The sequence below is a fragment of the Budorcas taxicolor genome, chromosome 3 (genome assembly GCF_023091745.1).
Source record: "Budorcas taxicolor isolate Tak-1 chromosome 3, Takin1.1, whole genome shotgun sequence".
Lineage (NCBI taxonomy): Eukaryota > Metazoa > Chordata > Mammalia > Artiodactyla > Bovidae > Budorcas > Budorcas taxicolor.
In genome coordinates, this window is record NC_068912.1 from 3,939,039 (window position 1) to 4,011,127 (window position 72,089).

Sequence of the window (72,089 nt, forward strand, 5' to 3'; positions counted from 1 at the left end):
TCTCATTCCTTAGCGTCTCGAATGCACTAAGCTCACTCCCTTGTCGGGGCTCTCAGAGTCTCTCTTTCCTCTGTCTGGTACACCCTCCCCACCCACTGCTCTTTTTTTTTCACCCTGGCTGAATCCTACTCATCCTTCAGGTCTGAGTATAACTGTCATTTTCTCAAAGAAGTCTGCCCTGACCTTTCAACTGAAATTAGATTCCTCTGCTATAGTCTCTCATCTCATCCAATTATTTTCCTTCCTTGTACTTATCACAGATTATAATGATGTATTGGTGTCTGTGACCATTTGTTTGACATCCACCTCTCCCATCAGCTGGCATAAACTCCATGAGGTCAGGGACTTTATCCATCTTGTCCCTTAGTGTATCCCCAGTGAGTGACAGGCAAAAAGGTCTCGATCAGTGTTGGCTAAATGATAAGCAAATGAATGAGGGACAGCAAAGGGGAAAAACAATATATATGGAAATCCCCTTACACACACAGAAAGACATATAAAATGGAAACATATCATTAATAAGAGAAAGATTATGGTCTGGTGCAAGATACATTGGCTAGGAGTCAGAGTTGGGGCCCAGTGTTTATACTCATTTCTGTCACTACCTAACTATGAGACCACATCCAAAATCCAATTTGTTAGAGTAGCTATTTTTCCTTCTCTGCTGTCACAGCCTTGGTCTCAAATTCCTCATTTATAAAACTGGGATAATACAACCTGCCCTATTTATCTTCAGTATTGAGGAAAATAACTGAAACAATATACAGTCATGTAGGTAAAGTACTATACAAAGATAAAAATATTAATCCATAACATCAGTGTGGAGATATTTGTGTCTAAATCTTATATTTAATGTTGGCAATTGGCAAATAAGTAACTTTGGCTTTTCATTTGTGTTCACTGCAAAATATTATTTCTATCACCATTTACTCAAAACCAAAAAAAAAGAAAAATAAAGACCAATGTTAAATCTATATTCTTTCATTACCAGAGTGAATATAAGAAGTTACACTGAGTCTGTGTTGAACATACTAGTGAAAACACATGCCCTTTTCATTTACAAAGGCACCAATGGCTTTCATAAAAGCAGAACATATCATTTAAGGAGAAAAAATAATTAGCTTTAACAAGAAGTAAGCTCAGAATTCTCATGAATGGATTTGGTGAGTCCCACTATGGACACTGAGTATTTGGTTTTTAATTTGACATCCTGTGAAAATTCAGGACCAGCTGGAGACACTGGAGTGAGTGAGACACAGAGTTATCTGAGAAGGGCTTAGCTCAGGATAAAGTTGTTATATCAATAACGAACTTAAACAAGGCACAGTGGTGCCAAGCAAAAAATGTGGATTAGAAAGAAAAGCTACATTCATATTTTTTGTGCTTTAGGCTTAGTACTTTATGGCTTGTTATGGAATGTTAAACCAGATGGAAGGTAACCCATAAGGACAGCAGGCTGGGATATTTGGGGTCTAATCATATCAAGCATTTTTTAATGCAAAAATAGTTATTGAGCACCTATTGTGTGTTTCAGTGTTTATGTGGAAAAATTTTGTTGGGAGATGGTAACTGGGTATGAACAATGAACTAGAAGTTGGAATGAGCATATTGGGCTGCCACAGTGAGCAAGCAAGTTAGCCAGAGCAGAAGGGACCATCAGAGAAAGGGAAGAAAGACAAGCAAGAAAATAGGACTTCCTTGTTTGCACAGAACTTCTTAGTATAAAACAAACAGACAAAACCCCAAATTAAACCAAAGTGCATGCACAGCTCTCATCACATTTGATCCATAAAACAAAATCAAACCCAGAAACCTCAGTGAGGTTGGCAGTGTGGGTGTTTTCCCAGAGAATAAATGAGCTTGCCCAAGACCACACAGCTGGACAGTGGGGGCCTCACATAACTGAACCAGCACACTTGCCCTCTGTAAAGCTCAAAATGTAGGATGAGATGGCACGGTGAGGTCTTTCCATGCCAGACTAAGGAATCTGGTCTTTATTCTGGGAGGAAAGGAAATAGGCAGTATGCCTAATTTAGCACAAGGGGAAGAAGGCAGAGTCCACCACAAACTGCCAACAGATCATCTTGACAATGACCTTGGACAAGGCTCTACAGAGAGCTTGCTAAAGGATGCCTTTGGAGGACTTGGAAGAACCCTTGCCAGCACCTGTTCACCAAAAAGCCAATTATGTGGGAGCAACTCATTTCCTTCTCTGACGGAGTACCATAGAAAATTTAGTTGGCACTTCATTGAGATGCTTCCTTCAGATACCTCTCTGGAGAAAATGGACAATAATGGATGGGTGGTGAATTAATTTGCATTGGATTTTTCTACTTTATTTTTACAAATTTTATTTGATTTATTATTTTTTTATTGAAGTATAGTTCGATTACAATAGTGTTGTTGCTGCTGCTGCTAAGTCGCTTCAATCGTGTCCAACTCTTGTGGGACCCCGTAGACGGCAGCCCACCAGGCTCCCCCATCCCTGGGATTCTCCAGGCAAGAGTATTGGAGTGGGTTGCCATTGCCTTCTCCATACAATGTTGTATTAGGTCCAAACGTACAGTAAAGTAATTCAGTTATATATACATATATACACACACATACATATATATATATTCTTTTCAGATTATTTTCTACTATGGTTTATTAAAAGGTATTGAGTATAGTTCCCTGTGTTATACAATAGATCCTTGCTGGTTATCTCTTTTAAATATAGTGGTGTGTATATATTATAGTTTGCACTGAATTTTAAAGTTGAAGGGAATTTTAAAACATATCTAACCCTGCTCCATTATTTTACAGATGAGAAAAGGGAAACAAGGGGTTAATCGACTTGCTTTGAGCTATATCATCATCATAATCATCATCATTATCATCATCAAAATAGTTTACATGCATAGCTTACACATTTACTGTATATCTGGCATATTCTAAGTGTTTAATATGTATTGGCCTGACAGATGGCTCAGTGGTAAAGAATCCACCTGCCAAGCAGGAGATGTGGGTTCGGTTCCTGGGTCTGGAAGATCCCCTGGAGAAGGAAATGGCAAACTCACTCCAGTATTCTTGACTGGAGAATCCCATGGACAGAGGAGCCTAGAGGGCTACAGTCCATAGGGTTGCAAAGAGTCAGACATGACTGGGTGGCTGAGTACACGTGCATGGCTGGTTTAACCCTCACAACAAACCTATGTGGTAACGGAGGCTCAGGAAGATTTAGTAACTTGCCAATATCATGAGGTTATAAGCAATGGACCTGGGATTTGTACCCAGCAAGACTGGCTCCTGAATTGGTACTTTCTTTTTAGGTACAGCCTCTCCAAGCCATAAAACTAGCAAGTGACAGAACAAAGTGTCAAAGATACTAATGAATGGACTTTCTAGTGGTAGGCTGCAAGACGTCCGTGTTATGTCCTTTTCAATGTTGTTATCCACGAGTTCGATAAAATACGGAAAGCAGTTCATCAGATCTTCAGAAGTCATTATATGGGGAGAGGAGTAAAAAAGACACTGGACAAAGGAAGCAGGATCTCAAAAATTCTGGGATGATGAATTTAAACATTTTCCTTTCAGGGGAACATAGGAAGATACTGCTTGTTGATTCTCAAACCAATTGCCCAAGAATGGAATGGGGGATGTGCATAAAATACAACTTGGGGGTATGGATTTATCAATTCCTACATGAATAAGCATGTGAGGCTGCCCAGAGCTAATGCAATTTAGCAAATGATATTCCATGTATGTTTTTCACTGGTCATGTCCATGCGGGTCTCAGCTGATGTTCTGAGACCAGAGGCCTGCTAGGGGAGCTCTGGGCAAGAAGACTCTTCACAGTGCTGGCCTGATCTTTCCTCCTCCTTCCTGACCTGCTTTTGCTCTGACCCTCCATCTTGGCCTCCTCCCCTCTTGCCATCCCAACTCTATTCCTGCCTCTAACCTTTTATTCTTAGCTTTTGTTCCGGGCTCTCCTACCACGTGAATCTTGCTTTTTATTTCCCCACCATGGGACTCGGATTTGACGGCCTCTTTGGCGGTCTATGCAGTGCTGCATCTGAAGAAAACCCTCAGAGCTCAGATTATGACCCTGACCTCTGGTGGGTGTGCTGACAGCACCCCCATTGCCCTCCCAGTACATATACCATGAGGAGAAGATTTGGACCATACATGGAGTATTGTATCCAAGTCTGGCTGACCCCTTTCCCTACCATAAGGGTATCTACGTAAATTGAAGTACATTCATAGAAGAAGGATAGATTGTGAATAGACTTGAACAGTTGGTGATATGTGAAATGAATAAAAGAGACAAGAATGCCTAGAGACTGTAGATTATGGCCTTGGGAGATTTATCTCCGAATTTGCAGATGATCCTATTGTGAAAGACCCCACAGGCTTCTCCTGTGTGGCCCCAAGGAGTAGCCTAGAACCTGTGAGCAGAGAAGCGGGAAGGAGATAGATTTTAGCTCAGTGAACACTTTCTCATGAGCTGTTCAGAAATGGAATGGAATGAAATGATAGTGAGCTTCCCATCACTGGAGGTGTTCGAGTACAGGTGGAGCAGTGGCTTGTCAGGAAATCTGTATAACAGATCCAGACATCAAAGGGATTCATAGACTCTATGATCTGCGGGCCGGTTCCACCAAAGAAGCTCTGTGTCACTGAGGACTCAATGGCACTTTTTGAACAGGCAGCCAGATGACAGCGGTATACAAGGTGAACGCTTCCCTTCAGTGACACACCGGAGGCCCACCTGTCTGTCTTTCCTACCTGTACTGTGTTCTGTGTGAGTGAGCTCTGGCTCCTAACTGCCCTCCTCAAGCTTCGACCACTGGAGCACAGACCAGTGCTTCCGGCCACCAGAGCAGGGGGTGCTTACTGCAAGTCTAAGGGCCACTCTGGATTAGTTTTTCCAAAGTTGGGGAGGATCTCTCACTCTTGGCCAATCTTGGGTTTATGAAGGGGTCTGTTCTCTCTTCGCCCCATCCCCACCTCCTTTCCCAGATCAAGCACCAAGTGCATTGGCTAGTTAGAAGCCATAGGGAAGAAACCCATTTTAATAAAACCCCATTGATTTTTTTTTGGGGGGGGGGTGCAAGTCAAAGAAAAGACATCTAAAGAGTCCCTCCCCACTTCCCCCTCCTCTGTCCTGACCTACTCTGGGTCAGTCACACATCGATTGGCTTCCCAGATAACAGATCGCGCCACCGGTGGGGACCTCTGGGGACCAGCCGGGAGCTGTAAGAGTCGCACGCAGCAGCCCTGCCCCGACTTCATCAAACTAGCAACAGGATCTGCCTCCCGCGGCAGCGCGGCGGTGGCATTATGCGTGATTACTGACAGGCACCAGCTGCTGCCGCCGCCGCCGGCTCGACGCACGATGTGGACGCTCAGATCGAGAGGCAGATTCCTGACTAATCCCAGAGGGCTGGCCCAGCCCGAGCTGCCCGGGCTGCTAGGAAGCGATGACCACTCTTGTTAGCCCAAGTTGAAGGGAGCCCGGCTGCGCCTGGGAGCAGGGAGAGGCCGAGCCACTGAGCAGACGCGTCCGGGAGGACTATGAACTGAAGAGTCAACATGTATGGAAATTATTCTCACTTCATGAAGTTTCCCACAGGCTTTGGAGGTGAGTGTTTCACACGGCTTCAACGCCGGGACCGTCTGGAGAGACCGAGCGGACATGGGGGGATCCGGATAACTGGATTAGGATTGAATTGGGAAGGAGGGCATATGTGTTTATCGGCGTCTATGGTGTGTTTCCGTGTGAGTGTGCGTGTGAGCGCGCGGGCAGGAGTGAGGGGCACGGATGGGGAGAGGGAGGGAGGGAGAGTGGGAGAGAACGGGTCCGTAGGTGAGGATCTGTTTGCACATTCGAATGAGTGAACAGATGGGAGGATATGGGGATATTCTAAGGAGAGCCTGAACCAACATGCTTGGGAGTATGTCTGAGACAAAGGTAGACTGAGAGCATTGTTCTAACTCAGTGGGTTTGTGGGGGTGTGAAGAATGGAAGAGGTAAGAGGAAATTACTGGGATGAACCTAGTACCCAGCTTGCCATGAGAAAAAAAAAATGACGGAAAAGGTTTTGCCAATATTAAGGGTACCTGGGATACTTCATAACAACAGACTGATTGTTTTATTTAAAAGCAGATTTCCCTAGAATTGCATTTTTTTAAAAAAGAAAACATAGTGCTTTAATTTGCTGCAGTGTTTTCCTTCCTCTGTTTTCTCCCCTTTTGATTTGCTAATAGCCTCTTGTCCCCTCCCCTGCTGCTGCCCCCAATTCCACTTCCAGGGTCACTGCCAACACCTCCATTCTGAGGGTCGAGATCTGGGCGTGGTGGTGGTGGGGGGGCGGGGGTGTCTGGGCTCTCATAGCAGAGAACAGGCAGCTGGAGCTCCAGGTTGCCAAGCCAGGCAGGGCAGCCAGGTGGCACTTCCCAGGGGCTGCCCTCACACCCAGGCACTTTGGTCCCAGGGCTCCTTTGACTCAGTGACAGAAGCTGCACAGTAGCCCAGTTTGGGTAAATGGGCCCAACAGCTGACCAACTGCCTCTGACTTGTCAGCTGGTGGCAGGAGGTTTGGAATCTTAGGAGCCAAAGGGGAGAGCAGACGCTGGCAGGCACAACAAAGAGAAATTCTTGTTAGGTCTTGAGGACTGAAAAGTCCCTGCCCTCCCCACCTCCTGTGAGGACAGACAGGCAATTCATCTGAAGGCTTGGGAGCAAAGCTTGTCTATTCCACTGGGCACGCCCCTCCATAAGGTGTAGTGGGTCACTGGAAGCGGATGGGGTTCCTGTCCTGGAGACATTAAGCCAGGGGGTTTGCTTATTTATTCGGGATGTGTTGGGCAGTTTTTATGGACCAAGCATGAAGTTAGGTGCTAATAACACAGATGTTCATGAGATAGAGTCTGTACTATTTGTCCTGGGCCAGCTTGTCATTGCACAGACACATTGTAATACGGCATGGTATGTGCACCGTTGGTTGCAGAAGGAGGTTGCTGCTTGGATTGGATGAGTGAGGGACCTTGGCCACACGTTCTGGGGAAGACAACGTTGAAGTTACTGGGGCCAGTCTTGTGATGTGACCCAGTGAGTGTGGTGGCCAAGGCTGTGAAGCAGACATCTGATCTTCAGTATACAGTTGGGTGCTGTGGAAAGCCTTCCTGACTCCCATCTTGGTCCCCTTCTCAGCTGAGAAGCACTTTTTCCTTTTCCTCCTGAGTTCAGTTGTCTGAAGAACATGCCTATCCATGAGATTCTTGGGACCCTCGAGGTCTGTGAGGTTATGGCTTCTTAACTGCCAAGGAGACCCTCTGAGATGGTTGGGGTGAATAGAAGGTTTGAAGGTGGACAGGTGTAGGAAGAGACAGTCTGGGGAAAGAAGGTCTAGTCCAAAATTCACTGGGAGCTGCTGTCTGGAATCTTGGGATTGTAATATCCTGAGACCTCAAAGAGTGCCTTGCTGCTGCTAAGTCACTTCAGTCATGTCCGACTCTGTGTGACCCCATAGATGGGAGCCCACCAGGCTCTCCCGTCCCCAGAATTCTCCAGGCAAGAACACTGGAGTGAGTTGCCATTTCCTTCTCCAATGTATGAAAGTGAAAAATGAAAGGGAAGCAGCTCAGTCGTGTCCAACTCTTAGCGACCCCATGGACTGCAGCCCACCAGGCTCCCCCGTCCATGGGATTTTCCAGGCAAGAGTACTGGGGTGGAGTGCCATTGCTTTCTCCAAAAGAGTGCTTTAGTCCTCTCTTAATATAGATGGGTAAACTGAGGCCTCAAGGAAGGCAGTACCAGGCTAAGGTTATATGGGGTTGAGGAAGAGAGCCCTTCTAGAAAAGCCCCTGAGTCAAACTTCTAATAACGTTCCTTCTATCTGATGCAGTGAAAAAAGCATGACAAATCTCTATCTGTCTATCTGTCTATCTCTCTATATAGATAGAGAGAACTGAGTTTGGTTCCCAGGTTTTTACTTACTAGCTGTGTGACCTTAGGCAAGATATTGAACCTCTCTGAGCCTCATCTCTAAAATGTAGTTTAAAATCCCATCTCAGACCATGGTTGCGAGCATTTAACGTGCAAATGCTTGAAAAAGCAGATATAGAGTGTTGTCTATATATTCAGTGTTTAATAAAAGTTAATATTTTTGTCCCCTCTATTCTGCCCAAGTAAACATGAAAATTAATTTAAAAATCAAAAATTACTGTAGAATAATGAATTAGGAATCTGGGGAAATAAAATTAAATTTGTAAAGACGCACATACATTGCTGGTTTAAAATTTCATAATTGTGGGGGCTCTGGTGTTTAGTGTAATTAAGTTTCAGATAAAAGGAAACGCAATGGCTGGGCCATGCAAGAGGAGGTTGATATAACCATGGGGGGCAGCGGAAGGATTATCTAGGCTGTTGAAACGTCTGCCCTGATGCTCCTTTTCCTCCCCATTCCTGAGGGAGGAGAACAATTATTTGGTTTAGTTGCACTGAGGTTTTCCGTTGTGTTTGTATTTGCCAGCTAAGAGGCAGAAACATTGAGCAAAGGTAAGGGCCCCATCTGTAGGAAGGTCTGCCTGATAACTTGCAGAGGTGACAGAGGGGGGTGGGAGGGAGAAGGACCCCCCTGCAGGTGCTTGGGAGACCTGAAGTCTGAAGCAGACATAGCCTGCAGTCTCTCACTCCTTTTGCCCCAATGAGGCAAGTTGCACCACACATATTAAATGATTTAATGTATAACCTCTGCCCTATTATATATTAGCTAGTGGAACTGCAGAGGGCTCCCGTGATTTCTGAGAATCTCTAGGGAAGCAATGTCACCCTTGGGAAATAACACCTGGGATTTGTGTCTGGGCTGTGCTTACCAGATATCAGACCATCCTCCCATCAGTGAACAAGACACTGGGCAAACTGGCCGCAGGGTGGAGACTTGCTGGGTTGCAGTGGCCCCACCAAGGTGCCCACTTGCCCAGCTCTGGTCTCTCCCATGTGATGAGGCAAGAACCTTTCTCTTCTTTTTTTTCTGCCAGCTGCCCAGTAAGAGATTTGTTTGCCTGGATGAGACAGTTGCAGCCTCTAAGAAGATGGCAGAACAAATCCTGTAATCCCCCTTCCAATTGTGCAGTAATCCTCAGGGTGAAAAGGAGATCAGGGGAGAGGGGACTTGTCTCATTTCATTTAACAAGCACACAGTAGCACTTACTAAGTGCCCACTACCACTGGAAGCACTTCACCATTACCATCTCATTTAATCCTCATGACAGCTCCTTGAGTGGGTATTATTACCATCATCATTACACTCCTTTTATAGACGAGGAAACAGGCATTGCAAGCTGCAATAACTCATTTTAAGGTCCCAGGGTTGGAAAATGGCACAGCCAAGGCTTTGAACCCAGGCAGTCTGGTTCTGAGTCCAAGCGGTGCTGAGCTGCCTCTCACAACTCCTGTGGGCCACAGAGTTGCCACTGGAAGCTAAGGCAGCAGCACATCCCTTGAAGGGATGAGAAACCCCAAGCCAGTCACGCCACTGCCTCGCAGCTGTAGACACAGGCGCCTGGCCTTGAGGAGCAAAGTACACGGTAACTTAGCAGGCACTCAGGTGCAATAGCGGCCTCTGGAGAATTAGTTGCTGGCTTATTCTGGGGGCCTGGGTCTTCCCTGGTGTCTCAGATGGTAAAGAATCTGGCTGCAATGCAGATCTTCCCTGGGTCAGGAAGACCCCCTGGAGAAGGGCATGGTTATCCACTACAGTATTTTTGCCTGGAGAATCTCATGGACAGAGGAGCCTGGTGGGCTACAGTCCAAGGGGTTGCAAAGAGTCGGACTCAACTGAGCAACTAACACTTTCACTTTTTCCCTGGGGGTCTAATGATTTGTAAGAGCCCTACTCTACTGAGTCTGACCACTTGTGTAGAATAGTCCCCTTCTTACGTAAGAATAGCCACAGAGGAGGGGTTGAGTTGGAGGTGTGTGTGTGTGTGTGTGTCTGTGTGTGGAGGGCAATATGAGGATGGGGGAGGAGGGTGTGTGTGTGTGTTTATGTGTATGCCAGAACATATTTTTCCCCTCCACAAATGTGTGGGTGGCTAATAGGGACTTACCCTGGAGGTAAGTGGTTAGGGTTTATGTAGGAAGGAATAAATGTTTATGAGATTTAGGAAGGAGTATATTTAGTCTAAACTATTTTCTGAAACATTTACAATCTTACCAAGAGATAGAGAGCTGAATAGCAACTGGGGGAAGAAATTATGCAAAGAGTAATCAAAATTCTCCACCTCTTCCTTCCCCTCATTATGTAGCTTCTGTATCTGCAGAGAACTTAGCCACCGGAGTTGGGTGGCTGGGGTGCCAGGGGCTCCTGGAGGAAGCTGCTATTTTTTTCTCTTATTGGAAAGTAGAAAACACAGAGGCCCAGGGAATCTAAGATGCGACTGTTCTAGAAGGCCTGGGTTTGGGTGGCTCTCTTGAGACTGACCCAGGTCTTGGTTCAGTGGCTGGTTATGGCCTCTGTCTCAACCGCTCAGCTCTTCTGTTGTGATGGGGAAGTGGCTGTGGTCAAACGTATAAGCTAATGCAAGGGGATGTGCTGTGTTGAGTATGTTGGCCCACCCCTAGGGGATCATTCCAGAGAAGTCTTGGTACTATTTTGATTGTCTCCCAGTTAGCAGTGAATAACAGCACGAGCTCTGAACAGCTCTTCACCTCTCCTCTACCCCCTACTCCCACCCCAGCTTCCCTGCAAGAGCTGAATCTTTAAAGCCAGAAAAAGACTTGCAGCTCATCTGAACTGACCCCTCAGTTACAGATGAGGACACCAGGGAAAGCAGGTGGGGCTTGCCTGGGACCTGTGGCTACTTATGCTCTACAAACTGGGTTCTCCTGAGCACGCTTGGGGGCCACCTGTGGTGGCAGAAAGAAATGTGGAGGGAGGCTAAGCCACAGAGAGCCCTCCCCTCATGTCTTGGTAAAATGACAATACTACCAACTATACAGGGTCAAGGGTTAACATTCCACAGTGCAGGGATTCAATAAAACAAAGGCTGGAAAATTGTAAACACACAATAAAAGTTGGTTTCTCTTTCCTACTTCAGAAAACTTGGAGACTATGGTAGTATATTCAGCTTAAATTTTGTATGAGGTTTTTCTTAGGGGAGGCATGCCTGTTCTTAAAGTGTCAGACTGTGCACTATGAGAGGCTGACAAAGTGAAGTTAATAAGGCATCCATTCTGGGCCAGTTACAGAAAATTATATTTTAGCAAATCGTTCCAGGCAAGACACTTGTGAGATCTGGCAGAAAGAGGGCAGTGACCTGGGACCTCCCATCCCTATAATCTTTAGGATAGCCTCACCCCAGGCCAGTGTCCTTAGTGAGTCGTATTCCCGTGAGTTTCCTCAACTTCAAATTGCACAGCCTGGGCCTGCTTGCTCCTTTTATCAGATACTGTAACTGAGAAAGGAGTGAGGGAGAGGGCAAGAGTTTGCAGATTCAAGACCAAGCTCAAATTTCTATTGGGATATTAGAATTCAGCATCTGAGCTTAAAAATGGTAAAGCTTGTGATCTTTTACTCAAAATACATTTACAAGAAGTCAGAGGAACAGTAAAGAAAGCGCTTGATAAACACGTTGGGATGTTCCTTCTAGGCTGGCTGCCTGGGTTGCATTTCTGTGACTCAGCATCTCTTTTGTCTCTCCTTTGGTTGGTCCCCAATGTCATGGGGAAGCAATCTTGGAAAGGTTGGGGCTCATGATATCTGTGTTTTCTCAGTCCCAGTGACATAGGGAACAGGACAAAAGTTAGAGATCACCAGGAGGGAAAGAATATTCCAGACTGCTCCAGGAGGGCCTGTCAATCTTTCAGGTAGCACACTTTGTCTCAGCATCTGGTTTATGCAAGGGCTGTGTAGGACACCAAGAATTCAGACCCATCCTCTGTCCTGAAGGAGTATATAAACCAGTTACAAGCTCTGAAGTCTGTAGGACAGTTGGAGATGATTTATTTCTGGAGATGTTTTTTGTGGCTGAGGTTAAGAGAATGGTCCAAGGAATTTAGGTATTTAGGACCTGAGAACAAATAATACCATGCCCATTACCCAGTGGTAACATTGCACTAAGGATACGGTTCTCTGTATTTTTAAATTAATTTTTATTGGAGTATAGTTGCTTTATAATGCTGTGTTAGTTTCTGCTGTACAACAAAGTGAAGCAGCTATCCATAAACATATATCCCTTCTTTTTGGATTTCCTTCCCATTTAGGTCACTACAGTGCATTGAGTCGAGTTCCCTGTGCTAGGCAGTATGTTCTCATTAGTTTTCTGTTTTATACACAGTATCAATAGTTTATATAAGTCAATCCCAATCCCCCAATTCTTCCCACCCCACCCGTTTCCCCTTGATATCCATACATTTGTTTTCTATGTCTATGTCCCTATTTCTGCTCTATGGTTCACCATATTTTAAAATAACTACAATCTTTAGAAGACGGTCCATATTGAGAGGCTAGGGAGAGCATGGGCTTTACAATGGCCAGGTGGTTAAGGAATCTGCCTGCAATGCAGGAGACACAGGAGACGCGGGTTAGATCCCTGGGTCGGGAAGATACCCTGGAGGAGGAAATCGCAACCTACTCTAATATTCCTGCCTGAAAAATCCCATGGACAGAGGAGCCTGGCAGGATACAGTCCAAAGGATCACAAAAAGTTGGACGTGACTGAGCGGCTAAGCACGCACCAACGACACACTGAACTGATGATTTGTTTGAGACTTCCTTCTTGGCTCAGACAGTAAAGAAGCTGCCTGCAACGCAGGAAACCAGGGTTTGATCCCTGGGTAAGGAAGATCCCCTCAGAATGTGAACAAGAAGCCTACAGAGACAGAGAAAGAGATTGAAGTCATGGATTCAAGAGCTCGGTGTGGGCAGAAATGGTGTTCAAGGGCTTCGGGAACAAGGGGTTAGAGGGGGCACCGTAAGTCAATGCCTGGAGCGCTTCCTGGCCTTTGTCTTCATGGGCTGGTACCTGGCGCACCAGTGCAGGATTTGGTTTAAAGGAACAGACAGCTGGTCCTGTTTGGTGGAGCCCCTACTCTCCAGTAACCCCTTGTGTCTCCAATATGCTGGGGATGGCACAATATCCATCTGTACCAGCAAGGTTCAAATTTGGTCCTGGGTAGGAAGGGTGGTATGTAAGCAAAATGCCATTAATTACGTGCAGAGAAGCTGACAGAAATTGTGCCAGACTAAACTTAGACTCTAGGTCTTTAAATAATTCACAACAACTGCTTGAAAGGGTCCCTTTATCATTCTAAACCTCAATTTTCTAATCTGTCTAATGAGGAGAATTTCTTCCCTTCCAAGTACTCTGAGTCAGTCTGAAGGAGATCAGCCCTGGGATTTCTTTGGAAGGAATGCTGCTAAAGCTGAAACTCCAGTACTTTGGCCACCTCATGCGAAGAGTTGACTCACTGGAAAAGACTGATGCTGAGAGGGATTGGGGGCAGGAGGAGAAGGGGACGACAGAAGATGAGATGGCTGGATGGCATCACTGACTCAATGGATGTGAGTCTGAGTGAACTCTGGGAGTTGGTGATGGACAGGGAGGCCGGGCGTGCTGCAATTCATGGGGTCGCAAAGAGTTGGACACGACTGAGTGACTGAACTGAACTGAACTGAAGCTTGGATGGAACAGAAAGGCTTCCAAGGAACTGCTATATCTGTGGCATCTAGCAGGGAGGACGAGATGGTTGAATGGCATCATTGACTCAACGCACATGAGTTTGAGCAAACTCTAGGACATGGTGAAGGACAGGGAAGCCTGGCGTGCTGCAGTCCATGGGGTCGCAAAGAGTCAGACACGACTGAGCGACTGAACAACAGCGGCAGAAAGCCTGGTACACAGTTAGGAGCCCTCAACAAGCATTTTTTTTTGACTGACAGACCCAATAATTGATATGGGAATACACAGCAGACAATTATAAAGAGTTTTACGAATGTAAGGCAATATGTTCTGGATGGAATAAGCTGGGACGTGGGAGCAGAAGGCCCAGAGTTTTTGCCCTGACTGCACGACCAAGTCATGCAACTTCTCTAGAAAATGAAGTGGTTCCTGAAGCCCTGAAAGTCTAATTTCTACCCCAAAACAACATGGCCTTACTAATTTGTGATATTATTAATTTGGAATGGTGATTAAATTGATCATGGCAGGAAATAGTCTGTATTTGCACATTCATGAAAAATAACAAAAAAAGGTTTGTTAAGCAAGTAAGACTGTGGAAGTCTTGAGCCTCTTTAAGTTACATTGGTTTCTAAGCAATCTGAAAAGAAAGCATAGTAGAAATCTCATTAGCATATTAACGGGGTGTTAATTACAAAAGAATCTTTTAAAGCAGATTTCATAAAATCCCCACTTAATAACCATTAGCTTGTGGTACTTGAAACACAAACTCTTCACGTGTATTACTTAGAAGTAATAAAATTGTAATTTAAAAGTAATCTGCCAACTTGTCACGAATTTAGACTGATTTTTCTCTCAATTGATCCAAATGAGTGAGGTTTTGCTATAATTATATATAATGCTGGTAATAATGAGGCTGATTATCAATCTTTGCTGCTTTTCACTGCCTCCATCATTGCAGGTTTTAGGGAAAGGGGTGGGGATGGAGGGAGAAGGAGGGATGGAGGGGAGAGTGGAGGCAGAGAGGGAGGAGAGGCCGCCAATCTCTCCCTCCCCCTCATCCAAGCACTGGAAGAAGCAAGCTCCCCCACCCCCACCCCAGCCGAACAGCCCCGCCAGCCCTCCGGTGGGGCCTGCTGGAGTCAGGCTCTGTGGGCTCAGGCTGGCGGGCTGGTTGGAGCTGCACAGCACTCATCAGCCGCTGCATCCTGTCTCCTCATATTCCTGCCGAGAGGCCACGGAGGCTGAGCCACAGGGGCCGAGGGAGTGTCTCTTCTCCCACGTGCTCCCACCTCCATCACGGGTCTTCACTTTCCCGGTTGAGAAAGCCAGAAAGGATGTTGGTAGCAGAGTAGGCTTCCTATTAAAATGCAGTTTCCACTTGTGCTTCTCACTCAGTAAGAATTCAGCTAATAATGTGATGTCCACATCTGTTAAAAAGTGGAGTTCAATGCCTGTAAAATACTTTCCCGCCCAGTCTCAGAGTGGTGGTAGAGCTCAGACGAGTATGTGGAAGCGCTTTTGAAAATGCCACAGCAGTTTAAATATAAGAAATGCATATGAGCCAGTCCTGGGCATCTGAGTGCCCCTTCTGTGGAAGAAAGGGAGAGGAAAAAGCTGAGTTGAACTGAGGTCTGGGCTACCTGAGGAAGGAAACCAGAGCTTGGGTTTGGTATGAGGGGCTAGAATCAGAAGGGAAATATCTTAGTCAGAAAGTACCAGGTCATGTACACACTACTATATATAAAATAGGTAACTAATAAGGACCTACTGTATAGCATAGGGTGCTCTACTCAGTACTCTGTAATGGCTTACAGGAAAAGAATCTAAAAAAGAGTGAATATATGTATAGTTGAATCACTTTGCTATACACCTGAAACTAAGCATTGTAAATCTACTCCACTCCAATAAAAATCTACAAGAGAATACCAAGTCAGAATCCTGAGAGAGGCCACAGTTGGGTTAGGAAGGGCAGAGCTGGGGACAAAAATTGGGCCCGGGGAAGCTAGAGGAAGGAGTACTCCTGAGTAACTGCTGTAAGGAGCCACGCAGCCAGTATAGTGGATGGTGCCTTTCCCCTAGAATCAGATGCTACTTGTATAATGTACGAGCCATGTTCTCTCAGGCAAGTTATTTCATTTCTCTGTCCCCCTGCTTTTCATTTGTACAATAGGGATGAAAGTTGGTAACCTTAAAGGGGTTTGTAGGAATGAATTAAGTCAGTACATGTAAAGCGTTCGGATCTATGTCTGGCTCATGGCAATTGCTTAATAAATATTATCTGTTGTTTTTAGTTAGCAGAGGAGATGACATTTAAGTGTCAGTTGAGTGTCTTCATATTGCAGGCCTCCCTACCTCCCTTGCAGCCTGTCTGTATATGATAAGCCAAGTAGGGAAAAGATATGTGAACAAGTTTCCCTTTGACTAGGAAGGTTTCTGAATATTCTATGACTGTTAGGCTTATGTAACACATCCCTCCATTAGCGAAAAGGAGGCAAGTTGGTTGTGAGATTGTGTCCACCATGACAGAAAGTAGATTGGGATACGGCCCCATGACATTCCCTTGGTTTCTAATGGAGAGTCCTGACTCTTAGAAATAGCAAGGTTTTTTTTTAACCTCTGTCCACTTCCCTGTGGCTGGGTGTTACCATTATTGATGATTCATCCTAAGTTTCCATTCCATCCTGAGGATGGGACAGTGAACTCTCTACCCAGGCACAGCAGTTAAGGGTGGAAATGCCAAGGCATTTGTTCCCTTGTCTGGCCAATCAGAAAGACTCATGCTTGACATTTTATGTTTACTGGCTGAGGATGAGGTTGCTAAGCAACTTCCTTGCCTTGGTTGAATTCTGTAGTTCTAAGTACCTGGGCTTTTCTTTCTCAGTAAGTGCCCCCTCAACACACACATGCAATTCGTTATCTAGAGATTTCAGAGATTTTCGTTTTGGTAAACATAAGGAACATAGATTTCTCATGCAAATTATTTCTACTGATGAACTCCCTATATGGTTGTATCAGTTCACAAAAGAACTATTCCATTCACTGAAAGTGTTTAATCTCTCAGTAGTGTCCCACTCTTTGACCCCATGGACTATAGCTCGCTAGGCTCCTCTGTCCATGGGATTCTCCAGGCAAGAATACTGGAGTGGGTTGCCATTCCCTTCTCCAGGGGATATTCCCAACCCAGGGATCGAATCTATGTCTGCCACATTGTGGGCAGATTCTTTACTATCTGAGCCACCAGGGAAGCTCGTTCATTGATCAGTCAACAAATATTTTTTGAGTATCTACTGTGTTCCAGGCACAGTGCTAGACACTACAATGATAATTGTGGTGAAATTTAAAATATGTGATAGCCAGTAGGGCACCAGGCATTCCGAATGGAAGTTAGCATGGAGGAAATCTCCATGTTGTGATGGATAATGGGGAGATCTGGAGGGTCCAGGGGAAGGGTTGAGGTTGCCGGGATGATGGAGGGGCACTCTGGGCTCAGAGGAGTGGTTAATATTATAGACAACTGGTATGTTCGGATTAGTGCCTGATGGTAGCTGTTCTTAATAGAACATTTACTCTTGGTGTGGCGTGGGTTAAACTCTTATTTACATAATCTTCTACAATGGTATTCAAGCCAGACATAGGTCTCTCTCACCACCTTTATAGTGCGGTAGGTTTGTAACTGCTACCCTGCACTGGTGGTCTCAAATGGTTTTAGCACTCTGAGCTAGATATGGATACCTCCATTTATGGCTGAGGAAACTAGATCAGAGAGGTCAAGTTCCTGGCCCAGGTTTACATGACTGGAACCTAGGACATTTGGGCAGCTTCAGAGTCTTGTGTTCCACATAGATGTCGCTCTGGATGCCCATACAATGTACACACGGACTTCAAAAAGCAAACACTTTGCAGATTCCATAACCTCTCTGGTTCCTGGTGACACTGTCAGCATCTCAAACTGCAATCTGGAATCCCAAACAGCCGGAAGGGTTAACACGGTCCAGCTGATGATGACGGGGCCCCTGGGCAAGTGGTCTATACTCGCCCATTCCAGACCACCACCACCTGCACGCCCTTCTTTTAGATGCCAGTGAGCTATGTCCTACACACCTCAGTGTTCACTGAACAGCATTGCAAGGGATCTTAGGAGCCACTAGGTGCTGCCTTCTTACTGGGGAGAGTGAGCCCTGGAAGATGAAAGGCATTTCTTCGGTATGTTGCCAGGAGAGAAGAGAAGGTCCAGAGAAAGTCAACTATCCCTCTCCCATCAGATGAATTAATTTCTGTAAAAATTATTGCTGTGCAAAGAGAATGAACATCTGAGAGTGGGCACAGTATGAGGGACTGATGAGGATCTGGAGGGCATGTGGTCAGGGAGCGAACAAAGCTGATAGGCTGTGGAGGCTGGGAAAACTGGGCTCCCGGCCTCTGCACAGGAGCCAGGTAGAAGCATTAGAGAAAACCTTGACTTTGGATTTGGACTAGAAACCAAACTTCTGGAAAACTTGTGCTAGCTGTAGTTCCCACATGGCCATTAGGAAAAAAAAAAAAAGTGAGAGCTGAAGAAACTGATGAAAAATGTCCTAGATAGGAATGTTTTAGTGTCTATTTGGGAGAATGGATTCACTTGCCATTGAACAACACTTTCATCTTTATTTTCCACCTTTTCTAAAAGAAAAGCTATTTATTTCTAAGCAAGAGTGGTCATTCATTGTGAGAGGCAAAGAATAAAAATTTGTGAAGATGTGTTTGTCTTTTTGAATTTTTCTTATAAGAATATGGTTATAACATAGCCCATCTCTTCTGGGCCATTGACTCAGCAGACATTTTTTTTAAATAGTTTTTTATTTTTTTAATTTTAAAATCTTTAATTCTTACATGTGTTCCCAAACATGAACCCCCTCCCACCTCCCTCCCCATAACATCTCTGTGGGTCTTCCCCATGCACCAGCCCCAAGTATGTGGTATCCTGTGTCAGACATAGACTGGCGATTCAATTCTTACATGATAGTATACATGATAGAATGCCATCCTCCCAAATCATCCCACCCTCTCCCTCTCCCTCTGAGTCCAAAAGTCCGTTATACACAGCTGTGTCTTTTTTCCTGTCTTGCATTCAGGGTCGTCATTGCCATCTTTCTAAATTCCATATATATGTGTTAGTATACTGTATTGGTGTTTTTCTTTCTGGCTTACTTCACTCTGTATAATCGGCTCCAGTTTCATCCATCTCATCAGAACTGATTCAAATGAATTCTTTTTAACGGCTGAGTAATACTCCATTGTGTATATGTACCACAGCTTTCTTATCCATTCATCTGCTGATGGACATCTAGGTTGTTTCCATGTCCTGGCTATTATAAACAGTGCTGCGATGAACATTGGGGTACATGTGTCTCTTTCAATTCTGGTTTCCTCGGTGTGTATGCCCAGCAGTGGGATTGCTGGGTCATAAGGGAGTTCTATTTGCAATTTTTTAAGGAATCTCCACACTGTTCTCCATAGTAGCTGTACTAGTTTGCATTCCCACCAACAGTGTAGGAGGGTTCCCTTTTCTCCACACCCTCTCCAGCATTTATTGCTTGCAGATTTTTGGATCGCAGCCATTCTGACTGGTGTGAAGTGGTACCTCATTGTGGTTTTGATTTCAGCAGACATTTTAAAGGCCATGGTAAACCAGACTTTAACTGGCTGTTGCATTCTGTCTCAATGTGCCATTGCCATCACTGAGTAATCAAGGAATATTCTGATCATCTTAATTTGTATTATTATTAATTATAATAAAAAATAATGTAGTTTAAATTTCAAATCTCTCTTACATCCTCTCATTTTATTCTGTAGACAATTTGTGAGTTTCCCCAAGCCCATATTTTCATACTTTTTGTACAGCTCATGTTTCTTTTTTTTTTTTTTAAAGTAAATGATCAAGCTAGTCAATACTTTGGAGAAGGCAATGGCACCCCACTCCAGTACTCTTGCCTGGAAAATCCCATGGACGGAGGAGCCTGGTAGGCTGCAGTCCATGGGGTCGCGAAGCGTCGGACACGACTGAGTGACTTCACTTTCACTTTTCGCTTTCATGCGTTAGAAAAGGAAATGGCAACCCAGTCCAGTGTTCTTGCCTGAAGAATCCCAGGGACGGGGGAGCCTGGTGGGCTGCTGTCTCTAGGGTCACACAGAGTCGGACACGACTGAAGCGACTTAGCAGCAGTAGCAGCAGTCAATACTTTATTTTTATATGTGGAATAAAAGCTAAATTCCATATCTGTCTATATGTATTAGATGTTACAAATAGCTACATATAATAATAGCTGCAAAAACATTAAATCAGTGTCTATACATAACTGAATCACTTTGCTTTACACCTGAAACAAACACATTATAAATCAACTATACTTCAATATAAAATAAACTTTAAAGAGAGTAAACTTAATTCATGAACACAAAACAAAACAGAACTGGAAATTTTGTGTTATTCTCCATTTCTCCCTCCTTATCTACAGCAAATTACAGTTCATGTTTCTCAAACATCATTCCTTTGTATACTGTCTTCATGATATTCAACATATCACATGTTCTTGAACATAGAAATTTTCTGAGGTCAGTTTACTTTTTTTTGAAAACTTAAATAGTGATTTTTAGGAAGATAATTTCGTATAAAAGATGGAAGCAGAGTCACTTGCTATAAACAGAAGGAGACAGTAAAAATGAAAATAAAATGATTAATATATTTTAAGTGTTTGCCTACGTATCGCTTAAAACGCCACCTCAGATGTTCCGTATCACCAGTGTTACAGGCTGCATGCCTTGGTAACTCTTAGATTGATGACTGTGTGAAGGGAAACCTTGTTCCTGTCTGTCCCACAGCTCTGGGCTGGTGTCAAGCACTGGACATCAGCCTGGGGATGTAAAATGAAAAGCACAGTCCCTGAGGTCCATTTCAAGCAGAATATGCAGGGTCCTTGGGTCAGTTTTGGAAAGCCCATGCAGGGAAGGCAAAGTCAGTTTCCCGCAGATGGCTTGGGGAAGGACAGCCGTCATCCCAGCCAAGTTCATGGCTCCTCACCCATCACGTTGGGCTGGCTCCTAACTCACCTGTCACATGTTATCTTAGTGGCAGGCTCAAGGTGCACGTTGGCCTCTTTAAATGTCACAGTCTTCCAGGGCTGCTGAAGAGTCTAAAATTCTTCTTTCTGATCAGTGACCGTCTGGGAAGATTTTTGGGTTTTCTGGCTTGAGCCCTTGGAAGTTGCCCTCTTCTCTCTCCTTCAGATGGACTTTCAGCTCGAGATCACTTCATCATTGAGTCATCTTGTACTTTGTGATGTGGTGGCTCTGCCAATCATCCCTGCTGTCCTTGACAGAGTGCACAGGAGACAGCATGGGCTTCAGAGTGACCGTTTGAATCTAGGATCTGCCACTTGCTACCTGCCTAGTGCCGAGTAACGTGCTAGTGGTGAGGATACAAAAACAGACACTGTTCTCCCTCTCAGTTAAATGGAAAATACAAGGAAATAACAACAGAAAAGGGCATCAAACCAGATTAAGAATACCAGGGAAGACTTCCTGGAGGAGGTGGTACTTGAGTTAGACTTTGAAGGAAAACTTCTAGACAAAGGAGGTGGGGGCAAGTCATCCCAGAACTTGGAGCAGCATGGGGCCAAGCCTAAGTTGTCATTCATTTGTAAAAGGCTGAGATGATCTTCACAGCCCTATTGTCAAGACAGAATGAGTGAAAGTATGGAAATTGGTAGAATGAGTTGATGTATCGAAATTGCCTGATGCTATTTAGGACACGCAAGAAGCGTCTCACCTGTCCCTTCAAACCCTTTGGCCACATCTCTGTGGACCCACAGCATGTGGTTCACCTCAGTCGTGGTACTTAGAACACGGCAATTGGGATTCATCTGTTTATAAGACAAGTGTCCCTGATAGACTGAGACTCCTGAAAGGTTCTGGCCTCCTCAGACACAGGAGTGACTGTTCTTTCTGCAAGTAGACCTTAGCTAAGCTAGGAGAGTGGGCTTTCCTGATGGCTCAGCAGGGAAAGCATCCGCCTTCCAAGGCAGGACATACGGGCTTGATTCCTGGGTCAGGAAGATTCCCTGGAGAAGGAAATGGCAACCCACTCCAGTATTCTTGCCTGGCAAATCCTGTGGACAGAGGAGCCTGGCAGGCTACAGTCCATGGGGTCTTGAGAGTTGGACACCACTTGGAAATGAAACAGCAATAAAGCTAGGAGAAGCTCCAAGGGCAACTCCAGGTTGACATTTTTCTAGTGAGATATTTATGTTTAAGAATCACTGCACAGTTACACCTCTGATGCTCCACGTTCCCCTCCAGAATGTGAAGAGAGTACCCCCTCTCTGCATCCTAGTCCTAGTACTATGGAAGTACCACAAAAGTTTCTGAAAGGCTTAAGACTGCCCTGTAGTTTGGCTCCAGGAGAAAGTGGAGAATTGGATGACTTCTCCGGCAGGCCAGGCTTACCGACCACCTCTCCCCATTAGCCTCTCATGTTCCATCCATGAGGACAGCATGGGTGCCATGCTGAAGCCTAGCACCTGCTCATTCTGAATCTGTTCTTGCATGCCAGCCACACAAGGAGCTGGCACTGTGAGTCCTGGTGGGCTGCTCTGCTGTCCTCTGAGTCTCTGCCCTGCTGCTGTGGACCCTAAAGTTCACAGCTCCTCTCTTCCGGAGAGAGTGCTCCTTGCTGGGCTCCTGAGATGGAAGTTGGGTATGCTTTTTTCTTTTATCTTGAGTTGCGTCTAGCAGGGAACCTGGGCTCAACTTTTCTAGGAAAAAGTTACCAGATGTCATCTGTCACAGAGCCCATTTCACTTGTGGCCACAGCTTCCTATCCCCAGAGGAGAAACAGTCTGGGCAGGCCTGGTCGCACTTGGCTTCTTGGGTCTCTGTGGCTGCTGAGCCATGCCCAGCCATCCTGAGTCTTCTTCCCTAAGTGCTGATTAACTCTATGCTGTAGAGACTGGATAAGAACCTTATGGGACTAAAACTGCAAAAGCTACAGAGCGTGAAAGGCATGGTAACAGCCTCTGCCTTCCCCATGATCATCAGGGAGTGTGTCCCCGACAGCAGGCACCATGTTCAATTCTGAATTGCTAGCCTCTGATGCGGCACCTGCGCCATAATAGATGGTGCATATGAATTCATAATTACATATGAATGAATGCATTTCTCTTGACTATAGAGGTCCAGCCCTACCCTTGTTCTCAGAGCAAAATGAGTTTGAGCAGGGAATTCTGGGAGCAGCCCGGACACCTGCTCACTCCATCCCCAACCTGGGAGTTTGGTACGGACTCACCTTCCCTGTCTGACTGGCTCAGGTCACAGTCCCCCCAGCCTGGGGACTTGTGGGTTATGTCCCCATGGCCCTGATTGTTGTTCTGATACAATTCAAGGTGCGTTCCATGTGGGGCACCAGAGAACCTGTCCTACAGCAAGTCCTTTCCCCTTCCTGGTCTTTGCTGGCCTTTATTCTATCAGCTGTGAGAGTTCACAGGTGTGCAGGTAGGGCTGGAAGAAGGGGAATGATAGAGGAGACAAAAGGAGGGGACTCTGTCCTCACACACCATCCCTGTGCTCCCCTGGCCTCCCATCACCTTTGGTTTTCTCTCCTTACAGGTTCTCCCGGCCATACTGGCTCCACGTCCATGAGTCCATCGGCAGCCTTGCCCACAGGGAAACCCATGGACAGCCACCCCAGCTACACTGACACCCCAGTGAGTGCCCCGCGAACACTGAGTGCAGTGGGGACCCCCCTCAATGCCCTGGGCTCTCCATATCGAGTCATCACTTCTGCCATGGGCCCACCCTCGGGAGCACTCGCAGCCCCTCCAGGAATCAATCTGGTTGCCCCGCCTAGCTCTCAGGTAGGTGTGCATCCATCTTCTTCAATGTCTTTCCAGACATCTTTAACAGTTTCATCCTGGTGCTGAGCCAGCACTCAGTAGGTGCTTAATGCACGCTGGTGAAGGAATTGGGTTGTCTGTGTAGGCTTCCCTCCTGCAAGACCTTCACTGAGTGTATCCTCAGGCAACTGCAGAGAGCTGACAATGCCTCATGGTCCAGGAGTTTTGATGGTTCAGTCCTGGCTGTAATTTCAACATCTCTTAGGCCTGTTTGTCTTCCATGGGATGGACCCCCTTGTTCCTTCTCAACTCAATACTAGGTATTTTTCAAGTCAGTGAAGTGCCTGGTCCTTTTCTATATCCTGTAGGTGATACTGAAATGGTCAGGATGTGGTCTTTGCTCTCCAGGAGTTTACCATTGAGAAGCAGGTGCTGCACATGGGTAAATCTAAAACAAGGCAGACTGTGTTACGTACATGTTATCTCTGAGATAGAGGCAAAGATTGTGGAAAATCAGGGGGGAAAACCCTCACTTTAGTTCCTAGTGCCTTTTGCTGCAACATAGGCAAGGATGGATATGCATGGTAGACGTTGTTTGCTGCTCTAAGAAAACTACAGGTTGGCCGGATGCTATTTATTTCCTTCTAGCAATGTCACACCGAGACCATCAACCTTCACTTCTGGTAGTGCTCAGCTATTGCTTCAGTGATGCTGCATAACAGACAATCCCCAAATTGCCATGGCTTACAAAAACACACAATTATTTTCTTACAAGTTTATGAGTTGTTTAGAAAAGTTCTAAATCCCCTCGTGGCTCAGGTAAATAGTCTGCCTGCAATGCGGGGGACCTGGGTTCAGTCCCTGGGTCAGGAAGACACCTTGGAGAAGGAAATAGCAATCCACTCCAGTATTCTTGCCTGGAAAATCCTATGGATGGAGGAGCCTGGCAGGCTACAGTCCATAGGGTCACAAAGAGTCAGGCACGACTGAGCCACTTCATTTTCTTTTTGGGCTTCCCGTGTGGATCAACTGGTAAAGAATCTGCCTGCAAAGCAGGAGACCTGGATTTGATCCCTGGATTGGGAAGATTCCCCTGGAGAAGGGAACGGCTACCCTCTCCAGTATTCTGGTCTGTAGAACTCCATGGATTGTATAATCCGTGGGAATGAAAACCACAATCACAGAAAACTAATCAACTGATCACATGGCCCACAGCCTTGTCTAACTCAATGAAACCATGAGCCATGCTGTGTAAGGCCACCATGTAGGTCATGGTGGAGAGTTCTGACCAAACGTGGTCCACTGGAGAAGGGAATGGCAAACCACTTCAGTATTCTTGCCTTGAGAACCCCATGAACAGTAGGAAAAGGCAAAAAGATAGGACGCTGAAAGATGAACACCCCAGGTTGATAGGTGCCCAATATGCTACTGAAGAACAGTAGAGAAATAACTCCAGAAAGAATGAAGAGACAGAGCCAAAGCAAAAACAACACGCAGCTGTGGATGTGAGTGGTGATGGAAATAGTCTGATGCTGTAAAGAGCAATATTGCATAGGAACCTAGAATGTTAGGTACATGAATCAAGGTAAATTGTAAGTGGTCACACAGGAGATGGAAAGAGTGAACATTGACATTTTAGGAATCAGTGAACTAAAATGGACTGGAATGGGTGAATTTAACTCAGATGACCATTATATTTACTACTGTGGGCAGGAATCCCTTAGAAGAAATGGAGTAGCCATCGTGGTCAACCAAAGAGTCCAAACTGCAGTACTTGGATGCAGTCTCAAAAATGGCAAAATGATCTCTGTTCATTTCCGAGGCAAACCATTCAATATCACAGTAATCCAAGTCTATGCCCCAACCAGGAATGTTGAAGAAGCTGGAGTTGAACAGTTGTGTGAACACCTACAAGATCTTCTATAACTAACACCCAAAAGAGATGTCCTTTTAATTATAGGGGACTAGAATCCAAAAATAGGAAGTCAAGAGATGAATATAATAACAAGCAAACTTGGCCTTGGAGTACAAAATGAAGCAGGGCAAAGGCTAACAGAATTAACCTTTGAGAACTGCCAAGAGAAGGCACTGGTCATAGCAAACACCCTCTTCCAACAAAAGAAGAGAAGACTCTATACATGGATATCAATAGATGGTCAATGCTGAAATCAGATTGATTATTTGCTTTGAAGCCAAAGACGGAGAAGCTCTATACAGTCAGCAAAAACAAGACTGGGAGCTGACTGTGGCTCAGATCATTAACTCCTTATTGCCAAATTCAGCCTTAAATTGAAGAAAAGTAGGGAAAACCACTAGAGCATTCAGGTATGACCTAAATCAAATTCTTTAGGATTATACCGTGGAAGTGAGAAATGGATTCAAGGGATTAGATCTGATAGACAGAGTGCCTGAAGAACTATGGACAGAGGTTTGTGATATTGTGCAGGAGGCCATGATCAAGACCACCCCCAAGAAAAATGTAAAAAGGCAAAATGGTTGTCTGAGGAGGCCTTACAAATGGCTGAGAAAAGAAGAGAAGCTAAAGGCAAAGGAGAAAGGAAACATATACCCTTTAGATGCAGAGTTCCAAAGAATAGCAAGGAGAGATAAGAGAGCCTTCCTCAGTGATCAATGCAAAGAAATAGAGGAAAACAATAAATGGAAAACACTAGAGATCTCCTCAAAAAATTAGAGATACCAAGGGAACATTTCATGCAAAAATGGGTTCAATAAAGGACAGAAATGGTATGGACCTAACAGAAGCAGAAGATATTAATAACAGGTGGCAAGAATACACAGGAAAACTATACAAAAAAGATCTTCATGAGTGAGGTAACACTACAATGGTGTGATCACTCATCTAGAGCCAGACATCCTGGAATGTGAAGCTAAGTGGGCCTTAGGAAGCATTACTATGAGCAAAGCTAGTAGAGGTGATGAAATTCCAGTGGAGCTATTTCAAATCCTAAAAGATGATGCTGTGAAAGTGCTGCACTCAATATGCCAGCAAAGTTGGAAAACTCAGCAGTGGCCACAGGACTGGAAAAGGTCAGTTTTCATTCCAGTCCCAAAGAAAAGCCAAAGAATGCTGAAACTACCGCACAGTTGCACTCATCTCACACGCTAGCAAAGTAATACACAAAATTCTCCAAGCCAGGCTTCAGCAATACGTGAACCATGAACTTCCAGATGTTCAAGCTGGATTCAGAAAAGGAACCAGAGATCAAATTGCCAGCATCTGTTGGATCATTGAAAAAGCAAGAGAACTCCAGAAAAGCATCTACTTCTGTTTTATTGACTATGCCAAACCCTTTGACTGTGTGGATCACAATTAACTGTGGAAAATTCTTCATGAGATGGGAATACCAGACTACCTGACCTGCCTCTTGAGAAATCTGTATGCAGGTGTCAAGAAGCCACAGTTAGAACTGGACATGGAACAACAGACTGGTTCCTAATTGGGAAAGGAGTACATCAAGGCTGTATATTGGCACCCTGCTTATTTTAGCTTATATGCAGAATACATCATTTGAAATGCCAGGCTGGATGATGCACAAGCTGGAATTAAGATTGCTGGCAGAAATATCAATAACCTCAGATATGCAGATGATACCACCCTTATGGCAGAAAGTGAAGAACTAAAGAGCCTCTTGATGAAAGTGAAATAGGAGAGTGAAAAAGTTGGCTTAAAATTCATCAGAAAACTAAGATCATGGCATCTGGTCCCATCACTTCATGGCAAATAGATGGGGAAACAATGGAAACAGTGACAGACTTTATTTTGGGGGCTCCAAAATCACAGCAGATGGTGACTGCAGCCATGAAATTAAAAGGCACTTGCTCCTTGGAAGAAAAGCTATGACCCAACCTAGACAGCATATTAAAAAGCAGAGACATTACTTTGACAACAAATATCTGTCTAGTCAAAGCTATGGTTTTTCCAGTGTTCATGTATGGATGTGAGAGTTGGACCATAAAGAAAACCAAGTGCCAAAGAACTGATGCTTTTGAACTGTGGTGCTGAAAGACTCGTGAGAGTCCCTTGGACTGAAAGGAGATCAAATCAGTCAATCTTGAAGGAAATCAGTCCTGAATATTCATTGGAAGGACTGATGCTGAAGCTGAAGCTCCAATGCTTTGGTCACCTGTTGTGAAGAACTGACTCATCTGAAAAAACCCTGATGCTGGGAAAGATTGAAGGTAGGAGGAGAGGGGACAAGAGGATGAGATGGTTGGATGGCATCACCAACTTGATGGACATGAGTTTGAGTAAGCGCCGGGAGTTGGTGATGGACAGGGAAGACTGGCGTGCTGCAGTCCATGGGGTCACAAAGAGCTGGAAACAGCTGAGCAACTAAACTGAACTGAGGAAGGTTCTGTTTCAGATGGTGGAGGAGTTGGTCTAGGCTGCAGCCTGGGTGCAGGTCAGCTCTTCATGTCCTGACCACAGGAGCAGCAGCTTCCTGGGTCATGCTTTTTTCAACGTGTCCCCCCGGAGTGCAAAAGTCTAAACCAAACCAGGAAAATACAGTGAAGTCTCTGCTCACATCATGTCCACTGATATCCCACTGGTCTAAGGAAACTGTATGACTGACTCCAACACTGCTGGGATAGGGGAATAATTTGTGCCTGTTTCAGTGTAAGGAACTACAAAGACACAATGCAAAGGATGTGAAGAATTAGGAGGCATGAAGCATTAGGAATAATGACCCTGTCTGCCCACTCTCACTGGGCTGGTACCTCACAACTGGGGTCAGGGTCCCTCTTGTCCCAACCACCAGCATGCCTATCTGCAGAATTAGTAGGTCTTATAGTCTCTTTTGAATTTATAGTTTGTAGAAGAGACAAGGCCCCCACTGGTTTAGCATTTCTTACTGCTACAAAGAGAATTTCAGAGACTCTCCCTAGAGAGAGAGTGTGTGCTCAGAGTCTAAAAGCAAAGCCATGTGGAGTGATAGAATTTTATAGCCAGTAAGGACTTCAGAAAGTTTTTCATGTGTGGGTTAAAGAAACTGGAGAAGACCTTATCAGTTCTCTAGTGTAGGGATTACAGGGGCCAGGGGCCAGACAGGTAACATAGAGGGGTGAATCAGACCGGTGGGGGCTGTAGAGAGCTGGCCTCCCCACTTGAAGCCATTCAAATTCAGAGACTTGAAGTATTTCATGGCTAAGCAGAGTACTTATGTGGGTCCCATTTGGCCAGTCCTTTTAGCCCTAATTTGTAATCTAATGGCCCTCACCTGTAGGATCTTTCTCAGCATACACATTTCTCCCTTATCCCATATTTTGGCCCTTGTGTGAGTTGTAAAAGCCCCACAGAGGATTCTAAACTGCCCCATCCCGGCCCAGCTGAGAACCACTGATTCCATCCAGGCTCCTCATCCCACGTAGGCTCAGTGGGCTCAGGTGATGTGTCCAGCTTCACACAGCTAGTCACAGCAGAGCCGAGGTTAGACCCCAAATCTCCACACCCCACTCAGTCTCCACGATGCTGCATTTACTCATAGCTATGGTGTCTTCTGTCTTAAACAGTGACCCCAGGATCTTCCTGTTGGCTGCCAAGGATTAAAACATGAATACTTAGTGATCCCAAGGAGTCCTGGGGGGCACGTGGCACAATACATAGATAAATTGCAGCGCTGTGTAGTGGTAGGGACGGAACCGAAGGGAGCATAGAAACAGGACCTGAGAACTTCCAGTCTTGCGTTCCATGAGAGTGTCAGCCACTCAGAGGAGTGGAGGCCAGATGGCAGTGCGAAGGGACATGGATTTATGCCTCTCTCTCCCGCTGTCATCAGCAGAGCTGGTGATCCTCTACCCTTTAGAACGTGGGACCTTGAAGAGATTTGTTTATTCATTTTCATTCATGTGAATGGATTTCAGGTGAAGGTGAAAGTAGCTCAGTCTTGTCCGACTCTTTGCGACCCCATGGACTATACAGTCCATGGAATTCTCCAGGCCAGAATACTGGAGTGGGTAGCCCTTCCCTTCTCCAGGGGATCTTCCCAACCCCGGGATCGAACCCAGGTCTCCTGCATTGTAGGCAGATTCTTTACCAGCTAAGCCACAAGGGAATGGATTTCAGGAGGGCAGGTCAAAGTCAATAGATTAGAGACACAGAGAGAGATTTAAGTTCTGGAAGTAAAATTTTGCAAAGGACACTCACGTTTATTCAAATAGCTATTTAGCAGGACCTAATCTGAATCCCTCAGAAGAAATGGAGTAGCCATCATGGTCAACAAAAGAGTCCGAAATGCAGTACTTGGATGCAATCTCAAAAATGACAGAATGATCTCTGTTCGTCTCCAGGGCAAACCATTCAATATCACGGTAATCCAAGTCTATGCCCCAACCAGTAAGGCTGAAGAAGCTGAAGTTGAACGGTTCTATGAAGACCTACAAGACCTTTTAGAACTAACACCCAAAAAAGATGTCCTTTTCATTATAGGGGACTGGAATGCAAAAGTAGGAAGTCAAGAAACACCTGGAGTAACAGGCAAATTTGGCCTTGGAATGTGAAATGAAGCAGGGCAAAGACTAATAGAGTTTTGCCAAGAAAATGCACTGGTCATAGCAAACACTCTCTTCCAACAACACAAGAGAAGACTCTACACATGGACATCACCAGATGGTCAACACCAAAATCAGATTGATTATATTCTTTGTAGCCAAAGATGGAGAAGCTCTATACAGTCAATAAAACCAAGACCAGGAGCTGACTGTGGCTCAGATCATGAACTCCTTATTACCAAATTCAGACTTAAATTGAAAAAAGTAGGGAAAACCACTAGACCATTCAGGTATGACCTAAATCAAATCCCTTATGATTATACAGTGGAAGTGAGAAATAGATTTAAGGGACTAGATCTGATAGATAGAGTGCCTGATGAACTATGGAATGAGGTTCGTGACATTGTACAGGAGACAGGGATCAAGACCATCCCCATGGAAAAGAAATGCAAAAAAGCAAAATGGCTGTCTGAGGAGGCCTTACAAATAGCTGTGAAAAGAAGAGAGGTGAAAAACAAAGGAGAATAGGAAAGATATAAGCATCTGAATGCAGAGTTCCAGAGAATAGCAAGAAGAGATAAGAAAGCCTTCTTCAGTGATCAATGCAAAGAAATAGAAGAAAAGAACAGAATAGGAAAGACTAGAGATCTCTTCAAGAAAATTAGGATACCAAGGGAACATTTCATGCAAAGATGGGCTCGATAAAGGACAGAAATGGTATGGATCTAACAGAAGCAGAAGATATTAAGAAGAGGTGGCAAGAATACACAGAAGAATTGTACTAAAAATATCTTCACCACCCGGATAATCACAATGGTGTGATCACTCACCTAGAGCCAGACATCTTGGAATGTGAAGTCAAGTGGGCCTTAGAAAGCATCACTATGAACAAAGCTAGTGGAGGTGATGGCATTCCAGTTGAGCTATTTCAAATTCTGAAAGATGATGCTGTGAAAGTGCTTCACTTAATATGCCAACAAATTTGGAAAACTCAGCCACAGGACTGGAAAAGGTCAGTTTTCATTCCAATCCCAAAGAAAGGCAATGCCAAAGAATGCTCAAACTACCACACAATTGCACTCACCTCACACGCTAGTAAAGTAATGCTCAAAATTCTCCAAGCTAGGCTTCAGCAAACCGGTTCAGTGAACCGTGAACTTCCTGATGTTCAAGCTGGTTTTAGAAAAGGCAGAGGAATCAGAGATCAAATTGCCAACATCTGCTGGATCATGGAAAAAGCAAGAGAGTTCCAAAAAAACATCTATTTCTGCTTTATTGACTATGCCAAAGCCTTTGACTGTGTGGATCACAATAAACTGTGGAAAAATCTGAGAGAGATGGGAATACCAGACCACCTGACCTGCCTCATGAGAAATCTGTATGCAGGTCAGGAAGCAACAGTTAGAGCTGGACATGGAACAACAGACTGGTTCCAAATAGGAAAAGGAGTACGTCAAGGCTGTATGTTGTCACCCTGCTTATTTAACCTCTATGCAGAGTACATCATGAGAAACGCTGGACTGGAAGAAACACATGATGGAATCAAGATTGCCAGGAGAAATATCAATAACCTCAGAATGCAGATGACACCACCCTTATGGCAGAAAGTGAAGAGGAGCTAAAAAGCCTCTTGATGAAAGTGAAAGAGGAGAGTGAAAAAGTTGGCTTCAAGCTCAACATTCAGAAAACGAAGATCATGGCATCCGGTCCCATCACTTCATGGCAAATAGATGGGGAAACAGTGGAAACAGTATCAGACTTTATTTCGGGGGGCTCCAAAATCACTGCAGATGGTGACTGCAGCCATGAAATTAAAAGACACTTGCTCCTTGGAAGAAAAGTTATGACCAACCTAGATAGCCTATTCAAAAGCAGAGACATTACTTTGCTGACTAAGGTCCGTTTAGTCAAGGCTATGGTTTTTCCAGTAGTCATGTATGGATGTGAGAGTTGGACTGTGAAGAAAGCTGAACGCTGAAGAATTGATGCTTTTGAACTGTGGTGTTGGAGAAGACTCTTGAGAGTCCCTTGGACTACAAGGAGATCCAACCAGTCCATTCTGAAGGAGATCAGCCCTGGGATTTCTTTGGAAGGAATGCTGCTAAAGCTGAAACTCCAGTACTTTGGCCACCTCGTGTGAAGTGTTGACTCATTGGAGAAGACTCTGATGCTGGGAGGGATTGGGGGCAGGAGGAGAAGGGGACAACAGAGGATGAGATGGCTGGATGGCATCACCGACTCGATGGAAGTGAATCTGAGTGAGCTCCAGGAGCTGGTGATGGACAGGGAGGCCTGGCGTGCTGCGATTCATGGGGTCGCAAAGATTTGGACACGACTGAGCGACTGAACTGAACTGAATCTGTGTCAGTCGGAGAAGGCAATGGCACCCCACTCCAGTGTTCTTGCCTGGAGAATCCCAGGGATGGGGGAGCCTGGTGGGCTGCTGTCTATGGGGTCGCACAGAGTTGGACATGACTGAAGCGACTTAGTAGCAGCAGCAGCAATTTGTGTCACTATTTGACATTGTTCTAGGTTCTAGGGATAAGCACTGAAAAAGTCTTTACGTTCATGGCAATTATACTGCAGCAGGCAAGACAGACAAAAACCAAATGAAGAAACCAGACAGTTTCAAAACGACCATGACTATATTCGTGAAGATATAAAACAGAGTGAGGCGATGACCAGTGACAGGGCTTGTGGGTGGGGAGGGGGCAAGCCACCCGCCCTCCAAGCCTGGTTTTAGGCGCTCTCCAGTCTCATTGAACCAAATCTGGCCAATAAATTCAGCTCCGCAGCCATGTGAGTGGCAGGGCTGCTATTCCTGGACCATATGTCTGTACAGAGGGATTGGGGTTGAAAGGTCAGCTGGAAGCTCTGGTCCTGGCCAACTGGGTTGTGTGCAGAGGCTGAAGCCAAGGTTGGCTATGAGAGCTGTATTAAGCTTGCCAAACACTGGTGGAGCTCAGCAGCCCCAGACACAGAGCCGCGTTTGGGGCTTGGTTTCTGGAGCCACGGGGCAGTGACACTTTGCCCAATTAACTGGGTGACACGGGGCACCCAGTGCCTTCAGAGTTAGCCACTGTGGGCCGGGCGTTTGCCCCAGACAGACGGCTCCTATGCAGCCTGCCTTTCTTGCCCAGGACTGAGGCTGAGTGGAGTTCGTGTGGGAACATGTGTCTTCTGTGACCTGAATCTCGGGTGAGTGTGATTTAGGGGTAAGGGGAGCAGGGAGGTGCTTGGGGTGAGAGCAGGTGGGGTGTCCTGTTCTGTGCTCTGCCTTTCTGGTGTTTGAGCTTCTCTTTTTGCTCTTGTTGGATTTTCAGTCTTGAAAAGTAAAGAGAACTGAACTGATTACTCCAGAAGCAAGGACCACGTAACCTTTTGCAAACAATCACTTTGAACTTATATTTATCTCAGTTCCTTTTTCTCCATTGTGGGATAACACACTTTGCCCTGATCACCCGACAGAGGTGTTTTGTATATATCAGACAAGATGCGGACTTTAGAAGTCCCTTCTTAAGTATTTATGATGCTCTATGGCCATAATGTGGTATTATTTTTACTATTATTATTATTACACCCAGGTGGCATATCAGGCACCAAGGTGATGAATGTTATATACATTCATGTCATTAGTCCAAGTGTGTGTTCTTTGTTGTTGAAAGGTTCCAGAGAAGTTCATTTCAACAAGCATTTATTACACTAAGAACTGGAGATTTTTAAAATGTACGGGACTCAGTCCCTGGCCTGGGGAGGATCTAAGTGGAGTGAGCTGTTTCCCAAAACAACATGTATATAATTGAGGAGATATTTATGCAGCTTTCTGACAGATGATTTAGATTACATTTTCCTGTGTGTGTGTGTGTGTGTGTGTGTAATGCTGTATTTTCGTAAGTTTGTCTGTTGGCTGGACTCTGAAGCAGGACCTGCAAGTCTTTGGAAGGCCCCCACCTCATTTGCCTGTCCCAACCCTGCTGCCTGATCTGTGTTCTGTCACTGACAATTTCTGCCCAGGTAGTGATTGATAACTGAATTGTTGCCCTTTCAGATGCTTGCATTTTTACAGAGATTACTTTGATAATAAAAGTTACAAATGTGAGACTTCCCCAGTGGTCTAGTGGTTACGACTCTGCACTCCCACGGCAGGGAACACACGTTTGATCCCTGATTGGGGAAATAAGATCTCCCAGCTGTGCGGCGTGACCAAAAATTAAAAAATAATAAAAATATAGTAAAAATTAAAAAATGTTACAGCTAGAACAGATCTTGAAGACCATCTTGTTTAATGATCTTTAAAAAGCCATAAAGTCTTCAAGTGAAAGCATGTTTGGAAGTCATAGCACATTAAGTAAAAACAGGTCTGGTGAACTCGAGGTAGGAGATATGAAAACTTCTTACTCAACCTCCCCACCCCCTGCCACACATATTCGCAGCTTGAAAACCACTGCTGTAGTCTGTGCATAAGTTAGTGGAGTCTCTGAGTGAAGTCATCCTGTCAAGATCACACAGCAAGGAAGTGGCAAGTCCAGGCTCTGCACTTTTCATGGTGAAGACCCTCACTTGACTGAAGATAAGCCACTCTAAGGACTCCACCCACTGAAGAGGAGTGCCTGCCTGAATTCTGCCTGGCTGGCCACGTATCTGCCTTGAATGGAATAATTTGGGCTGAAAGCAGCTCAGAAATGTGGGACCTGATGTTTGGTGATGGCTCGAGGGCATCTAGGATGCATTCAGTCCTTGGCTGAGAGTCTGCAAGTGGAAGACAGGTCAGCCAAGTGTGTTTTTCTCCTTTTTCTCAGGAGCGGCCAGCTGCCTGGTAAATCCCAGCTCGGAAGTGCTCACTTCAGCAGAGCTGCTTCTAATGGAACAAGACAGCTGGAGCTGTGGGACCGGGACCAGGCAGCTAATGGGTTTGAGCTCTGGTGGCTGCCTTCAATCTCATCTACCATTGCTCTTAGCCCCCACAAACCCCAAGCCAGCAAAGAGACGGACAGAGGAGAGGGCATCAACCCATGTGTCCACACCACTGCCTCCCACCACCATCCAGCCCAGGAAAAGGAAGGGTTTTGGAGAGGGGCTGCCAGGAGACCAGATCCAAATCTCTGCCTCTGGCGGCTCATTGCCTGTGAGATGGGGGCTGGAAGCAGCCAGAGCAGGGGTGGTCAGGGGCTCCTGCATAAGACAGACAAGGTGGGGAAGGAAGAATGACAAGCTGGGATCCAGAAGCCCAGGGTTCCAGCCCCAACATGTTAGATCTGGGAAGGTGCCTAACCTGCTACAGGGGCAGCTGCCATAGCCTTGGGTGTCTCTCTTCTCTTCCTTGTTCTGCTGCCTCATACTTTAAGGGCTTTTTTCCTTTGCTGGAAACCTCATGGCTCCTCATGGCCTCTCAGATTAAGTCCACTTGCTTTCCCTGGGCAATCAAGCCTCGGGCTTGGTTACAGCTCACCTCTCAATCTTATCTCCCATCCATACACACAAATAGTTGGGTTTCTCTCCGGGTCTTTGTTGTCAAAACCTTTCACCCACTGGCTCAGTCAAATACCATTCTTTTTTTAAAGTTGTCAAGTCCCAGATCAAATGCTCCTTCCTTGGAGACATCTTCCCTAATCTTGCTTGTGATCTTTCTTTCCTAAATTATCCCAACCAGCTTTTTATCTCATTGTGGCCAGTTTCCTGAGGCAGTGCTTGCAACTTCTCTTTTGTATCCCAGTAGGACCTGTGAATGAATGAATAAATGAACCACTTTATGGCTCAGTTTCCTCAGCTGAAAAATAGGAAAACCTCATAGAGTTGTTGTGAGGATTAAAATAGTTAACTGGCTCTGAGCAAACTTTCCTTGGCTGGTAGCACTGAGTAGCAAGAATAATAATTACTGATCTGTGATCACTGCAGACTGGAGAAGGTGGAGCTGGTCCTACTGGAGATGGGAGTGGGAAGGGAAGCTGGGTGAGGGTCTCCTGAGCCCCAGGTGATACTGTCTTCCTCCTTATTCCCTTGGTCTTTCTTATCCATTTCAGGATATGCAGACAAAGGTCAGTTAGAGAGCTCTCTAAAATATTTCCTTTTCGTGGGATGGATCTAACTTTCCTTGAGATGCTCAGAATTCCTAGCACATAGAAGAATGTTGGTTCATAATAAGCATTCAAAATCTGAATTAACCAGATTTTATTGGGATGATAAGAGCTCTAATTTATGGAACATCTACTGTGTACCAGGCATTGTGACAGGCATTTTACGGTATCATCTCATCTAATCCTCCCAGTGACTCTGTAAGTTAGGTATTACTATGTTCATTTTACAGACAAGGAGACAGAAGGTCAAGGAAGATAAATAAGGAGGGATGTTGACCTGGGATCCAAGACTTCTTTGAAGTCATGCAGCTAATAAGGGTAGACGGGGAGTCAATCCCAGGGCTGTGTGATTTCAAAGCAAGTTTTCTCCTCTACATCAGTGTTTTGGAACCCTGGACTGCCATTAGCATTATCTGATCAACTTAAAGAAATGCCAGAGCCAATGACCCTCAGATCATTTCTTGGTGTGGGACTTTGGAATTAAATTTTTTCCAAAGCTCCCAGGAGTACATTTGGCAATGAGAACCACTATATTATACCAAAAGAAAAAAATTACTGAACCTAAATTCTAGATATCTTGTCTTAACCTTGTACAAAAAGGAGGGCGGAGGAGGAATAGGAGGGAGAATTCTCTCATCACATATGTGTTTTCATTTCTCACACAAATTAATTTTTAAAAATTCCTGGTGACTTTGATTTCAAAGCAAGGCCCTGAACGTTATCTTTTCTTTTTTGCATCCCTTACAGCATTTAATCCAGAACCTCTGCCCACCTCCTGCTCAATAAATATTTGTTTAGTAAATTAAAAAGATAGTAAATTTTGAAGGAACCTAACTCAGGCTCTGTTATATTTTATGTTTTATTGATCATTTCTTGTGTTTCAAAGGCCTTGAATAGAAAGACAACCCTACCTTTGGTTCAGTTTGGAGCTGCAGTCACTTCGGTTGGGCAGTGTGACTCAGAATTCATATAGACCATGCAGAAGTCAGTGGGCCCTCCCTAAAACCCCCAGGCATTCACCAGCTGCTGCCACCAGGCACCTGAGCGCATGTGCACTCAGCATCACCTTTGTTTGCATTTACTTGGAAGTGTTCTTAGTGTTTGTGTGTGTTCTGACTCCTCACTGAGATCGTGACCATTTTAGAGGAGTGAGAGACAGATCTAGATTTTATATTTCCCTTCACAGTGTCTGAAATGTTGACCCGCACCCATGGTACAGAAATGCTGCTGATTGATGACGGACGTATGTTTGTTTAACTTTTCTTTGATGAATGGAAAACAGGTCGCAGTGGCTCCTCGGTCATCTCCGTTACAACACCGAGAGACATGGAGTTGGTGGTGGTGAGGGGCTAATGCTAACTTGTGCTAAGGGGTAAGGAAAGGCATCACACAATGTTCCTTTTTTGAGCCATTCAGTTCTACCAATTCCCTACTGATCCCAGAGAGAGAACGATGAACGACCTTGCAAAGAGATCTTAGCTCTAGGAATTGAACCCGGGTAACCTGGATGAAAACCAGAAATCCTAGCCAACCAGGGATTAGGGGCTAGAAGCAAAGTGGTCCTGGCTCTTTCCCCTGTTGGAAAGCAAGAATGTTTCATGGAGGCAAAACTTAAAAGTAGTTACAATGTTTATTAGAGACACAGCGTAACATGTATGGGAGAGCACACAGAAAAACAGGTTATTTAAGGCAAAAGTAAGGAAGAAATACACACCCAGAAAGAAAGAGTATGAGCACCCTTTCTAGTGAGCAGGAGCACAGGAAGCCTGAAGCTAGGCAGAAATACACACCTGGGGACGAGTGTGGGCATCCTGAATGAAGAGCAGAGCAGTAAAGAGGTGATTTAAATGACTTATGCAGGACTGTCCTTCTGGGTCTTTGTGCATGCGCTCAGATGCTTGGTCATGTCTGACTCTTTGCGACCCCATGGACTGTAGCCAGCTAGGCTCCTCTGTTCAAGGGATTCTTCTAGCAAGAATACTGGAGTGAGGTGCCATTTCCTCCTCAGGGGATCTTCCTGACCCCGGGATGTCTCTCCTGTCTCCTGCATTGGCAGAATGATTCTTTACCACTAGCGCCACCTGGGACGTGTGTCTTTGTTTACACTGGCCAATTATCTTACTTTCTTCATATCTGACTGCTCCTAGGACGTTCCTCAAGATGTGTTCGCAACTTTGTGCTAAGATGGATCCCACTGCAGAGGGCTGTTGGGCGCACTTCACACTTTTCATGGCGTGCGGCCCATGGAGCCCCCTCCCTTTTGACCCCAAGGAGCCTTCCTGCACATGTGCAGACAGGGAAGTCTTCCTTGATCTCAAGAGTGAGCACCTTACCTCTCTACTTTAGCAGAGTTCAGCTGTTGCCATAGCTTTGTCCTTGGAGCCTGGGTGAGGACAATGCTTGATTTCTACCCCTCTTGACAAACACCAGCTGTCCAGCCTAGAGGCCCGTCTTCCTCCTAATGTACTACCACGTGCTGGGTTGATGTCAGGTGCTGGAAAGTGCTGCTCTTTGGTGCTAAAAATTTTATATTTCCATGGAGGTTATTTTTTCCTTATAGACAAGTTCTAAAGTATGATCAGGGGCTTTTAAGCTAATTTTTAGTGCTACTGCAGTGATTGGGGCATTTGGCTTAGTGTCTTAAGTAGGCTCACTGAGATGACCACCACACATGTCTCCTCGTCCATTTTACTGCAAACATCTTAAGTGTGCATTTTACTTACCTTTGTACTACAGAGCCTGGCGTGGAGCCTGACATAATGAGTGCTTGTGAATGTCTGTTGATTCTCTAAACACATGGATTTGCATATTTTGCTTGGTTCTCTCAGAGTCTCAGTCTTTTGCCTGAGGGCCATGTCTCCTCTTGGAGCGCTGCTGAATAGGCAAGAGGTAGTTAATAAAAAATTTAGAAATACACAGACTTGTCCTAAGTGTGCTGTTCAGTGTGGATTTCCAGCTCAAATAATACATGAGTAACATGAGTTACAGTTGAGAGCGCTGATGTAGATGTGTTGTGATTTTCAGTTTAGGTCTTGGCATTTAGAAATGACTTAGTTCCTCTATGGTACTCTTTTTCTCCCTGAAATTCACATTCTTCCTGGCAATTTTAGACACTCTGTACTTGGAAACTATTTCTTGAAATAGAACCTGCTTTTTTCCCCCAAGGAAGGCCTTGTTAGTTTCTGCCTTGGGGTTTGGGTTTACTCTGGCTCTGTGTTTTATTGTATCTTTTTTTTTTTTTTTGAAGCTAAATGTGGTCAGCAGTGTCAGCGTTTCAGAGGACATCAAGCCCTTACCAGGGCTTCCTGGCATTGGACACATGAACTGCCCATCCACCAGCCCGGGGTCTCTGGTTAAGCACATCTGTGCCATCTGTGGGGACAGATCCTCAGGTATGTACAGGCAGACACCCCTCCCAAGAGCCCCATGCAACGCAGGTCCCAGAGAAGACACCTGTTCTACCTCCTACTTGGCTCCTTTGTACCCAATAAGAAAAAAAAGAGTCCTTTACGGTGATCCAAGCTGGGGCCTGGGCTGTAAATTTCTGTCACCACAGTCTTGATGAATTTAAAGCGTGATTTCACTTTAGGCGGATAGATTTATAGGAAACATTTCAGGAAGCTTCCCTGGAATTACTGTGTTGCGTGTGTATCTGGGATACAGAAATGGTTGTGATGACCAAGTATTTCAATCTAGAGTCTCTTTAATTAAAAAAATTATTTTTATAATTCTAAAAATAATATCTTAATGTTGTGATGACCAAGTATTTCAATCTAGAGTCTCTTTAATTAAAAAAATTATTTTTATAATTCTAAAAATAATATCTTAATGTACGAAATATGGGAGAACTAGAAAGTTATCAGTGAAAACTAAAAAAGTTATCTATAATGTTTCCAACAAAGAGAAATCCTTTGATATTTTAGCAAATTCCCCTCTACAGCCTTCTAGGCTTTTAACATGTTTCCCTGGGTGGAAATTATTGTTTTCCCTGATTTTATTCTCTTTATCTTCTTCCACTTTTGCCCAAATTATTTCTTTCGTGACTTCTTTCCCTACCTCTCCAAAATTCCTGCCCCTCTACTCCCCATCTCAACAATTTTGATGATGATTGAATCTCTGACTTGATGAAAGAGAAGATGAGGAAGATTTCTATGTCTGTCTATGATGGCTGACAATGTTTTCTCTGCTTTTTATTGCCGCTAAGGTCACTGCAAAATGTCACTCCATTGAAAGTTCCCAGTGCCTGGAGCTTAGCTACATAGTGTCTGCTTGTTCTCAAAAAGCTGTTCCCAAATTGGGCAGATTTGGCCATTGCCATAGCAACAGAATTCCAGCCACACCCTGATAGAGAGCTTTTTTCTGCTATGGTTTAATTGAAGTTGGGTGGTTCATTCATGTGTGGGAGAATCATGGAAATGATAAGTTGGTCCCATGTTTCTTAATGACAAATACTTCAGAGCTGAGAGCATTATTTGTTATTCTATGAGTTCAGTAAATCGGTGCAGTCAGCTGATTAGACACAGACTAGCTTCATCAAGCAGGCTATCTCTAGCCACCATTGCACCTTAAAGTGGCTTCCTCTGAAATATAAGCTCCTGGGATCCCGATATTAACATTGGTTAGTTCTCAGGGACTTCAGATTCACCAGATTAGAAAGTCATATCAGGTCTGTAGCTAAACTGCATCACATGTCACACTCAAGAATCAGACAGAAATTTGTTTTGCATAATTTGTCTCATGATATTGTGATATTTGTGATTGTGTGATATTTGTCTCATGATATTGCTCAACCAACTGAGCACAGCTGCCTGGTGTGTAGTATTGGGAAGACATCTACCTAGAAAGACTCCTTTGTAAAAATCTTTATTTCTTTGGTTGTGTGGGGTCTTAATTGGGCTTGTGGGATCCTTTTAGTTGCGGTATGCAGGATCTTTTTCAGTTGCAGCATATGGGATCTAGCTCCCTGACCAAGTATTGAACCCGGGCCCCTTGCTTTCCGAGTAGAGTGGTGAGCCACCAGACCACCCAGGAAGTCCGTGGTGACCGATCCTTGATGCCTGTGTGGTCCTGTGTGAGGTGGCTTTCCTGACACAAATTAGCAATCCTTGGCTGGGGTCACGGAAAACTGGATGTGTGGAACAGGTAACAAGGGCAATGAAACAGGTAACAGATTATCCTGGATCAAGTAAAAGCAGCTTCCGTCAGATCTCTATGTCACATTTCAAGATTACATGTCATGTTATGCCGTAAAGATCACGTAACAGTTTATTCCTCTGATAGGCAATAATATTTGAAAAATTTATGTTAGTTTCTTGTACGTAGTTTATAATAAAGGATAATAGTTTGAAGAGAGATTCTTAAGTCCTTGGACTTCAGTTATGGAGAAATATGAGTGAAACTGAGGTTATTTCCCTGCTAGATAATACGCAACAGTCATAGATATTTTAATTTTTTATGAACACTAATGTCTTGAATGAAGGCAGAACATTTTGCTTAACTAAACATAAGAAATGACCTGTTAAATAAATGGAAGTGAAGTCTTAGGTCAGGACTGTTTTAATAACATTCCCTGGAATTAGTGATTCCAGAGAATTACTTCTAGAGGGTAGACACAAGAAAGGGCGTATTTACTCTGCCTTGGTGTGGTTCCTGTCATCAAGCTTGCATTCTCCGCTAGTTATTCTTTGCCTTTGTTCCCATTGCCGAGGTGATGTGCTAGTTTTTCCGGGAAGAGCCAAGAGATTCTTTTGAATGAAAGACCCAGATAAACACAGGGACAACTTATGGAATGTCCTTCTCGTGTGGCCAGGAAAGCACTACGGTGTGTACAGTTGTGAAGGCTGCAAAGGCTTCTTCAAGAGAACCATAAGGAAGGACCTCATCTACACGTGTCGGGATAACAAAGACTGCCTCATTGACAAGCGTCAGCGCAACCGCTGTCAGTACTGCCGCTATCAGAAGTGCCTGGTCATGGGCATGAAGAGGGAAGGTAAGGCTTCCCGCTTCCCTGCTCTCCGCTCTGTTTGCATATAGAAGCAAGTGCAGGACATAGGAAAGAGTCCTGCTAGGCTGGACTGTGTGAACAACTTTGAGTCAGAGGAGGGAATGACTTCGGGAACCATGATTTCTCAAGTGCTGCAACTGGAGGCCTCCTGCCCTGGTGTGTATCCCTAAACAAAGTGAGCAGGAACGTCTTCCTTCACCATTCTCACCTGTCCTGGACCTCAGATGCTGGTCCACACAGGACCCACTCTCTTCCTCTGCCAGTATCCAGGCAGTGTTAGAGCTGAGGTTTCAGGGTGCTGCCCCCCATGGAGCATCAGACTGACCTTCTGGGCAGAGCTGACTCTCCCCTCTAATCCTCACCCTGGGGAAGCCTGCTGGTTTGATTAATCTCTCTGGGCTTTTATAACCTTGGTCTGCTATAAATCCTCTGAGATTGGTGTATTCCAAAGTCTTTGGGGATTATTGGCATTACCAATAATCAGATAGCCTTCTCATTCAGAGGGATCATCACTGTGTACTTTTAAAATGTTACATCTTTCAAATTTACAGGGTAGGTTAGCTGGGTTGTCGTAGGGAAAAAAAGTCTGAACACGCTTTCTGTTTATTTACAAGATCAAAAATTCTTTCCATTAAGTAACACAAATAAATCAAATCAAGAAGTTAATTAGCTAGTGAACTCAAGAGGTACAGGGTGTAAATGGTAAATCTTAATAGATTTAAGAGTCAAGAGCCTCAGAAATTCGAACAAAGTGTTTTTTTTGTCTCTCCCAGGTGACTCTTTATTCTTAAAGAACTTCTCTTCTATGAGGAGAGGGGAGGCTGGCTAAAAGGACCAGTGAAAAAAGGGTTTGGACCCCTTATAGGAAAGAATCTTACCAGCAAGGAAAAAATGGCACTCTTAGAATGTTTGGGATGGAGGTGGCCCTTAAGAATAACTTAGTAACCCTAACCATTCTGAAAGCGAAAGTGTTAGTCACTGACTTGTATCCAACTCTTTGAGACCGTATGGACTGTAGCCCACCAGGCTCTTCTGTCCATGAAATTCTCCAGGCAAGAATACTGGTGTGGGTAGCCATTCCCTTCTCCAGGGGATCTTCCCAACATAGGGATTGGACCTGGGTCTCCTGCATTGCAGGCAGCTTCTTTACCTAGCCATTCTATAGCTGAGGAAATAGACTTAGATTGGTGGAGAGAGTTTCCCAAGGTCCCAAGGATAGGTGATAAACAGACTGGAACTTCTTACTTCCGGCTCAGAGCTCATCTCACATCTGTTCTCCTACCAGGGCAAGAAGGAACTATGGAACTATGGATGGACTCTCACTCTGATATCTATCAAGAATCTCAAATTAACAGACCCAAACCTGCCCTCTCAGCCTGTTCATCATATGGTTCTCCCCATTTTAGGAAATAGCCATTTTTCAGCTACTCAGACCAAAAGCCATTTAACACCTCTTTTTTTTTTCATGCACCTCATTCAATGGGTGAGGAAATCTTGTCTCTTTCTCAAAATGTGTTAAGAATCTTTCTGTGTCTCACCATTTTTACTGTTATTGCCAAGCCAGTGTTTTTTTTTGTTTGTTTGTTTGTTTGTTTGTTTTTGTAGTAATACAAATAGCCTCCTAAGAAGTTTGCCTGCTTCCATCTTTATCTTCCTTCAGTCTCTCTTTATCAAAGCAGCCAGAGTGAGTCTTTGAACAAGTGGGTCAGGCGAAGCCTTTCTTTCACCAAAACGCTCCAGTGCCTTCACTTCTTACTTAGAAAAAAGGCAGAATCCTGGTTATGACTTCAAGTCTGTACCTGGTCTGGCTACCCCCTGTCTTTCTGCTCCAGCCTCAGGGCTTTACACTTACTATTCTGTCTGCTCAGACTGCCCTCTCCCGGGTGTCTGTGTGGCTCACTTCTCCTTCATATCTTTGCTTGTCAACTTCTTGAAGTTTTGCCTGACTACACTGACTCAAATCACATCAACCACCCCTAATACTTCCCAGTTTATTTCCTACAGCATTTATTACTATCTGACACATATTTAAATTTTGTCTACTGCCTGTCTCCAAAAAGGCAGGGGTATTTTTCCTGCCTCCCTACCCCTCACTGCTGTATCACCAAGGACTAGCACATAGGAGATATTTAGGGAATATTTGTTGAGAGAATGAATGAGTGGTTTAACTAAATATTGGAGTCAGATGTTTTAGTAATTCAGGTGCTTCCAAATGATCCATTTGCTCAGTCATTCATTCATCATGTATTAACTGGGTGGTCTACTTTATGTTAGTGTCATACTTGCTGTAGAGGGGTCAACGATTTTCTAGACTGGAACATGTGATGTGAAAAATCAGATGGTAGAGACTGTCTTCTCTTCACCAGGATAGAATTGGTAACTCACTCTTTGTAGCTTCCACCACTGTGATAGTCAAAAAATTAAATTAATGACCCCAAAGTGTGTCTCCCATAAGCATAGAGTGTGATTACTAATGACTGAGAATCACCTATATTCGATTCTGTTGCTTCACAGTCGAATTCTGTCTCTCAAAACTCAACCTAAATATTTCCAGCTCAATTAGGGTCAGAGTGGTTCACGGAGAAAAGTATGGGAAATGTGATTGTTTATTTTAAAAAAGTAAGTCAAACAGGGACATGTGGATTATAACAGCCTGGGCTGTCCTTTTTCTAAAAAATTATTTCTTTTAATTGGAGGATAATTACTTTCCAATATTGTGATGGTTTTTGCCATACATCAGCATGAATTGGCCATAGATATACATATGTTCCCCCCATCCTGAACCCTCCTGCCACCTCCCTCCCCACCCTGTTCCTCTGTGTTATCCCAGAGCACTGACTTTGGATGCCCTGTTTCATGCATCAAACTTGCACTGACCATCTGTTTTCACATGGTGATGTATATGTTTCAATGCTGTTCTCGCAAAGCATTCCACGCTCTTCCCCCACTGAGTCCCAAAGTCTGTTCTTTGTCTGTGTCTCCTTTGCTGCCTGCATGTAAGATCGTTGGTACCATCTTTCTAGATCCCATATATGTGCGTTAATATATGGTATTTGTCCTTTTCTTTCTGACTTACTCTGTATAATAGGCTCTAGATTCTTTTAAACCTAGTATTCTGATTCATTATTAGAAAATTGGGTCCAGTTTTGGTTCCTGAATTAAAAAAAATAATGTGGTGAAACAAGAGTGATGAAAAGCTGAATCATTAAAAATTAGGAGTGGAAAAGGGCTGTTTGGGAAGTTACTAAAGGAATTCATACTATTTACGCTGACAAAGAGAAGGCAAAGAAATGAATCAGTTCCTCATCCCACTATATGAAATGTCACTTTTGAAAAGTGACTGGACAGCCTTCCCTTTGCCACTATCATTTCTGGTCTTTGTTTGCAAAATTTATGGCTCAGTTCATACACCTTCTTGTGGACAATAATAATAAAATTCTGAAACAGATAACTGAGTGATACTATGGAATTGATGTTACTAGAGAGTTGGACAGATAGAAAGAGATAAAACTGAGGTGAGCTCAGAATTCACCTGTCTGGGATCAGGGTACATACTGGGATGAAGCTGAAATGGACATTTGCTGTTGTCTGATGTAACACATTAATTTTCTGAAAGAAGAAGCGGGAGTTCTGAGAGGCTAGAGTCTTGCCAAAGCTTTCATAGCAAGCTAATGGCAGAGCTGCTGTACGACTGGGACCCTCTGGCATCCAGGCCACCAAACAGTCAGGGTTCTGGGGTAGTCTGTTTCCACAATTTGGGGTCATATGATGTGGTTTGGGTAGGAAGAGAATGGATTGTTTTGAGGCAATTTAGGCAGCATTTGATATCCCTGCGGGTTTATTAAGCCCACCAGCCTACAGCTTTGGAGGTAGTAAAGAGGGGTTAGAGGTAGGCTCAGACCGCCAGCCTAGGTCTATCTACAGTGCTGGCTTCGTCATTTTCTCGCCCTGTGATCTTAGGCAGGTCACCTAACTGCTCTGTGGTTGGTAGCTCTTCAGAGGGTTAAATGACATATAATCTATGAAGAATTAAAGATTTTAAAATTTAAAAAAAAAATTAAAAAATAAAAATAAAAAAATAAAGTAATGCTCAAAATTCTCAAAAAAAAATAAAAGAAAAAGAAAAATGTTGAGCGCAATTCTGACACAGAGAAAAAGCTTGATAAATTTTGGCTATTTTAGTACATCTCAATAGATATATGTTGGACTCAAGAATAATCCTGGTTTAGATCCCTCTGTCCCCTAAATGTAGCCTGATGTATGGAGTAGCAGTAGCTCAAAATGTCTGTCCGTAGAGAATGTCCTCCAACCAGAAATACTGGACTCCTATTGACGACAGTAAGATCCATGCACAAAAAAAGAGAAATGAATAGAAAAAGATCACTCAGTTAATGACAGGATTGGAATTAGGATCTAATTCCCTGAAGCCAAGGTTATTTTCTTTGAAGCTTGAAAGTTATTTTCCTTGAGTGTTACAAATCTATAGAAGAAATCAATTGAGGACCACCAAAGGAACTTCTATTGCTTTCCCCATCTTTTCAAATTAAGACAAATAGAAGCCCATTAACCTATCTTAAAAAATTAATACAAGAAGCATTCAACTTTTTAACCAGCAAATCCAACTGAATATAAAAACACATATGAGAGTTTCTGTATGTTGTCAGTGAATGAGGGCTAACAGGATGGACAGAAAGAAAGGGTGAGGGGAAAAGAGAAACAAGGAGAGAGAGGACGAGGTCCAAAGAGGGGATAGAGAGAGGACCAGAGCAGAGTCCAAGAGTGTAAAGAGAGTCCAAGGGGAGGAAAAACGCTACTTTTTAAACTTTTAAATTATTACTTTATTTAATCTTCAGAAAACAATCTAGGTTAAGTGCTACAAACCCCACCTTACATATAGGGAGGCTGAGGCTTTGTAGGCTGAGTAACATGTCTGATGCTACTAGCTAGGAAATGGTCAGGCCCATTTTGAGAAAGATTTGACTCCAAGTACATGATTTTTGCTCTTCTGCTATTTTCTCGTCTTTGTTCTCTTTCTCTCCTGTTTCTTCTTTTTCTTAATCCCTTGCTTTAGACTCTCTTCCTTTTCTTCCTTTACTCCTTCCTTCCTACCCTCCTTCCCTCTCAACCCCTGAGTATTATTCTCATCTTGAGGCTTCCTGGTGCATCTCTATTTGAGACTGTGATGTATCAGCTGTGTCTGTGAGGCAGACTCTTTTCTGACCTACTTTGACAGATCGATAATATCCCTTGCGTGACAAACTATATGGCAGCAGCCAGTCCCCGTTCATTCTGCAGCCTCCACAGCTCCTTCTGCCCTCAGAGAGTAGGAGGTGCCTGGGAAAGTGGCTGACGGGGAGGGAAGGAGAGGGGATGAGACGTAGAAGTCGCTGGTGGAGGAGTTATCCCGGAGGTCCTGCTTAGCCACTGTTTAGAGTATACTTTTCTTGATTCTTGGGATTTAAAAAGATGTGTGCTAATATTGAATTCTGTTTATTGCTACTGGGAATAAGATGAAAACTAAAGCTTTTGAGAGAATTGAAACTAACCTCATAGAGACTGTCCTCCCAGTGAAGAGGGCAGAATTGGGGAATACTAGCTGATATTCTCATGCACAGACCCAGAAGGTTCTAGATGAAAACCCTAAGTTTTGGGAATCTGAGAAAATTCCAGCCTCCCCCTCTGCCTGTGTACCCTTCCTCACCCTCTAAATCATCTCCTGATTCTGAAATGTCATCTAGGTGACATTCCTCCACCCTTCTGCCTACTAAATGCCCGCGTGGCTCCCCAAAGATCTTCCCTGACGAGTCAGATCAGGTGATGTTGTGTTCAGGCTGGTGCACTAGGGCAGACCTAATGGGACGTGAATGCCAAGGATGACGCATAGGATCTGACAGAGGGAGTTTTTAGAGTAATGTGCTTGTTGCTTAACTATTGCGTGCTCATAGTTTATTAGAGGTAGCAGGTGGAGAAAGGACATGGCACACTGCATGCGAGGAGACAGTGGTTCACTTAAAGAAAGGGCAAAGTTGGAGGTAATTAAAGCTTAAAATGAATACTTCTTAGAGAGGTCATCATTGTGAACTGGAAAGAATATGGACTAAAAAACCCACAGTTCTGCACAGGCATAAGCAAAGACTCCGCTTTCTTGTTAAAAGGACAATGTCCTGATTCACTACCATGATGGTGCCCATTTTACAGATGAGGAAATGGAGGCTTAGGGAGGTAACTAAATTTCCCACTGTTGTCCTGGGCACATGGTAACACCTGCACATCCTTGTCGCTGCCAGCTGTGCAGGAAGAAAGGCAGAGAAGCCGGGAGCGGGCTGAGAGTGAGGCAGAGTGTGCCAACAGCGGCCATGAAGATATGCCTGTGGAGAGGATTCTGGAAGCTGAACTTGCTGTTGAACCAAAGACAGAATCCTATGGTGACATGAACACGGAGAATTCGGTAGGTGGCCTTAGATCTCCATCCAGCTGCCATATCTTAGATGGGGCTAGACATGGGCAAGGGACCTGTGTGAGTCTTAGAATCTGTCCCTTCAGATTACTTTGTTCTTTTTTTAGACTAATGACCCTGTCACCAATATATGTCACGCTGCTGATAAGCAGCTTTTTACTCTTGTTGAATGGGCCAAGCGTATTCCCCATTTCTCTGACCTCACCTTGGAGGACCAGGTCATTCTGCTCCGGGCAGGTAAGTGATACTAAGGATCCTTTTTTCTTGGGACAAGCACGTGGGTTGCCATTTTGCCCTTGGGATTCTAAAACAAGTGACCTGATGGAGTTGAACCCATCCAAGCTGGTGCCTCTTGTTGAGACAGGATTACCCTATGTGAGATTGTTCTTTTTTATATTACTTACAATCTCTTAAATTTAGATGGCCCTCTCCCAAACTTTTCATTCCCAAACAAAACAATTTGTTAATGGATGACTAAGACTTTTTCTTTTTTGATATTTAAATTTTTTTTACACAATGAAATTTGTATTAGTTTCTACATGCATTTTATTATCAGAGAAAAATAACTTTTAAACACACACATAAAAATTCAAAAAGAGGGAAGTTAGTAAGAAGCAGAGACTTTTTTGTCCGTTGGGCTTCTTAAACTGCTTCCTAGAATCCTTAGAGTGACCAGGAAAGAACTATTTTTCCATGCAAATTTTACATAGCCTTTATAATTTGTATTTAATTTTTGAAGAGAGTTAAATAGTTTTTACTGAAGACAATCTGAAGCTCTGCCTCATTATTATTATGAAATTGGAAAATAGAGATATTCCATTTCACAGATGAACTAAGGGAAGCCAAAGATTTTGCTCAGACTGGTACTAGATGGATTCCAGGGTCCCTTCCTATTTTAATATTCTACGTGTTGTAATCTCTCTCGCCTCCCATTTCTGGGACACTGCAGTTGACATACATCAAAGCTCCTCTTTGTCACGGAGCCAGCAGAGAAATTTCATGAAGATTGGCTGAGCCTTGGAAGCCAGTGCACTCATTTCATTCCTATCAAATAATGAGCGATCCCTGAGTGTCGATGGAAAGCTTCATGCCATGCTGGGTGATACTAGACAATGCCAAAGAAATAAAACTAGGTTGTCAGGTCCTGGGGGCAGAGACTGCAAGGTATGCTTGCTTTATCCACCACGGCAGCTAACATCGTGACTATTGCCTGTTAAGTCTTCAATCCATATCTGCTGATGGACTGGGGAATAAAGAGTCCTTGTTCCCAAGCTGCCATTTCTAGGCAGCATAGGGGGAGACTGAGGGATGGGCATAGCCCCAAGTCAGGAGACCCCAGTCGTATCATTTGTTTCTTCACTAATTAGCAGTATTGTCTGGAACTGGATTTCTGATTCTATTTTTATTCCAAAGGATAATAATACATGCTTTGGATGATTATCCATGAAGCGAGAGTGCGGTCAGGTTTCCCTCAAGGCCACCTCCTTATCCTTGCAGGGTGGAATGAGCTGCTGATCGCCTCCTTTTCCCACCGCTCGGTTTCTGTGCAGGATGGCATCCTTCTGGCCACGGGATTACACGTCCACCGAAGTAGTGCCCACAGCGCTGGGGTTGGCTCCATCTTTGACAGGTGGCTCTCTTCTGCTTCCAGCATGTGTGTGTGTGTGTACTCGTGTGTGCATGCGTGTGTTTAGAATGGATAGCTCAAGCAGCTGTACATCTATGGCTGGAAGCAGAGACCATGAAGCACATGAAAGCATAAACCTGGGAAATGAGAAAGTGATTAAAAGAAATGTTGATTCAAGGAGACAGAGCCAGTCAGAGGCCAACAGAGTTACTGGCAGATGAAAATCTATGGGTTTCTAAGGAAGAGACAGTGTTACTAACATCACCTAGTAAGACTGGCTTCCTCTGTTGCTCCGTCGGTAAAGAATCTGCCTGCAGTGCAGGAGACCTGGGTACAATTCCTGGGTCAGGAACATCCCTTGGAGAAGGAAATGGAAACCCACTCCAGTAGTCTTGCCTGGAGAATCCCATGGACACAGGAGCCTGGCGGGCTACAGTCTCTGGAGTTGGACATGACTGAATGAGTAGGGGTGGGGAGTTTGAACTGCTTATCCGAGAGGGCTGGGACAGGAATGAAGGCTTAGAATCTGACTTTAGAAGTCCAGGAAAGATGAGCTAGGCTTTTTGCTGAACCCTCCATCTCCCTGGGGCAAGCCTGCTGAGGGAGCAATGGCCTCAGTCTGGGATTCTGTGCCCTCAGGGAAATTAAGCCAGGTGATTTAAGGAGATGAGAAATGAGTAGAGATGAATGACTTGGGGTGACAGGATGGAGACGCACTAGGCAAAGGAAGGGTGAGCTTGCAGATGGGCTCTACCCAGTGCTGGGGACCTGTGGCCCCTTTCCAACCCCAACATAAACAATCTTCCAGAGCCATATGCATGTTGACCTAAGATGTCTCTACTCCTTCCCTGCCTATTTCCACAACGTGTTCCGCACGTGGTCTTCAGTGGACTTAGTCCTCTTGATGGTGCCTGGAGATTTCTACTGTGTCAGTGAACACCATCCTCTGCTGCGCTCTTCCAGAAAAGCAGTGCCCTCGCCCTGCTTTGCCTGTTGCATTTCTACCAATTTCCAAAACCTCTCGGCTGCTTTTCCAGCCCCCTGTCTGTGTTCCCTGCCTCCTCCTGGGACTCTGATTATGTCGGTCACTGCCTTAGCGTTGTTGCTATGTGCTGTTTCTGTGTCTGTTGCTTTGATTAAACTGCGAGCTCCTTGGGATCAGGGACTGCGCCTGATTCATCTCTGTGCCCCTGGTACCTGGCCCGTTGACTGGAAAACGTGGGCGGGGTGGGTACGTAATAAATACTGATTGCATTCATTTTATCAGCCTTTGGTCTGGTGCTTGTGATTTTCTCATTACCTGTCATTGTTTCCTGTGAACAGAGTTCTGACTGAGCTGGTCTCCAAAATGAAGGACATGCAGATGGATAAGTCAGAGCTGGGGTGCCTGCGAGCCATCGTGCTGTTTAACCCAGGTGACAGCGTCTTGTTTGCCTTCCTCCCTGGTCAGCCCCCAGCGCTCTGATGTTATTTGGCCCGCTAGCTCGGCTGAGACAGAGAGGGGAGAAGGCAGGGCCAGGAGACCTGTCCGTGGGGAGGACAGAGTCGCCTCTGCATGGCCTCTGCTCCTTGAGGCATCTTGAAAAGTGTCTCAAACGGGCGTGGAGTGTGCGCATTGGGGGTCAGTGGGGAAGGTGGGAGATGACAGAGGCCTAGGATAGTAAAGGAGGTGGTAAAAAATGGTCCGGTTCTCCAGGGGGTGACAGAAGCTAGTGAGTAAACAAGTGCTTCCATCTTCCTTCCCTGGTGGACAATCCTGCGGCACATTCCACGTGCCTGCTTAGAGGGTCCCTGTGAGACCGAGTCCCGGTTGCCCATGGCCACGACCAGCCTAGCCAAGTGCTCTTGTGTTGCCTTTTCTTCCTTCCCTGGTCTTTCTTTTCCGGGCTCTCCCTCCTCTTCCCTTGGTCACTGCCTCAAGTACACTACTTCCATGCAAGACAAAAAAAATAGTAGTCAGGTTCTGCATGTATTTTTTGGCAGAACTTACGGGATTTTGCTGATAGATTGTACCTGGGGTATGAAAGAGAGGCATTAAATATTTTTGTTTTCCTGAACAATTGGAGAACAGTTTTCATTGACTGAAGCGGAGGTTCTAAGGGTGGGTGGCTAGGAAGCAGGTCTTTGGACATGAAACTCTGAGATGGATGTAGATGTCCAAGAGTGGCTGTCCAGGAAGCAACTATTCATGTGACTCTGGAGTTCAGAGGAGAGGCAGGACCAGAGATGTACGTTTGAGAGCTGGCAGCCTATCCCTAGCGTGGAAAGCGTAGTGAGGCTGGTGCGGACTCATCCAGGGAGGAAGCAGAAGCAGAGCAGAGGGCTGAGGACTGGGTCCGGGCGCACGGCCACATTTAGAAGTTGTGGAGAAAAGGAAGAAACAGCCAAGGTGCCTGAGAGGGAGCGGTGGGTGAGACAGGGAAGAACCAGAGAATGACGTCCTGGGGTCTCAAGGAGGAAAAGCATTGCGAGGAGGAGCGAGAGCTCAGCTTTCACCAGAGGCTGCCATGGGTCAGGAAAGATGAGTATTCAGAATTACATAGTGACTGATGCACGCACTTCATCTCTTGAGTTAGGTGATCAGTTAGTGGAAGCCGGACATGGGTATGTCTGGTTTTTGTTCCCTGTCTTTTCATTCAGCCCATGCTTAGCACAGAGCAAACACTCAAGTGTGTAAAGGTCGTATATGTACAATGGCCCAAATAAAAGGAAACTCTCCTCCTTGGAGTCAGCGCTGGGCACCTCTGCTTGAAGAGTTTATTGGGTAGATCGGCAGGCACAAAGTGCCAGCTCTGTGTATTTCACAGAGCCCCTCACCCAGTGTGTCTCTACTGACTCTACAGGAGGTGGCCTGTGTGCACGGGGACAGCCTCTGTACCAGGGTGTTCCACAGAGGTGCGTAACCAGAGGTTTACTCAGCTGTCTTTTTCAGATGCCAAGGGTCTCTCCAACCCGTCTGAGGTAGAGACTCTGCGAGAGAAGGTCTATGCCACCCTCGAGGCCTACACCAAGCAAAAGTATCCAGAACAACCAGGCAGGTGAGGGGGTCCTGAAAGAATGTGAACAACGTAGCCATTGGTGAATGCTGATGGTCAGCAGGCTCTGCCTAGATTTTTTCACAACCAGCTCACAGTTACTCAGACATTAGCTTCATGAAACTGGAGGTCTTGTCTCTCTTGTATATCCACCACTCACCACTGTGGCATCACTTGAGCACTCTAGAGCCTATCACCATTCTTGGCAAATAATACTCATCTTTAAATGTTGAGTGAACATGCAAATGAGTGAATAATTGGAGAAGTCCTTATCTCTAATTTCTAAAGAGGTTTCAAGGCTCCAAAAGGGTAAGAAACTCGCCCAGGGTCACAGAGCTGGTGCATGGTGTAGTGAGCTGTGAACACAAGTGTGTTTGATTTCAAAGAGCCTGTGTTCTACAATGTGACTGCACTGCTTTCCGCTTCGCCCCAATGAGAGCCCTACTGCAGTAGAAGGTACAGGCTTTGGCAGCCAAGAGGGGTGACCGCTGGCCCTGAGGGCACCATCTGTAGGCTCTGGCAAGGTCCTGCGTCTGAACCTCTTGTCTGAAAAGGAGGACACGTGTCAGAAGGTCTCTGAGGCCATCTGCCAGTATTCCTGAGTCGTTGAATACTTTTCCCAAATGTTTCCCCCAAGTACAACTGAATAAAAGTTTCCTTACTCTGCTAACTCTAGTTAAAAAGAGAGAAAAAGATCACCAATCTCACGGAAAACTGAAAATGAAACCTAAATCAACTCCGTTAAAGGCATTAGTTTGTTTTTAGAATTAATTGTGTGTTCCCAGTTCTCACTGATGACTTTTATTCCCCTATGATTTTTATTAGCCCATTTTTCCTGGATCATAAGCCACTATCAGTTGTCTAGAAGAGGCTGAGCTCTGCTTTTTTTTAATCACAGGAAATGAATGAGTCTGAGTGAGTGGGATCTAGCCTGTTGGTACAATAAATGTGCAGGCCTTGTGTGTTAGGGAGCGTAAGTTGTGACAACAGGTTTCCCGATGTCCGTAGTTGAACACAAATGTACTTCCTCCTCACCAGTCAATCCTGGGTGGATAATCAGTCTAGAGCACTGACTGTTTTCCAAGCAATCCCTCCGGAACCCAGGTTTCCTCCTTCTCGGGGCTCCGTGGTCCCCTAGTCACGTTGTGTTTGTACGCTGATGGTTGAAGGGGCAGAAGAGGAGGGGCCCAGAGGTGAGACTCTACGAGCAACACCTTGACCCGGAAAGGGCCCATCTCCCTTCCCTCACTTCCACTGGCTAAAACTCGGTCACATGGCTCATCTGGAGAATGTACGCAGCTAGTGCCAAGGAAGAAGGGGAGAGTGGATCTTGGTGGGTGCCTGGCAGTCTCTCCTATACCTGCAATGGGTAAGATTGAAAAAACTCTACCCAGCAAGCAGGGCCTGGCTGCCAACATCAGCTCAGCCTCTGGCCCTTAGGAGCTGACTGAAAACTCACCAGAATGCTGGTGACATTCACTGGATCTCCCAGCTGTGAGGCACCATCACACATGGTTTTGTGTGTGTGTGCACATGTTGTGTGCCAGGCATTAGAACTAGGAAAGTTCATACTCATCCTTTTCCTCTTTAAAAAAGAAAACTTTTTTTTTATAAAAGCCAAGCATGATTTTTTGAATAAGAAATGTATCTAAAATGTATTTTAAAATGTATTTATTTTTATTATTAAAAATGAATGTATCTAAAAAATTCATTAACTGTATTAAAAATGAATGTATTAAAAAATTAAGCAGATAATATTGACTGTAAATTTGAGAGGTATAGTTCTAGTAGCTTCATTTATGCATATATGTATACTTAGAAATGTATAGTTACAGATCTGGAATCATTTGGTTCAGTGTACTGCTTTCCTCCCTTAGCACAAAATTCTTGCTTTCAGTGATTTTGTAATATTTCAGAGGATAGATGGACCCTAATGTGTCTAGTCATTGCCCTGTGTTTGACATTCGGTTGTTTCTGATGAATGTCACTTTGAAAACTTTGGAACTTGCCTGTTTTCCCAGGAAAGGGACTGCCAGGGGCTTGAGTTGCCTCCAGGCACGAGTGAGAAGTGCCAACACTTGTTGCCTGGCCCAAAGCAGGGCCTGGGGGCTCAGGAAGTGGGTGCAGAGGGTACGTCTGGTATGTCCCGTACAGCCTGGACAGACAGTGATCGCCCTGAGACCAAGCAAGTCCATCAGGATGTTACTTGGCTCAACCAGGTAGGAAGTGTGTCAAAGGCTGCTTACCTCTGGTTTGTGAAATGGCAGACGGTGTTCCTGGCACGCAGGGCCTGTCACGGCCATTTTCTTGGTGGTGGAGGGCTGCCCCTCCGTGGAGACTTTTCAGAAGTACACCTTGCAGGGCCAAGTTCTGCTTCCTCTAGCCAGAAAGCAGAGATCAAAACTCAGGAGAGGGCAGAGCTTGCAGGAACATTCTCTCTCTCACACAGCAGGGACCCTCAAAGGCCTTGCTGCCAGACTTGTCAGCGAGAAATGTGACTGCCACCCGGTGGCTCTATTAGTGAGTGTGCTCATTTCTACAGGCTTGATCTCCGCTTCTAAACCTGGGGCAGACAGCAGACAGCCATGTTACAGCATGGTTAGCATTTTTTTAAAATGCATTTTATTGATAACGCTGTGTTAATTTCTGCTGTACAGCACAGTGATTTTAGTTACACACGTGTGTGTGTGTGTGTGTGTATATACACACACACACATTCTTTTTCATTATGGTTTATCAGAAGATATTGAATATAGTTACCTGTGTTAATCAGTAGGTTGCTTATCCATTCTGTATATAATAGTTTGCATCTAAAATGCTTAGTATTTTACATACTGTAAAACTTTGGCCTTTTTAGAGTAAAAAGAAATACATTTTCAGAGATAATCTCAGTCTAATTTTACACTTTATAAAGAAGTGTAAAGCCTTTTCCTTTGCTTAATTCCATAAAACTTCCATTTGGAGCCACAACCAGGAGCTCAGCCCGCTTGTTCTTTATCTGATGGCCTCTTCACAGCATGGTGACACCATTCAGATGCTCTCAGAAGCTTCCTAATCAAACATTTTGAAGGTGTGTGCTGGCCTTGATATAGAACTTAAATTTTTCCATATAGGAAGGTAATTCTGACCCCTTAAGATGGTGCTACTTTATTTTTCTTATATTGCCACATTTCTTTAAAACTTCTTTTGGCACAAATATAGACCTATATGCATTTTCAAGGAGTATCAAAATTCCAGTTTGAAAATTTCTCATGAAATAATGTTGTGACTGCCAGGGAAGATCCAGCCCAACCAGAAGTTGCTGATTTAAGGCTGTAGTGGTTAACATGATTTTGGTTCCTGTACTTTTTATTGAAAGTTGTGAGTAAAGTTATTTAATTTCTCATCATTATCATAAATAACATTACAAATAAGCTTCATTGGCAAAAAGGACTTTGAGAGATGAAGAACAGCCACAGAAGCAGGTTGGAAACGTGGCTTGATTGAGGGACATGTAGGAATGAGGCTAATTCTTCACACGCTAGTCTCTCTCCCTTTGTTGAGGCCTGCAACTAAAGGTCTTTAATTATACAAAAGTGTGAGTGTGTCTACACATGCCTGTGTGCCTGAGTGTTTGTACCAGTGTGTGAAGGAAGATGAGAACGGAGGAGAATATGTGTGTGTGCAAGCTTCTGTGTGCGAGGGTGGGTTAGAGTGTGAGTGAGTGTGTGTGTACACATCTGTGTGTGAGAGTGATGAGGGTGTGTGTGTGCACATGTGAGGGAGGCATGTGTGTGTAAGTGTGTGTGCGTGCACGTGTGTATTATCTCCCCTAACAGACCGTGGGCCCACAAGGGTCAGAGACTACTATCACCTATCTGCCTCTCTTCCTAACTAGTAAGCACATCCATGTTGATGCACATGGCATTATTTCATTCTTTTTCTGGCTGAATAATATCCCGTTGTATATGTGTACCACGTCTTCGTTATCCATTCCTCCGCTGATGGGCATTTATGTTGTCTTGGCTATTGTATATAGTTCTGCTGTGAACACTGGGGTGCATGTATCTCTTTGAATTATGGTTTTCTCTGGATATGTGCCCATGAGTGGGATTGCTGGATCATACGGTAACTCTCTTCTTAGTGTTTTAAGGAACCTCCGTAGTGTTCTCCATGGTGGCTAGAGATTATCATGCTAAGTGACATAAGTCAGACAGAGAATGGCAAATAGCATATGATACTGCTTACATGTAGAATCTAAAAAAGGGATACCAATGAACTTACAGAACAGAATAGACTGACGGATGTAGAAAACAAACTTATGGTTGCCAAAGCGGGAAGGGGAGGAGGGGTAAATTAGGAGTCTGGGATTAACAGACATGCACTACTACATATAAAATAGATAACCAACAAGGACCTACTGTACAGGACAGGAGACTATATTAAATACCTTGTAATAATCTGTAACATAAAGTAAGCTAAAGAATACACATGTATGTATACATATGCATAACTGAGTAATTTTGCTGCACACACCTGAAACTAACACAGCATTGTAAAACAACTAGATTTTAATAAATTAAAAAAAAATTTTAAAAAGAAAGCCACATTTCTTAGGCAAAAAATAAAACAAAGGTAAGCAATAGACTAAGAAGCTGATTACAAAGTGGTTATAAAGTGGTAGCAAAAATGTAACTGAGGCACACTGAGGTCACATTGCTTAAGGTAAGGGTGTTGTGAGGAAATGCATAGTCTGGTGAGGTGATCAGAACTGTTGGTCCTGAGAGCAGGGGCTCCCCCTGGTTCCCAGGGCCTATTGCAGTGCCTGATGTGTGGCTTACCAAGCTGTGGCTGCACCTCCTAGCCCCGCGCTCCAGTGGCCTGAATGCCTGGAGCACCTTCCCCGATGGTGACAACCCTCGTGGGTTCAGCACATCTGTGAGCTGTGTTCCAAGTGTTTGGGCAGATCATCCCAGGGATCCCTGGGCACACAGAATGTAAGGAACATCCTGTGGTTAGGACTGGCACTGTGAGTCATCGCAAGCAGACTAGCTCTCACCTGCCATGAATGGGGGTGCTGAGGGCAATCCTGGGCTCTGACCACAGAAGTCGAGCGTTGCTCAAGAGGGCACAGGATCCTGCTTCCATCTAAAGAAGCTAAATGAGACTTCAAGCCTATTTCTGAGGCTCCCCCAGATTAGAGATTCTCCGGCCATGTTAGATTTCTTCCTCAGGCTCTTTCTTCTGACCACAGATTGGTCAAGAAGACCAAACAAGCAGCCTCACGCCAGCAGCTGCCCTGTGCATGCTGGCCCCCAGTTCCTAAGGTCTCCTCGCTTCCCTGCAGGTTTGCCAAGCTGCTGCTGCGCCTCCCAGCCCTGCGTTCTATCGGCTTGAAGTGCCTGGAGCACCTCTTCTTCTTCAAGCTCATCGGGGACACACCCATTGACACTTTCCTCATGGAGATGTTGGAGACCCCACTGCAGACAACCTGAGCCCCACCAGCCCCCAGCCCCCCCTGCACAGGACTAGCCCGGGCAGGTGTGTGCGGACCCCACCCTGCACATGCTCCTCCGCCTCCCGCCCTGACCCCTGCCCATTCCCCAGACGTGATGCTTATAATAAAGAAACCTTTCTACACATGCAACTTTTATAGGTGGAGTTTTGTATAGATGTTAAATGTAACCCTTCTTTGCCATCTAAGGGGATGGGGGTCTTTCTGGAAGTTATTGGGAAAACTAACCAAGCCTCTGTACATATAATTGGTTTAAATTATTTTTTCACTTGCCTTGGAAAACCAATGAATGAATAATAAAGTAACGTATGTGATATTGGCACTGCTTGGAGCATAGGGTGAATTATTATCATGCAGGGAAGTTATCTCAGATGCAGGAGGAAAGGTATTGGAGGTTATGAATAGGGGTTGAGGCAGGGGTCCTGAAGCCGTAAATTTCACAGTTAGATGCCTCAAGTCTAAGCTGGGCACAGCCAGCTTTGCCCCAGGGTAGCCTCTGGAGAGATTGGAAAGAAACATCGTCTGTCAGAGTCCGCTTGGTTTTTTTGTTTTTTCACTTTTTCACTCCTAAGAATAATGAATACTAATAGCCTTGTCCTGATTGGGGGCAATGGAGTATAAGGACAAGAGAAGATGTTCTTTTTTATTTCCAACTTATATTTTGTATTAGAGCATAGTTGTTTTAACAATGTTGTGTTAGTTTTAGGTATACAGCAAAGTGATTCAGTTATACATACATATATCCTTCAGATTCTTTTCCTATTTAGGTTAGAGAAGGCGTTCTTTCGATGGGGGAAGATACTTGGGTCGTGGGAGTCCGTGGGAGGTGGTAATGGATTCTGGTAATGGTAAAAGAATGGAATTTTTGTGCTTCAGTTCAGTTCAGTTCAGTTGCTCAGTTGTGTCCGACTCTTTGCGACCCCATGAATTGCAGCACGCTAGGCCTCCCTGTCCATCACCAACTCCCGGAGTTCGCTCAGACTCATGTCCATTGAGTCTGTGATGCCATCCAGCCATCTCATCCTCGGTGGTCCCCTTCTCCTCCTGCCCCCAATCCCTCCCAGCATCAGAGTCTTTTCCAATGAGTCAACTCTTCGCATGAGGTGGCCAAAGTACTGGAGTTTCAGCTTTAGCAGCATTCCTTCCAAAGAAATCCCAGGGCTGATCTCCTTCAGAATGGACTGGTTGGATCTCCTTGTAGTCCAAGGGAATCTCAAGAGTCTTCTCCAACACCGCAGTTCAAAAGCATCAATTCTTCGGCGCTCAGCCTTCTTCACAGCCCAACTCTTACATCCATACATGACCACTGGAAAAACCATAGCCCTGACTAGACGGACCTTAGTCGGCAAAGTAATGTCTCTGCTTTTGAATATGCTATCTAGGTTGGTCATAACTTTTCTTCCAAGGAGTAAGCGTCTTTTAATATCATGGCTGCAGTCACCATCTGCAGTGATTTTGTGCTTAACTAACAATAATAGCAGGCTTCCCTGGCGGCTCAGACGGTAAAGAACCCACCTGCAATACAGGAGAGCCGGGTTCAGTCCCTGGTCGTGGCGCCCCACTCCAGTATTCTTGCCTAGAAAATCCCATGGACAGAGGAGCCTGACGAGCTGCAGTCCACGGGGTCGTAGAGTCAGACACGACTGAATGACTGAGCACACACCCCCTAAGTGCACACACATGGCAATAATTGTAAGGAGACCAGAGTGCACCAAAGCGCACTATCTTACACTATATATGTAGCCTGTTCTTAAAAGAGTGAGAGGCTCTTTCAGCTTCTAGCCTGTGATCTTCCAGTGTCTTACAGCCCTACTGTCTGCCGGATGGTGAGCTCACTGAGGGCAGAAACCGTGTCTAACTGACATCACAGCCACCCCGTCTTCTTCAAGTCACCTTCCAGCATCTGCAGGAACAGAACTTAATAGATACATGATTCTGTGCCCCTTAGGGTTATAGAATGTACAACCTGAACAGCTGCCCTCCTTACCTTCTTCATACCACCAGAACCTGACTCAGGATCTGACATGCAGTATGCATGTATAGGGGCTTCCCTAGAAGCCCAGTGGCAAAGAATCTGCCTGCAATGCAGGAGCCACAGGGGGCACAGCTTCGATCCCTGGGTCAGGAAGCTCCCCTGGAGGAGGGCATGGCAACCCACCCCAGCATTCTTGCCTGGAGAATCCCATGGACAAAGGAGCCTGGTCACAGTCCCTACGGTCACAAAGAGTCGACTGAAGCGACTTAGCACACACACATGCAGGCACATAGTAAAAGTGTGTTTTGAACTGAGTTCCACACAACTGGAAAGAATTCCCTAAAGGGCTGTGTGGATGGCAGATACCTCAGTCCCCATCAGCAACTCATCCTCTCAAAAAAAGAAAAAGAACAGCCAGGGCTAACTCTCCAGTCCAGAAATGTCCCATCAGTGGTCATGCAATTTTGAAGAAATAAAAATTGCTTTATTCCCAGGAAAGAAAATTTAGGGATCCCTTGTGTGTGCTTAGTTGCCTTTAATTCCATTAAACAATGGAATTGAAATCTTAATTATGCTGTTTTTAATCTATATTTATTTGTAAACCATGATGAAAACGATTGGGGTGGGAAGAGACTAGAGTTTAATGGTGGGCTCCCTGACCTCTTTCCTCCACCAGAATAACTCACTGGACACTTTCAGCTGCTTAACAGGTAACATGGAGCTTTCATGGAAACCTACCAGGCCCCAGGTGTGGTAACTCAAGTTCTATTCCAATCTTTGATCCCTTCCTCATTGAACCCTGTCTGTTGCTTGGAGCACAATCCAGGCTGATGAAGGCCCAGCAGGGCGTCTAAATGCCCATCGCACAGTGTCTCCTGGAATCGTTGTCACAGAACCCACTGAACTTGGCTGAAGCTGGGCAGGCATCTCTTCTCAGGCTGGTCCCGTGACATTTGGGGTCCCTAAGGCCACCTCCCTCCTAACCTGGTTCCCCTCACACCCAGGATGAGCAGCTGAGTAGATATTCAAACTTCCTTAAGGTTCTGATCCACAGCAGCCTGGGAAGCTTCTAGAGTCCACACCCCTGAAGAGAGAGATTTCACTCATTCAGTTCATGTTGCGGTTAAGAGAAGTCAGCTTTGGGGAGAACAGATCGTCCCAACAATGTTGAGTAACTTTCCCTGAGAGTTACACCCCCGTAGTCCCTAGTCTGACTCACACAGACAGCAATATTGGAGGAGTCAGTTTTGTGTTCCCAAGAGTTCCCATAGAGCTGGGACCCAAGTCTCCAGGGTGAGGAGTGTGGGCTCTGCACACAGTCAACCACAGCCTGGCTCTTAGACCCCCAGCTGGTGATCTTGTGTTTGGGGGGAGTCACCTCACCTCTCTGGCTTTTCTTTCTTTCCCTAATTTGCAAACATCAGATAATAATATCTACCTTGTAAGGTAAAAGATTAAATGACACCAAAAGTCCAATGTAGGAGCGTGTGCCTTGGTGCAAGACATATCTGAGTTTGAGTCCTGACTTTGCCATTCGTGATGGATATCAATCTCACCAAACCTCAATGACCTGATCTGTAAATTGTGATAATTATGCTCTTTGCCCTGGGATTCTTGTCAAGATTATACAGATAATGTGTGCAAAGCTTTTATCACAGCACCCAACATAGAAGATGGGCAAAAACACTAATTTTCTTCCAAAGCTTGAGATTGTAGTGGCTAAAACCTTATCTCTGGTTTTGAGATTTACCACAATATTCTATTCCATATCCTGGTCAGGATCACCCAATGTACTGTATAAAGAATCAAACCACTCTGATTTCTAGTTTTGGTTTAACACTTGTGTTGTAGTTGTATCTTCATCAGTAAAATGGAGCTAAGGCCTCACTTACCTAGCAGTGCTGACAATAAAGTGGAAGAGGTTTGGAAACTGTAGTGCGTCTGGTCTCTCACATGCTGTAAACTAGTTTAGGATGTTGCCGTGGTTATAAACGGGCTTCCCGGGTGGCACTGGTGGTAAAGAACCCACCTGCCAATGCAGGAGGCAGAAGAGACACAGGTTTGATGCATGGATTGGGAAGATCCCCTGGAGGAGAGCATGGCAGCCCATGCCAGTGTTCTTGTCTGGAGAATCCCATGGACAGAGGATTTTGGCTATAGACCATGGGGTCACAAAGAGTCAGACACGACCGAAGCAACTTAATACCCAAGTGCATGGTTATAAACAAGAGCTCTGGAGTCAGCCCAGCAGCCTTGGTTAAAATCCCATCTCTGATCTTCGGCGCTCAGCCTTCTTCACAGTCCAACTCTCACATCCATACATGACCACTGGAAAAACCATAGCCTTGACTAGACGGACCTTTGTTGGCAAAATAATGTCTCTGCTTTTCAGTATGCTATCTAGGTTGGTCATAATTTTCCTTCCAAGGAGTAGGCGTCTTTTAATTTCATGGCTGCAATCACCATCTGCAGTGATTGTGGAGCCCAGAAAAATAAAGTCTGACACTGCTTTCACTGTTTCCCCATTTGTTTCCCATGAAGTGATGGGACCAGATGCCATGATCTTCGTTTTCTGAATGTTGAGCTTTAAGCCAACTTTTTCACTCTCCTCTTTCACTTTCATCAAATGGCTTTTTAGTTCCTTTTCACTTTCTGCCATAAGGGTGGTGTCATCTGCATATCTGAGGTTATTGATACTTTTCCCAGCAATCTTGATTCCAGCTTGTGGTTCTTCCAGCCCAGCGTTTCCCATGATGTACTCTGCATAGAAGTTAAATAAGCAGGGTGACAATATACAGCCTTGACGTACTCTTTTTCCTATTTGGAACCAGTCTGTTGTTCCATGTCCAGTTCTAACTGTTGCTTCCTGACCTGCATACAGATTTCTCAAGAGGCAGGTCAGGTGACGGTCTGGTATTCCCATCTCTTTCAGAATTTTCCAGTTTATTGTGATCCACACAAAGACTTTGGCATAGTCAATAAAGCAGAAGTAGATGTTTTTCTGGAACTCTCTTGCTTTTTCCATGATCCAGTGTTAAGGATTATTAAAAAGATATCATTTGCACAGCAAGCATATCTTGGCCTTGACCACTCCTGTTCTTATCACCAATCAAGTGATTTTTGATGATAAATCACCCACAAAGTGATTGTTGATGATAACCTTACCTTACTTCCTTGCTCAAAAACTTTCGGTGATTTCCTTTTGTCTGTGAGGCAGTAGTTCTCACCAGGGGGCAATTTTGCCACTTCTCACCCACCCCCACCCCAGAGGATGGGAGGTTTAAATGTCTGAAGAGATTGTCACAACTGGAAGAGATGTGTTGGGCAGATGCCTGGGATGCTGCTAAACGTCTGTGATGCATAGGACTGCCCCTGCGACAAAGAGCTGTCAGGGCCAAAATGTCAGTAGCACTGATATGGAGACCCTGCCCTCAAGCATCGCTAATGGAATGAAAAATTGAATGGAACTTTCCTACTGTTAAACATTTGGCTAAAGTCCCAGGGTGTGGTGAGGAAGTTCCCTCATAGTCTAAAGAACAACTACAAATGCTTTCACACAGGACTTAAGATAGATGAGCTGGTGTACACTGTTGGTGGGAATGTAAACAGCCACTGTGGAAAACAGTATGGACGTTCCTTAGAAAACTAAAAATAGAGCTACTAAATGATCCAGCAATTCCACTCCTGGGTATATACTCCTCCCCCCCAAACCCCACAAATTCAAGATACATGTACCTCAATGTTATACCAGCATTATTTACAGTTAGGAAGATATGGAAGCAACCAGATCTCTTCAAGAAAATTAGAGATACCAAGGGAACATCTTACGCAAAGATGGGCTCAATAAAGGACAGAAATGGTAGGGACCTAACAGAAGCAGAAGATATTAAGAAGAGGGGGCAAGAATACACAGAACTATACAAAAAAGATCTTCATGACCCGGATAATCGCAATGGTGTGATCACTCACCTAGAGCCAGACATCCTGGAATGTGAAGTCAAGGGGGCCTTAGGAAGCATCACTACAAGCAGGACTAGTGGAGGTGATGGATTCCTGTTGAGCTATTTCAGTTCCTAGAAGATGATGCTGTGAAAGTGCTGCCCTCAATATGTCAGCAAATTTGGAAAACACAGCAGTGGCCACAGGACTAGAAAAGGTCAGTTTTCATTCCAATCCCAAAGAAAGGCAATGCCAAAGAATGTTCAAACTGCCACACAATTGCACTCATCTCACATGCTAGCCAAGTAATGCTCAAAATTCTCCAAGCCAGGCTTCAACAATATGTGAACTATGAACTTCCAGATGTTCAAGCTGGATTTAGAAAAGACAGAGGAACCAGCAAAATTGCCAACATCCATTGGATCAGCGAAAAACTAAGAGAGTTCCAGAGAAACTCTACTTCTGCTTTATTGACTATGCCAAAGCATTTGACTGAGTGGATCACAAGAAACTGTGGAAGATTCTTCAAGAGATGGGAATACCAGACCATCTTACCTTCTTCCTGAGAAATCTGCATGCAGGTCAAGAAGCAACAGTTAGAACTGGACATGAAACAACAGACTGGTTCCAAATCGGGAAAGGAGTAGGTCAAGGCCGTATATTGTCACCCTGCTTATTTAGCTTATATGCAGAATGCATTATGTGAGATACTGGGTTGGATGAAGCACAATCTGGAATCAAGATTGCCAGGAGAAATATCAATAACCTCAGATATGCAGATGACACCACCCTTATGGCAGAAAGTGAAGAGGAACTGAAGAGCCTCTTGATAAATTGAAAGAGGAGAGTGAAAAAGTTGGCTTAAAACTCATATGGTCCCATCACGGCAAATAGATAGAGAAACGAAACAGTGAGAGACTTTATTTTCAGGGGCTCCAAAATCACTGTAGATGGTGACTGCAGCCATGAAATTAAAAGACACTTGCTCCTTGGAAGAAGAGTTATGACCAACCTAGGCAGCATATTAAAAAGCAGAGACATTACTTTGCAAACAAAGGTCCGTCTAGTCAAAGCTATGGTTTTCCTAGTAGTCATGTATGGATGTGAGAGTTGGACTATAAAGAAAGCTGAGCACCAAAGAATTGATGCTTTTGACCTGTGGTGTTGCAGAAGACTCTTGAGAGTCCCTTGGACTGCAAAGAGATCCAACCAGTGCATCCTAAAGGAGATCAGTCCTGAATATTCATTGGAAGGACTGATGTTGAAGCTGAAACACCAATACTTTGGCCACCTGATGGGAAAACTGACTCACACGAAAAGACCCTGATGCTGGGAAAATTGAGGGCAGGAGGAGAAGGAGATGACAGAGGATGAGATGGTTGGATGGGATCACCGATTCAATGGACATGAGCTTGAGCAAGCTCTGAGAGTTGGTGATGGACAGGGAAGCCTGGTGTGTTGCAGTCCATGGGGTCACAAAGAGTCAGACACGACTGAGCCACTGAACAGACTGACTGGAAGCAACCTAAGTGTCCATAACAGATGAACGGATAAAGAAGAAATGGTATATCTGTACAAGGGAATACTCCCCAGCCATAAAAAGAACAAAATTTTGCCATTTTCAGCAACATGAATGGATTGGAGGGCATAATGCTAAGTGAAGTATGCTAAGTCAAACAGAGAAAGGAAAGTACTGTATGATATCACTTATATGTGGAATGTAAAATAAACTAGCGAATATAACAAAAAAAAGAAGCAGACACGGATATAGAGGACAAACTAGTTGGGTAGAGGGGCAATATAGGGGATTAAGAGGTACAAACTATTGGGTATGAAATAAGCTACAAGTATTTATTGTACAGCACAGGGGAAATAGCCAGTGTTTTATAATAACAATCAATGGAGTAAAACCTTTAAAAATTGGGAATCACTGTATTTTACACATATATACAGCAACTGTACTGTAATAAAAGAAAAAAAGATGAGCTGATTCTGTGACTTTTACTTTATACTTCTTGAGCCTAAATTCATAGATTTAAATTTAAGAGGAGATTTCTTGAGAATAAAGGATACTCGGGGGTGGTCCTGTGGCTTTACCCCACCACTTCAGGGGGCCCAGAAGGGGGAACGACCTGCACATCCAAACCTAATCAAACAGACAGAAAAAAATGCCCTCAGTGAGGCTGGACACAGGTACATACAAGAGGGGGAGCCTGGTCCCTTGCTCCTAGCTGGATGCTGGCTAAGTTGCAGAAACACAGAGCCAGCCTGATGCGAGTGAGAGAGTGCCTGGAAGGCCTGAGGAATACCTGCAAACATACAGACTGATGCCCTCCTGTTGGCCAGAGCACTCTGAAGACAGGAGTCCACCCTCCTGCCTTCCTCCATCTTCCTCCCAACTCGTGTCCCTGTGTTCATGTCAGGCTACAGGAAGGGGCTTGAGTTCAATGTGAAACAAGTTCAGATTCCACCGGATGTTTCAACGACTGAAATGAGGTATTTTGAGCATTGCCTGGGGCACCATCAATGGGGAAAGAATGAAGATGCCACAGGGCAGTTTGTGGGCTGTCTGGAAGGAAAGAAAACCTTTCCCTGTCTATCTTTAGAGGTTTTGCAATACAGTGTGTGTGTGTGCTAAGTCACTTCAGTCGTCTCCTACTCTTTTGTGAGCCTAGGACTGTAGCCCGCCCGGCTCCTCTGTCCATGAGATTCTTCAGGCAAGAATACTGGAGTGAGTTGCTGTGCCCTCCTCCAGGAGATCTTCCCAACCCAGGAATCAAACCCGTGTAGCCTACATCTCTTGGGTTGGCAGGCAGGTTTTTCTGCACTAGTGTCACCTGGGAAGCCCTTGTAACACCACAGCACTGGTCAAAACCAGGACCCAGACATGCACCACCTTGAGTCTGCTTTTCTTGATTGCCTTGGCAACACCATGCCACTTCCCCCTTGGAGTCTCGTTAGAATCAACCCAGATGGCCCATCTTGAGCCCTTTGACCAAGCACATTAGCTGTAATGATTTCATTTCAGATTTGAGATGAGCCCATGCTTTTTAGCAGGACAACAAATGTGCCCCAAGGCTAGGCCCTAAAGCAAAACTTGCTAGCTTTCTCTTTCTTACGTGTCCCCCAGCACTCACCTCCAGCCAGCGTAACCTTTCTCTAACAGTCTGCTGGTGATGTCCTTGCTCAGATGGTCTTCTCTGCCTGGCGTGATAACTGTATCAGACTCACTCATCCAAGTCTATTCATCCTGTAAGGCCATCTCAAATGCCACATCTCTAGGAGGCTTGTCCTGGTCACTCCATATTTACTTTTCATTATTTTGTACCTCCTTCTGAGTACATCTGACATGGTACTTGGCCATTTGTTTGTGCTATCAACTTTACTTGTAAACTCCCTGAGAGTGGAGATCATGTCTTATTCAACTGTGTATCCATACCGGATCTAAGCAGAGCGCAGGGTGCTATTCAATACATGTTTAGTGGAATTGGTACCTTTGACTTCATTCCCAGTAGATGGCAGCCCATTGCAAGCAGAAGTCCTGCAGCAAGCCCAGGAGCCCCATCACTGTAGCCACAAGCCAGAAAACCAGCCTTGGGTAGGCTGTTAACAGAGGGTATAGTGTCCCCCCTGTCTTCTGAGTTACTCTTCATGGCACAGGACCAAAGAAGTGGAGGCATGTTTTTTGCCTTCAAGGAATGTGTAATCGAGAAATTAGTGCAAGGACCACAGGATACTAAGAAATGAAATGCCTATAGCACTCTGGAGTTCACAAAACACATAAAAATCTGTGATGGTAATCTGGGCTCAGAGTAACAGGCAGAGGGGCGCTTGCTAGCTCCCTTTTAAAGATGAAGAAAGAGACTGTAGACCCATGCCTTGCCCCAGGATCCGCAGGCGGGCAGAATGAGGGCCTCAGCCCCCCTCAAGGATGATGCAAAGCAAGTGCCACGGAACTCCAAGACCTCTGGTCCTTTATCTTCAGCACTACCTTTATATGCAATAGCCAAGACGTCTACGCAGATTAAGAGATTGATTAATACGAAGTGCGTGCCCAGTGGCTCAGTCGTGTCTGACTCTTTATAACCCCATGGACTGTAGCCTGCCAAGCTCCTCTGTCCATGGAATTTTCCAGGCAAGAATACTGGAATGGTTTACAATTTCCTTCTCCAGAGGACCTTCTTGACCCAGAGATTGAACCCACATCTCTCGCATCTCCTGCACTGGCAGGTGGATTCTTTACCAGCTGTGCCCTAATAAATACAATAAGCAAAGAAAATAATAAGGAAGGGTGTTTTTAATCAATGTGGAACTTGGGCAAACAAATCACATTGAAATTGTCACAATTTTTGCTGAAATGATATTTTGTTTGCATCGTTATCTTTTACATTTGTCTTCAGTGCTGGTTTCGAGGCCACTAAAAAAAAATGGTCTCATGGTGCAACATCAAAAACTCATGCATGCAGCTCGATGTTCATTGCAGCTCTGCTTAAAACAGCCAGGACACAGAAGCAACCCAAATGTCCACTGACAGAGGAATGGGTAAAGAAGATGTGGTATGTACACACAATGGAATATTACTCAGCAATCAAAAGGAATGAAATCACGCCATTTGTACTGACATGGATGGACCTGGAGATTATCATACTGAGTGAAGTAAGTCAGAAAGAGAAAGACAAATATTGCATGCTGCTGCTGCTGCTAAGTCACTTCAGTCATGGCCAACTCTGTGCAACCCCATAGACGGCAGCCCACCAGGCTCCTCCATCCCTGGGATTCTCCAGGCAAGAGTACTGGAGTGGGTTGCCATTTCCTTTTCCAATGCATGAAAGCAAAAAGTAAAAGTGAAGTTGCTCAGTCGTGCCCGACTCTTAGCGACCCCATGGACTGCAGCCTACTAGGCGCCTCCACCCGTGGGATTTGCCAGGCAAGAGTACAGGAGTGGGGTGCCATAATATCGCTTATATGTAGAATCTAGGGAAATGGTGCACATAAACTTATTTGCAAAGCAGAAATAGAGTTACAGAGGTAGAAAACAAACTGGTTTCCAAGAGGGAAAGAGAAGGGATGAATTGGGAGATTGGGATTGTCGCTCAGTCATGTCCAACTCTTTGTGACCCCATGGACTGCAGCCCACCAGGCTCCTCTGTCCATAGCATTCTCCAGGCAAGAGTACTGGAGCAAGCTGCCATGCCCTTCTCCAGTGGATCTTCCTGATCCAGGGACTGAACCCAGTTTTCCCGCACTGCAAGTAGATTCTTTACCATCTGAGCCCCAGGGGAACTCATCAGTTATCTGTTTCATACGTGGCAGTGTGTGTATGGATAAAACCTACTGGAGAGCACAGGGAACTCTGCTTAGTGCTCTGCGGTGACCTAAGTGGGAAGTAAGAAATGGAGTGTTTCCTGCCATATCAGTAAACAAGGATGTGACAGTCATTAGCGATTGCAGCCCTCCACTATGAGCCCTAAGGGCACTCAGGAAGAAGAAATCATGCACGGCTGTGATTTAACAGCCATCAGGCTGCAGCCACTCCATACCGTGAGCCCCAACAAAGCTCAATATGCGAAAAACACGGGATACTAGCCCCAGATAGCTGAGATGCTCATGAAAGGAATGATTTCAGTGAGCCCAGACACTGCATCTTCCCATACACAGAAAAGTGCTAAATTCCTTACCTTGAGATATCTGGTTTCCTTTAATTAATAATAACTTTTTGATGTTCCCACTACCTGCCTTTTGTTGAACTTCTATATATCCTGGCTCCCCCCCATCCTCTCATCCCCTCAGAGCAGTTTTCTCAGAGTTACTTGAGATACCATCGCCCTGGCTTGAACTCCTAAAAATTCCCACAGAATAAAACATAACTCTCAACCTTTTAGGTTGTGACTATTTTTTTAGATCAACAGAAAGTCAAAAGATAGGGGATAAATGCCAAAGCCTTTGACTGTGTGGATCACAATAAACTGTGGAAAATTCTGAAAGAGATGGGAATACCAGACCACCTGACCTGCCTCTTGAGAAACCTATATGCAGGTCAGGAAGCAACAGTTAGAACTGGACAGGGAACAACAGACTGGCTCCAAATAGGAAAAGGAGTACATCAAGGCTGTATATTGTCACCCTGCTTATTTAACTTCTATGCAGAGTACATCATGAGAAACGCTGGGCTGGAAGAACCACAAGCTGGAATCAAGATTGCTGGGAGAAATATCAATAACCTCAGATATGCAGATGACACCACCCTTATGGCAGAAAGAGAAGAGGAACTAAAAAGCCTCTTGATGAAAGTGAAAGGGGAGAGAGAAGTTGGCTTAAAGCTCAACATTCAGAAAACGAAGATCATGGCATCTGGTCCCATCACTTCATGGCAAATAGATGGGGAAACAGTGGAAACAGTGCAGACTTTATTTTGGGGGGCTCCAAAATCACTGCAGATGGTGACTGCAGCCATGAAATTAAAAGACACTTACTCCCTGGAAGAAAAAAGCAGAGATATTATTTTGCCAACAAAGGTCCGTCTAGTCAAAGCAATGGTTTTTCCAGTGGTCATGTATGGAAGAGTTGGACTGCAAAGAAAGCTGAGTGCCGAAGAATTGATGCTTTTGAACTGTGGTGTTGGAGAAGACTCTTGAAAGTCCCTTGGACTGCAAGGAGATCTAACCAATCCATTCTAAAGGATATCAGCCCTGGGATTTCTTTGGAAGGACTGATGCTAAAGCTGAAACTCCAGTACTTTGGCCACCTCAGGCAAAGAGTTGAGTCATTGGAAAAGACTCTGATGCTAGGAGGGATTGGGGGCAGGAGAAGAAGGGGACGACAGAGGATGGGGTGGCTGGATGGCATCACCGGCTCGATGGACGTGAGTCTGAGTGAACTCCAGGAGTTGGTGATGGACAGGGAGGCCTGGCGTGCTGCGATTCATGGGGTCGCAAAGAGTTGGACATGACTGAGCGACTGAACTAAACTGAACTGAAATGTATTCGCACTTTGCTCTACAGCAGAAATTGGCACAATAGGGTAAAGCAACTATACTCAAATAAAACTCACTTTTAAAAACTCAGTAAATGACAACAACTACAATAACTACCAGTGAATCCAGAGTCACAGGCCACCCTCATCTACCCAGAGCTCCTCATACACCAGGCTCTGTACTTTCATACCTCCAGGTTTATTTCATCCCTTATTTAATAGATTTGAGTCTGAATGACCTCTGAATGTCTTTTGGCTGCTTCCAAAAAAAAAAAAAAAAAATCAAGTAAACCCTCTGTGAATGTTAATTTGCCACCACTGATGTAATTGAAAAGACTGGGATTCAGACCTTGGATTACCCGTCCCCTAAACGATCTCAGGGCTTCAGACAATAAACCTATAAATGCCTTCCTCCAGTAGAGAGATTGGGTCCCCAGATATGGCATTAGTTTAGGGCGTTCCTAGGAG

At 44.8% G+C, this 72,089-nt stretch overlaps 1 protein-coding gene across 2 annotated transcripts; it reads left to right on the top strand.

Annotated features, from left to right (window-relative positions):
• Nucleotides 1-5,371: 5,371 nt before the first annotated feature.
• On the top strand, nt 5,372-59,003 carry RXRG (retinoid X receptor gamma). 2 transcript variants are annotated; one of them, XM_052637011.1, is made up of 10 exons: nt 5,372-5,623; nt 23,308-23,555; nt 39,366-39,510; nt 41,928-42,107; nt 48,410-48,570; nt 48,687-48,816; nt 50,077-50,209; nt 51,530-51,621; nt 53,139-53,240; nt 58,568-59,003. In XM_052637011.1, exons 1-10 carry the CDS (start codon nt 5,575-5,577, stop codon nt 58,615-58,617), a joined length of 1,290 nt encoding a protein of 429 aa, XP_052492971.1. In that variant the 5' UTR covers nt 5,372-5,574; the 3' UTR covers nt 58,618-59,003. The 2 variants fall into 2 exon arrangements, with proteins under 2 accessions (XP_052492971.1, XP_052492970.1); XM_052637010.1 differs by having other exon boundaries at nt 5,373-5,623; nt 53,139-53,244.
• The last annotated feature ends 13,086 nt before the right edge of the window (nt 59,004-72,089 follow it).

Coding starts and splice junctions, on each gene's coding strand:
- RXRG (XM_052637010.1), top strand. CDS start 5,575: ATGTATGGAAATTATTCTCACTTCATGAAGTTTCCCACAGGCTTTGGA. Junction 23,556..39,365: donor TTGCCCCGCCTAGCTCTCAG/GTAGGTGTGCAT, acceptor TTTTTTTTGAAG/CTAAATGTGGTCAGCAGTGT. Junction 51,622..53,138: donor CATCGTGCTGTTTAACCCAG/GTGACAGCGTCT, acceptor TGTCTTTTTCAG/ATGCCAAGGGTCTCTCCAAC.